Here is a 72,089-nt window from a genome sequence, read left to right on the forward strand (position 1 = left end):
AAGAAGTGGCCCTAAAACCGAACCCTGTGGAACGCCCTAAAGTACAGAGGCGAGTGATGAATTCGAAGCACCTATGCTGACAAATTGTTTTCAATGCGTGAAGTACGAATTAAGCCAACGCAAAATTTGTTCGCTGCGTATGATGCTGTTTAGCTGTATCATCATTTTTTGTGTGAAACCCGATCGAAGGCTTTCTCGAAATCTAAAAAAAGAATGTCTACCTGCCCACCTTGATCCAAGATTGCCAGTATTTCGTTGGTCATATGAAGTAACTGCGTAGTGGTAGAAAAGCCACGCCTGAATCCGTGCTGACTCTCACTAAAGAAGTCATTATTTTCTAAAAAGGAACTTAAATGCTTAGAAATAAAGTGTTCCATAAGCTTAGAAGCTGTGCAGAGTAGGGAGATAGGTCTGTAATTTTCTACATTAAGCTTGTCTCCCTTTTTGTGGACTGGGACTACTTTGGCGACTTTCCAGTCGTTAGGCAGATCCCCTTCGTTTAAACTTACGTTAAATATTATGAACAGGTATTTCGCGGACCATTCGGTGAACCGATTAAGAAAAGCGTTAGGTATGTCCTCAGGACCTGCAGATTTTTTGGGATCTAAGCTTAGGAGTTACGAAAATATGCCTTCCTCAGATATGAGAGGATCTGGGCGCTTGAGACCAACGCCATGAGCATCATCTCTCTGGGTGGGTTCAGGTAAAAATACTGACAAAAAAACGTGTTAAAAGCTTCCGCAATGTGCTGAGTGTCGGTAACTTCGACATCATTCAGTTTTATCTTGTCTACAAGGCTGTACTGCTTCGATATATGCATCCAAAACTTCCTTGGGTTGTTTTTTAGAAAGTTGTGCATTTCTGACATTAATGAAATGGTATTTATTTAATTTTAATTCGGTTCTAGGATCTGCTCGGACGGATGCCAGAACAGTGCGGCTTGACCGATAGCATGGTAATCGTTTTAATTGACGCTTGAGATGCAGGATATTGCGAGTAATCCACGGGCTTTTTCGGTTGACCTTCTTTCGCTTTTTAGAAACGTACTTTTTGATGCATTCGTGCACGGCGCTCTTAAAGTGCAGCCACAGCTCATTGACGCCTAGGAAACCTTGTCTTTGTTTTGGGGGAAAAATGCCAAAATCTTGTTCTAAGTAGTCGAGAATGCTTTCGTCTTCGGCGGTAATGAAATCTAAGAATTCTTTCATAGGTTCGCGCGATCTTGCTAACGCAAAGTTACGTTTCAAGAGAATAATCTTGTGATCGGATATTCCGGGTAAAACTTCCACGGAAGGGCCCTTTTCTAGAATGGCTTGAGAAACAAAAGCAAGGTCAAGTGTGGTGCTGGAACTGGAAGTGACACGTGTCGGTATCTGCACAAGCTGTGTGTGATTAAAGCAGTACGCAATTTCAAGCAACATTTCAGACTGTGACAAGACGGTAGTGAGCACAGGTGTTCCCAGTTTATTGTGGGCAGATGGAAATCGCCGCACATTATAATCTTGTTGTAGCGTTTGGTGTTTATTTGAACAAATTCATGGAGTGGACTGAAGCAACGAAACGTCGGCGCTAGGAGGCCTGTAGACTACACCGACTAGTAGGCTGCATTCAAACAAATGAACAAGAATCCAGACAATTTCAACGCTCGTCTCGTGAGGAATAATAGTGAAGTCTATTCCCTTTTTTAAGATAATTGCTACGCCACCCCCTCTTGAGCCACGATCCCTCCTGACCATAATGTGAGAGCTTGGTACTATGTCTGCATCCGAGATGTTTTCGCTTAGCCAAGTTTCAGTTAGGAGTGTTACATCCGGACGAAAGGCCAAGAGTAAACTTTCTAATTCTACAGTTTTATTCGTTATACTACTAGCATTAGCACATAGCATAGTGAGCTCTCGTGGAGACAGGAGCATGCCCAATGATTTCTTGTTCTGTTTGCGCTTTGATATGTTGCTCGTTCTGTTTACGACGCCTGGTCACTTGCCATTCATAGGGACTGCCTTATTGAGTGTGTCTTCCCACCTGTGCAGCTTGCCGTTAATTCTTACCTTGTCGTAAGTTAACACCACTTTGTCGTGATTGTTCCTGTTTTGCTTTGTGCATTCCCACAACCTTTTTCTCAATAACTGAACACGAGGCGAAAAATCCTCAGAAATACTGAAAGGGGTCCCTTTGAGACCGCCACAGTTATTGAGAATCTTTACCTTGTCACTCCCATCAACTAGTTTAAATATGACTCGGCGGCACTAGTTTTCGCATGGCCTCCCAAGGCTATGTATGCGCTCTATTTTAACATTTCGATCTTGCAGCACGTCCTCAAGGAATTTCTTAGAAACTTCCTGTTCTAACGCCTGGTGTTGCTCACCTTTTTTTTTCCTGTAGCCCATAAAGAATTCAATTGTTCCGTCTGCTCCTGTTTTCCAATTCGTCCACTGTAAGATTGAGATGATCGACGGTTGTTTGCAATTTATCAACTTTACACGTGTATTCGGCGACAGTGACTGCGACATCGTCCATTTTCTTATCAATAGAATTCAATTTATTCAACTTGAAAAGCTCATGGTTGCCTTGATCTCGCGTATTTCATGCAAAATGTTTTTAAGCATTTCATCGGTAGACGGCCCCAGATTCGATTCTATACCCTCGCAACATGAGATAATATCTACAAAACATAAATACACATTCGTCCACCTACAAACAACTACGCATTTTACTTTCTCTGTCTTTAAGGCCTTATTGTTTTAATTATATGGCCTCAAATGTTTAACTGGAATTAACTTGTAATAACCCATATAATCTGACATGACTAGTCGTAAAAGAGAAAGAAAACAGAACAAGTAGTGGATCAGTCACCTGTGAAGATTTGAAATTGGGTCGCTCGATGGATTGAATAAACTCAGTTGGGAAGCACCACCAAGTGTGTTTGTACTCCCCTCGCTCATACCGTATATGTAAATGTTGGTTGCCTAACTAGTTGACGTTCAGACTTAAGTGCAATATTTAGTATGTCAAGTCTAATGCTGTTTCGGTTAACATTGTGAATGGAGAGAGAGAGAGAAACAACTTTATTTATCCCATCTTAAAGGGAAATAATAGAAGAGAAATTAGTCCAGAGGAATTTGAAATCCCAAAGGTAACGCCGGAAGAAGTAGAGAAAGCCTTGGGAGATATGCAAAGGGGGAAGGCAGCTGGGGAGGATCAGGTAACAACAGATTTGTTGAAGGATGGTGGACAGACTGTTCTAGAGAAACTGGCCACCCTGTATACGCAATGCCTCATGACCTCGAGCGTACCGGAATCTTGGAAGAACGCTAACACAATCCTAATCCATAAGAAAGGGGACGCCACAGACTTGAAAAATTATAGACCGATCAGCTTACTGTCAGTTGCCTACAAACTATTTACTAAGGTAATCGCAAATAGAATCAGGAGCACCTTAGACTTCTGTCAAGCAAGGGACCAGGCAGGATTCCGTAAAGGCTACTCAACAATAGACCATATTCACACTATCAATCAGGTGATAGAGAAATGTGCGGAATATAACCAACCCGTATATATAGCTTTCATTGATTACGAGAAAGCGTTTGATTCTGTCGAAACCTCAGCAGTCATAGAGGCATTACGGAATCAGGGTGTAGACGAACCGTATGTAAAAATACTGAAAGATATCTATAGTGGCTCTACAGCCACCGTAGTCCTCCATAAAGCAAGCAACAAAATCCCAATAAAGAAAGGCGTCAGGCAGGGAGATACGATATCTCTAATCCTATTCACACCGTGTTTACAGGAGGCATTCAGAGACCTGGATTGGGAAGAATTGGGGATAAAAGTTAATGGAGAATACCTTAGTAACTTGCGATTCGCTGATGATATTGCCTTGCTTAGTAACTCAGGGGACCAATTGCAATGCGTGCTCACTGACCTGGAGAGGCAAAGCAGAAGAGTGGGTCTAAAAATTAATGTGCAGAAAACTAAAGTAATGCTTAACAGTCTCGGAAGGGAACAGCAATTTACAATAGGCAGCGAGGCACTGGAAGTCGTAAGGGAATACATCTACTTAGGGCAGGTAGTGACGGCGGATCCGGATCATGAGACGGAAATAATCAGAAGAATAGGAATGGGCTGGGGTGCGTTTGGCAGGCATTCTCAGATCATGAACAGCAGGTTGCCATTATCCCTCAAGAGAAAAGTATATAATAGCTGTGTCTTACCAGTACTCACCTACGGGGCCGAAACCTGGAGGCTTACGAAAAGGGTTCTACTCAAATTGAGGACGACGCAACGAGCTATGGAAAGAAGAATGATAGGTGTAACGTTAAGGGATAAGAAAAGAGCAGATTGGGTGAGGGAACAAACGCGAGTTAATGACATCTTAGTTGAAATCAAGAAAAAGAAATGGGCATGGGCAGGAGATGTAATGAGGAGGGAACATAACCGATGGTCATTAAGGGTTACGGACTGGATCCCAAGGGAAGGGAAGCGTAGCAGGGGGCGGCAGAAAGTTAGGCGGGCGGATGAGATTAAGAAGTTTGCAGGCATGGCATGGCCACAATTAGTACATGGGCATTGGAGAAGTATGGGAGAGGCCTTTGCCCTGCAGTGGGCGTAACCAGGCTGATGATGATGATGATGATGAAAGGGAAAGGGGCTGCGAGAAGGCGAGGGAGGTTATCCTACTCACTGTAGGCCTCCTCTACCACCTTAGCCCACCTCAGGATAGCTTCCTGAAGTTCGGGGTTGTAGCTGCGCATGGCATCCTCCCACAGCTCCCTACTACTTAAAACACTACAAAGGTTAGGGGAGGAAAGTGGTTCTTGCATTGCCACATAATGTGGTTAAGGTCTGCTCTGCTAGCAGGACAAAACTTACAGGCTGAGGTAGGGTATATTCCTGGGTAAATTTTGTGATGTAAGGCAGGAGATAGAAAAGTGCGAGTCTGTAGTTTACACGATAGTACCTCTTGTATGCGTGACGACCGAATCATTAAAGGTGGGAGGGCAAGGAGACCCAGGCCGTAATGCCCGCAAATGTGGTGGTATGTAAGTAATCTGTCGTTGGAGGTGAATGCTAGAGGGAGATCATTGGCATCTGAACCGGCCCTAGCATGTGCTCGGTTCGTGAAAGCTTGAGAACCTAAGTGGGCCGCTTCATTGCCGATTAGGCCTGCGTGGGCAAGTGTCCATATTAAACTCAGAAGTTGGGCTGGCGGATTATGAGATAGAATGCCTAGGGCTGTCCTGCAAACCCTACCCGCTCCGAAGTTGTGTATGGCAGTTTTTGAGTCACTTACTATGACTTAGTAATTGGGTATTGTTGTGGCGAGTGCCTCTACTGCCTCCTCCGAAGAACAGGCTATAATGGATACTCCCGTCGCAACACTGCCAGTGGTGTCAACGACTGATATAGCGAATTTGTGTCCGCAGATGCTCCGCGGCATCGACATAGAGCACGTCTTTGTAGTTAAATAACTTTTTCTGCAGGGCTTTAGCTCGTTGTTGCCTTCTATGTTCGTGATTAACAGGGTTATATTCTTAGGGATAGGAGGTATATGAAAGTGCTCATGTATCGGGTGGGCAATGTTGAATTTCTCATTGGTTATGGGTGCTGGGGTAATACTTACGGAGTTTAGGATGTGCCTACCAGTGTGGGTGTTCGATAAGCACTGGTATTGAGCTGTCAGGTGGGCTTCTGCACTGTCACTAAATGTATTCAAGGTACCTGTAGCCAAAATTCTCTCAGTGGAGGCTCTACTTGGCACTACAAGGGCAAATTTATAGAGTCTGCGTATCAGTGAGTTAAGTTTATCTTCCTCGGCCCTAGTTAAGTGGAGATAAGGAAGGGAGAACGTGATTTTACTGATGGAAAACACCTGTACCAGTCAGTTTTAGCAATTCTGCCTCACGGAGACCTCCATGTTTATTATACACCCTTCCTATAAGCCGTATGGTGTGGCCTACACTGGCAGTAACCATTTGAAGTGTATACGTATTGAGTGTTTGTGCATCCCAAGTACACGGATTTTGTCTACTACGGCAACTTGTTTCCCGTTAATGTTAATCTGAATGTTGGGCGTATCGCGTTTATTTGCGGACAGAAGTAACAGCTCAGATTTGGCGGACCAGTACTCGAGGTTCATGAACCCGGCTCTCGTAGCCACTGCATCTGCAGCCTCTAGTAAGGTAAGTATCTTGAATGTAGCCATCCGAGCCACCCTAAATCCATAGGGTAATGTCGTCTGCATATAAAGCATATTGGAGATGTGGTATTTGCGCCAGCGTCCCAGAAATCGACCTCATAGCTAGGTTAAATAGAAACGGCGAGAGCACGGATCCCTGAGGAGTGTCAAAGCTACCTAGGGTAATCGGGGCAGAAGTTTGATCATTGAGACTAATGGCAGCTGTGCGATTGGTAAGAAATTCGTGGATGTAGTCATGAATTTTTAAGAAGTATTCAAATGAGCAAGCTAGAGACAACTACTACAGTATCTAATTTGTGATAAGTGCTGTATGATCTCACCAGAGAACAGAATTTATACTCATCTCGATGTTCTGATCTATGCCTTTCAGTCCCCACTCAGTCTCTCCTAAAATAGGTAACATTGCATGACATGTGCTCACTTCATAGTGGAGACGCCAATGGGTTTCAGACAGAGCCAACTCCTTTCCCTTATGCACATGTTTGGTATTGTCAAAAGTGTTCCTGTCATACGAAGCCAAGGCACATTGGCTGTTCATATGGTATTCAGAGAGAGAGAGAGAGAGAGATAGGAAATAGAGGAAAGGCAGAGAGGTCAACCAGATGAGCGTGGGTTCGCTACCCAAGCTTGCTCAGCAATTATAATGGATGATGCATTTTCGGCATTTCGTCAGACGCCATCTCCCTTCTCTTTATCATGGTACGAAAGATAGGTCCTGCTGGTCTGATGCAGCTATTTTAACAAATATTATTATAATTTGCATGCTTCTTCTCTTGGCCACTGAAGTGTATCACCCAAACAGAAAACAAATGCTTTCGTTCTGAGGTGCACTCTTGAAAACAAAAGCTTGCAGCCACACACATGCAGCATGGTATTGATTCTCATATACACTGGTGCTTTACACTTCAGCCAGCGAAGGTTGCACATATAGCTCGCTGCAACAATGTTTTTCATGAGACCTCGTAAGCATGTTCATGCAAGTAAAAAGTAGACTATACAAATGTGCAGTGCCAGCTAATTAAGGCTGAACCTCTAAACAAATGCATAGGGGCTGTATTCAACGTTATGCTTTGCTAATTAAGCAATGTTTTGAGATTGGCTCGCATACTCGAGCTGCATGTGACTCTACAATGTGGTACTTCCCTATTGAAAAATTTGTATGAGAAATTGAACGAGATGTATGCATGTCGTACAGATTTGACGAGAAATTGAACGATATGTGTGCATGTCGCACAGATTTGACGAGAAATGAACGATATGAAATGCGTATTGAACGAACTCTCATAGAAAACGAGCGAGATCTGTATGATGTGCTGCGCAGACTTTTACGAAGTGCACGAGATTTATGCGATGTGCGATAAGAATGCGTAGAGCATGTATGGCATGTGTGCGATGAGTTGCGTAGACCTGACGAGAGTATGTATGACGTGTGTGAGGTGGCGTGTGATGTGTACGCACTGTAGTCGTATGAGCAACTTGATCTTTGAGGATGACTATGAATTGCATACAAAGTGTGTGTACTCAAGTCGTAGTGCATACAAAAGCTCATTAATGAGTGAGATTTATGATGAGTTGTTTGTAGTACATGCAAGAGCGTGATCAATGTGCTGTATGATCACATTGAACCATTGTGACACATATATACCAGCATAAACTACAGAGCAAATAAGATGTTCAGAGTTCAACTTCTGGAATTTCATGCAACGAACACATATACATCCCCATCAAAGCTGGTGTCGGTACTTTTGATGCAATGATTTGCACTTGGGGACATATTCTTGGATGAACACTTATGGCAATACTACTGTCTTTGCATGACGCATTCCTCGACCAGCCAATAGGCACAGGATAGCACCATGATATTGTCGAAAGCTATCATCAGAGAATGAATCCTTTGTTCAGAGTAGATCTGCCTAAGATTTTATTGCAATATAGGAGTCAGGTACCATCAAAGTTTCATAATAAAATGCTATATGTTTGTTTGTGCACGCAATAAAATAATCTGGCAATGTGATTATAGCACATTGGAAACACTTCAAACAAGGACGAGTTGGCAAAGTTTATTGCAGGTAGCTTGATCAGTGACAAATTATGCATGCACTTTGTCACATCCTAATAATATTGCTTTGCATCAGAGATATCAGTCAGATGTAGTAATGGGCGAACTTGAACCTGCATATTTTCCAAATAGCCAAGTGCGTCAACCACAATACTGTCAAATACAAATCTGCTAAGAGCATGTTAGTGCCTGTTCATGTCAAATTGTAGAAGGTATAGGCATGGGATTGGCGATGCATGCCCACATATAAAAATAAAAAGCACAACCACAAAACAGTGTAATAGGTTGGTGAACAGATAGCCAAAATAGCAGTCAAAATCCATCGCACTTTGTCACAAATAAATAAAAAAATATGGTAATAACAATAACAATCCCTAAATATGTCATGTGATCAATTGTGGTCATGATCACACTTACTGCTGTGAAAAATTATTTGCACTAAGTGTTTCACAACTTGCTAAGAGAGCCCGACCTAGTAAAAAATCCTCATATGTGCACAGCAGTGGCAAAAAACCAGATGAGCGTCGCAACTTGGTGACCATTATCTGCCTACATACTACACAAAACTGAATTTGAATTTAAAGGAGAAATGACAAAGCAGTTCGTGTGCCAATGATGGTTAAGCGCACTGTAATGCCTTGCCATGTGTTGAAAGCTGACCTCCAAGCAACCAAAATGTAAGTGACCCTACACTGAAGCAGGGTCTTTAAATGACGAACGTGTATCACATCCTGGCGTTCGCGGACGCAGTCACCAAATGAAAAACACCTTTGCAAATCGCAATAACGACGAATGTCACGCGCGCACACAGACAGAATGCGAGCAGTTTCCGAAAGCACTCACGAAAGACTGTACGGACGTTCCTACGCATTCGACGCATATCAGAAGCGCGCGCGTGCGCACACACGCACACACACACACGCACGCACAAAAGGCGAGCAGTTTCCGAAAGCACTCGCCAAAGACGGTACGGATGTTTTTACAAGAAAGCAAATCCCGCCGGCGTGGCACCATTTTCCGAAGCACAAACAACACCACTCATTAACAGTACACATCCGTAGAACGGCGCACAACAAGCCTGAACAAAGTGTACACCACTCGACGCCAAATCTGTCGTCGATTACGCCGCTGAGAAAGACGAACAACTTCTAACATTCACAAACCAAACCACGATGTGCTGCGAACTTCAAACAGATTTTACGGCCCTGTCCGGTTGATAGGCTGCTTTACAGGCTGTCCTCGCTGTTGAAAGCAATGTCAGCAAAGTTGTTGAAAAAGGTCGCCTAAAACACGCAAGAACATTGAAATAATACGCCTGTACTACCCACGCTACCCATGCGATCACGGTTACCGGAACCACAGACGCCGAAGTAAACAAAAGACGTCATTTCCCTTCATTTCGGACCGAGACTCATAGTTACTCAGTTGCACGACTCTTCCTTTCGAGCAAGGCGCGACTAGTTTCTGGGACTGTGAGGGCGCTGCGGTCGAGCTCTGCACCAAGTGAGCGGTGCTGCTCTGCTGACATGTGCACGTTAGTTGCGGGTGTTTGCGCTTCATGTGCTGTAGCCGATTTTATTTTCTCACTGCATGTGCCTTGTTACTGTCCTCGTGCACGTGGCTGGCGGTCGAGGTCTTTTGCGTCCGGTCCAAGTTTTGCGCTCACGGAGACGCCAGTACCGGCGAAGTGTGGGTCACCGAGCGTTAACATTGCGTGCGCACTTTGGTTTGTAGACCCACTTTTTTTTTTCATCTCATTCCTTTCTTGGGACCTGCACCCCTAGGTATGGTGTCTGTAAAATATTATACTTCAGCTTAAACAACAACAGAAAGAAATAACGGCTGCTTTATTCAGCGAGCACCATGTAAATGCCGAGTGCCGCGACAAACACCCATAACCGTGCCAGGCTATAGCAGACGATGCTCGGACGCTTGGCGCGCAGGTCGATGGCAGCGCTGCGGTGGCGGGAACGGCAGCGGGCTAAATGGTGCGCATAGGCTAGGAGTTGGGGCACTTAAAGAGATCTATAAGCGTTATTGCGGCGGCCCGGGCGGTCGATGTGGTACTGATCGTTTGATCATATTTACGCGGTGCTTAGAGAACATGTGCTCCTTTTTTGTGTAAATTAACTATCACTAAGCCCTGGGTCCTGTGCAATGCTATTAGCTCGCTGTATGTTTCTTGCGGTGCGCCGTTGTTGGTTATCGTAGTGCCGTCCACACGCGCTTTCTTTGTGCCCGGCTCATGAGAAGCTGGTGTACTCTCGCCGCTCCCGCCTCGGCTCACAGTGCACGGAAGAATGTGTTGATAGTTGTGCTATCGCGTGCTGTAGTTCACCGCAATTCAACACTACGCTGGACGGACTGTTGGTGCAGTCGATGCGGGTGAACGGACACGAAGGAGCACTCGCCTCAGAAGGTAAGTCCGGCGCCTAGCGCATTCTTATGGTTCATGTAGTGTACCTTGTCATGCGCAGCAGAAGATGATTAGTACAGCTACAAAAACAGTAACAGTGATTCCCTAATGTTCGTTCGATATCGTAGTGCACATTTAGCAAAACGTTTCACGAAAATTATCCCGAGATTGATGTTGTTAAGAGCTTCATCACATCACAGGGGGAAGGCAGCTGGGGAGGATCAGGTAACAGCAGATTTGTTGAAGGATGGTGGACAGATTGTTCTAGAGAAACTGGCCACCCTGTATACGCAATGCCTCATGACCTCGAGCGTACCGGAATCTTGGAAGAACGCTAACATAAGCCTAATCCATAAGAAAGGGGACGCCAAAGACTTGAAAAATTATAGACCGATCAGCTTACTGTCTGTTGCCTACAAAGTATTTACTAAGGTAATTGCAAATAGAATCAGGAACACCTTAGACTTCTGTCAACCAAAGGATCAGGCAGGATTCCATAAAGGCTACTCAACAATAGACCATATTCACACTATCAATCAAGTGATAGAGAAATGTGCAGAATATAAGCAACCGTTATATATAGCTTTCATTGATTATGAGAAAGCGTTTGATTCAGTCGAAACCTCAGCAGTCATGGAGGCATTACGGAATCAGGGTGCAGATGAGCCACATGTAAAAATACTGGAAGATATCTATAGCGGCTCCACAGCCACCGTAGTCCTCCATAAAGCAAGCAACAAAATCCCAATAAAGAAAGGCGTCAGGCAGGGAGATACGATATCTCCAATGCTATTCACAGCGTGTTTACAGGAGGTATTCAGAGACCTGGATTGGGAAGAATTGGGGATAAAATTTAATGGAGAATACCTTAGTAACTTGCGATTCGCTGATGATATTGCCTTGCTTAGTAACTCAGGGGACCAATTGCAATGCATGCTCACTGACTTGGAGAGGCAAAGCAGAAGAGTGGGTCTAAAAAGTAATATGCAGAAAACTAAAGTAATGCTTAACAGTCTCGGGAGAGAACAGGAATTTACAATAGGCAGCGAGGCACTGGAAGTCGTAAGGGAATACATCTACTTAGGGCAGGTAGTGACGGCGGATCCGGATCATGAGACGGAAATAATCAGTAGAATAAGAATGGGCTGGAGTGCGTTTGGCAGGCATTCCCAAATCATGAACAGCAGGTTGCCGTTATCCCTCAAGAGAAAAGTATATAATAGCTCTGTCTTACCAGTACTCACCTACGGGGCAGAAACCTGGAGGCTTACGAAAAGGGTTCTACTCAAATTGAGGACGACACAACGAGCTATGGAAAGAAGAATGATAGGTGTAACGTTAAGGGATAAGAAAAGAGCAGATTGGGTGAGGGAACAAACGCGAGTTAATGACATCTTAGTTGAAATCAAGAAAAAGAAATGGGCATGGGCAGGACATGTAATGAGGAGGGAAGATAACCGATGGTCATTAAGGGTTACGGACTGGATCCCAAGGGAAGGGAAGCGTAGCAGGGGGCGGCAGAAAGTTAGGAGGGCGGATGAGATTAAGAAGTTTGCAGGGACGGCATGGCCACAATTAGTACGTGACCGGGGTTGTTGGAGAAATATGGGAGAGGCCTTTGCCCTGCAGTGGGCGTAACCAGGCTGATGATGATGATGAAGAGCTTCATCTATTGTTTATTTTCTTTTTGTTATGAAGTATGCTAGCGCCGGGGCATCGCTTGGTCTGAACGGGCACAAAAATTCAAGCAGGGAATGTCACTGCTTCTGTACGTAATTTCTCAGCAAGAAATCGTATAGACAATTCTAGAAGTACGTTGATGCGTTGTGCAAATGTTTTCACATCTAAACTCAACGCGCGACGGCATCCAAATGATCTGACTCGTGAGAAGATTTTAGCTTGTATGCAAACTTTGATGCTTATAGATTGTCGCCAAGGCAACCTGTATTTCTTGTGTCTAGTGTTCTGTTTGTTTTCGTGCCTTTGACACGTTGAATAACTGCCTGTGATGTAAGAATGAAATATTTAATTTGTCTAAGCGGATGCAGCTTCTTGTAGCTGGCTGTACGACAGCTTTCCACAATTTGACGCGGTGTTGTTAAATCACAAGTTTGCAAATTCAGCAGTAATTACAATAAGCTGAACATTTATTGTTTAGGGATGTCAAAATTTCCAGAGACGGAGGCATCTCTGCACCACAAAGGAGACTGCGGCACTATGCAGCCTGAACAGCGCGACAAAGCATCTGATCTGCCTGCTTTGACAAGGTACGTACAAAACAGTCACAGCCATTTATGTGTTCTAGGTTCTGTTCGTGTATTTGGTACCTGCCAACTTTCCCGATTAGTTTCTGCTTTTCCAAGTGTGCTGTTTGTGTACAGCGTGTCAAGGTAAATAATGGTTAATAATGTATGCATAGAAATATGTGGGCGCTGAGAGAAAGCTTTAGGAAAGTGCGTGCTGTCTTTCCAACACAGGATTTCTGTCTAGAATTTTTGCAAAGTATGAAGTGCAGAGGCTGGCAGGTTTGCAAACAATGTTCAACACTTTTGCTTTAGATATTAATGTAGCCAGTTCATTATCTGTCCCCAGTATAGCATAGCGTCAAGCTTGAAGCTGATCTCTGATGTCACGTGAGTTGCACGATGTAATAATGTGGTATCACAAACTGCTTGTTACGCATGTCAATCAACATGGTGCAGTGGTCACAGGTGCGAGTATAACCAAAAGCTGGGCATTCTTTGCCCTTCTGCACATGATGTGGGATAGAGCTTGAACTATGCTATAGTGGCACCATCTCCCTCACCTTCTCTTCCTCATTATTCTGTTAACATGCACTAAAATGCACAACTTCTAGAGGCTTAATTATGGTGTTGTCTGCTGAACTTGGCTGATGTGAATTTCAGTAGTCTGGGGTACCCTGAAAGCCATGCTGTACTTTGCATGCATTTTAATATGGTCAACTTGAAATATGTGATTGGCTGTGGCATTCTCAGAGAAACAAAGCCTCTTGTGAATAATGCATACATGCATTATTCGCATTTTCTAATACTCTTTCAAGAAGCAGCCTGTAGGCTGCTCCCCGAAGAAGTGACCACCTTTGCTTACTCTACATGGCACTCTGGTCCAGTTTACTTAACCTGTCTGCCATCTATGCACGAGGAGGACAGAAGCGAAAAAAAGGGACCTTCGATTAATGTTTTTGCACAGATGGCTCATACATTGCACTTTTCTTATCTTGCGGGCTTTGTTAACTCAAAGCTTTCTATGGGCGAATATCAGCATTTCATTCCTATTGATACCTAATAAGAATTACTTTGTTCATAGTGTCACTTTTTATATTATACTCTTGTGAGAATAAGCTCACTTGTTTTAATGCAGATGTGGCTGGGCCTGCAGAAAGAGTGTAAGCAGACTACTGTGTTGCTGATCAGTGCTGGTGCTGATCTCTACGTCTGAGTTGGCCTCACAACGTCCAGGCACCACTGTGCTTTGCTTCTTTGACAAGGTAATATGATATAGACAACTTGCACCTCAGTATCAGTTTTGAGAAATATGCTAAGACACAAGAGCTGGCCTTGGTGATAAATACACTCGGGTTCTTTTTTTAAAGCGTTCTTTTTGCAGTGTTCCTCATGTACATGTTTTCAGAAGATGCTTAAATGCAAACCGCCATGGAACTTGTTTATGCCTTAAAGTAGCACTCTTTCACCAGAAAAAAGCCTTATTTAATGCACAATTCATAACAAAGGTGAGGAAGTGACAGGACATAAGTTTAACAACCATCCAGTTTTACTGCTTGCACAGCACTATAAAGCGAGAGGTGAAAGGGCAAGAACAGATCAATCGAAAATGCATGTTGCTCACACAACTGGGAAAAGGACACATGGCATGGCTACTATGACGCCTGTTTTACAATGATAAATAAGCAGTCTTGCTGTGTGATAGTCCACTGAAGGTGGAGCCAACTTGCAGATTCCCTGTCACACATATAAGGAAATCTTAACGAATTTCGCGAGCACTATGGTCCTTATACATTGCCACAGTTGCACAGTTTTCAAACAAAATAATGCAAGTGAGCTTTGCACTACCAAGTGACCACGAAATGACCTGAGCATTCAGTTAACATGGTTGCAAATCCAGTCATTTATACATTGGCCTGTTTTGCCGACGTAGTGTCTACTGCACGACAGTGGTATTTAATATCCATCAACACCCCTGTGCTCTACGTACTCTTTCTTGCATGCTTTTTTTTCACAGGTAGTGGAAGATTACTTGATTCCAGAACAATTTGGTTTGTTCTACACATGATAGTGAACTTGCCAGTCTTATATTAAACATGGAATAGGGTAGAAAGATGTGGTATTTCTTATGGTGCCCTGGTGCGTTCAGCTTGTGCAGATGCTTCAAGCTTGTATTGACAAAAACTGGGATGAAGCCATAGGAGGAGAGTTGTAAAAGTGTAACAAAAGCCTCCCGATAGATATGGTGTGTTGTGCTGCTGTGGACACTTATTGGTTATCCCTACTGGGTAACGCTGTTAGGGTTATGGATGCTTTGACACTGTAGGGCCTACAAGATGGCTAGCATTAGAGAACACATTAAAACGACTAGGGATGCGTGTCGTGCTATGCTATCATAATTGGCCCACAAAGTGACCACCTTTGCTTACACTATGTGGTAATCTGGCCCAGTTTACTTAACCCAACTGCCATCTATGCATGAGGAGGAGAAGGGACTAAAAAAATGAAGGGACCTTCGATTAATGTTCTCGTGCAGATGGCCCATACATTGCATTTTTCTTATCTTGCAGGCTTTGTTATTTAAAGCTTTCTATGGGCGAATATCAGCATTTCATTCTTATTTATACCTAATAAGTATTGCTTTGTTCACAGTGTCACTTTTTATATTTACCGTATTTACTCACATAATGATTGCACTGACGTAATGATCGCAGCCCTGAATTTTGTCGTCGAAATTCGATTTTTTTATTTCCTGTGTTGATCACACTCCGAACTTGCCGAAGCGATCTGTCATGTGCCAAGTCTAGCTATTAATGATCGCGCTTACCATCTGTCGGATGCTATGCGAACAACTCTTCAAGACAAACCAAGCAGTCTGCACGCACCAAACATTCTTAAGCAGATGCCCGATTTCATTCCTTTCATCACTTTCCGCACATCCATGACAAAAAAGCTACAACCAAAATTGCCTTCATTATGTGTAGGCTTTGTAATTATTGTGGTCAAGAACAACAAAAAAGGTACCTTTCGATTCTTCTCATCTGCACTCGTGGGCACGCAACAAATCTTGTAACGCTTGTAACACAGCTAAGATATTCGCCCACCCTTAGCGGAAACGTGCTGTATTAGGATAGTAGTGAAGACAGATGCCGCAGTTTCCGCAGCATGCCGGCCGTGTCTTTCTACGTCACTGGCAGCTAAGCGCGCCCATCTGTTTCTGCCCCCTCATAGTGGACATGGCTACGTTATTGCTACAAACTTACTGATATTAATGATATTATTCATTACGGATACGGAAGAAACTTTCAATGCATGTAATGTACTCACGAGAAAAAAAATCGCGTTCGGCGCATTTGGTGTGTTAAGCTTGCTGCGCCGGCCGCCATTTTTGTTTTGGTGTCCCGCACTACACTCAGTGGCAGCCACCTCTTTGTTGACCTGTTGCCATCCTGCAGCAAACGCGGGATAAAAAAAATTCTTTTTGCTGGAAATTCAACCGGTGTAATGATCTGAATAACATCTGAATTTTCGACCATTTTTTTACAAAAAGTGTGATCATTATGCGAGTAAATACAGTACTCTTGTGACACCAAGCTCACTTGTTTTAATGCAGGTGTGGCTGGGCCTGCAGAAAAGCTGTAAGCAGACTGCAGTGTTGCTGATCAGTGCTGATCTCCACGTCCGAGTTGGTCCCACAACATCCAGGCACCACGGTGCTTTCACAAGGTAATATGATATGGACACCTTGCATCTCAGTATCACTTTTGAGTTTGACTTTTGATAAATATTTAAGAAGACACAAGGGTTGGCCTTGGTGATAAATACAGTCGTGTTCTTTTTTTAAAGTGCTCGTTCTGCAGTGTTCCTCATGTACATGTTTCCAGAGGATGCTTACACTCCTTAAATGCAAACTGCCATGGAGCTTGTTTAGGCCTTAAACTAGAACTCTTTCACAAAAACTATCATTTAGTTTCTATAGTAGTATTAAAGGTGAATTAATCTTTCCTGTAAACAATTCTGCAGTGGCATCTATGCAATGTTTTCCGTCTGCATATTCCGCAGTGCGGTAGCAAAGAGCTGTGCTATCTGTGTATTCACTTGCATGAGCTTGTTATACTTGTTCATTTAATGTAAAATACTTGTGGAAAAGTATTAGACTATTTCTGTGGTCTTGTATTGCAATTCTGCAGCCATTTATATTGTTTGTAAAACACGAACATTTAACAGAGACAGGAACAAGACAATGCGAGGACGAGCACTTGCTTTCAACTGCTGTGGTTAATGTTGAAATATCACTTTACATAGGTAGAAAACTTATAAGCCTCCGTGTTCTCTTTTTCCTGTTTCTCTGTGAGATTTTCACGCTTTACACACAATATCATGCAAGAACCAGCCCATTCAGTTATGCAGTGGAGCCACCTATTGTGCATGTCAGTTCCAATGGCTTGTTAGAATCTAACAGGGCCGGCTGCTTTGTTTACATTTTTTTGCAGAGGCATACGAGCACTTTGTGTCAAAAACGCCGAGCACTGTGGATACAGAGGCAAGGAGGCTGAAGGACCTGAACAAGCACCTGGCCACCATGCTTCGGGATGCAAAATAAAGATGGTTTGTGTTAATTGTGTGCCCTAAAAAGTGTCCTCTTTGTCTCCGAGCTGGCATATCAGCCGACTCATGTGATAGAAATTAACTCGCTGTAATGTTGGCAGTAGATGTTACTGTGTGGAACTTCACCAAAAAATATTGCATGAACAAAAGAACTCATTCAACACAAATGAGAACACCTGTAGAATGCAGCCAAACAAGAATAGTGTCATTTTTCATAGCTGAACGAGAACATTTTCATGTAGCATACACAAACGAGAACGATATCGTTGAGCATAGACGTGCGAGAACTACCTCGTCAAGCATATCTATGCGAGAATAATCTCGCTTAATGTACCCATACGAGAACGATCTCGTTCAGTGACGATGTCCTCTCGTACACATGTGACATACGACATCGTTGAGTCTACGGAGCAATAATAGCGTAGAGAAGTTCTCGTAAAATTCTCATACAAATTTTTTCAATAGGGTTCAGTTATAACAGCTTGTTAACAGCATTCTTATGGGATATGTTTGTTCATTTGAAAGGCAGATTTTACTCAGTTGGTCATTTGACAAGCAGTTTGGTTGTTGAGTCCTGAATATAACTAATTCCTACATTGCATATTACACTACACGCAAAGGTGCATACAGCCCACATTTGACAGCATTAAATTAGCAAAATTTGAATGCCATGTGCACACAACAACTACATTTAATGTTGCCATTCCGTCGAATATGTACAGCGTTGTACGTTCCGCGCTCATCATTCGTCTACATGCTAATATGAAGTTTATTTAGAGTTGCATGCGAGAAAAATAGTAAACAGCATTTCAGCCGCATCGTCTGGCGAGCTTTTCATCTGGGTGCATGGTACTAGTGCCTCGTCCAGTGCCAATTCGACCGAGAAATATACACATACGGTGCGATTCGACAAACACGCACTTATTGCATGTTGTTCTTTTAGTCCGCGTCTTCGTAGTGCTCTTTTCATCAAGTATGCAAAACCAACTCGCCCACATCAAGCTTCTGCCGCCCGTATATCCCAAGGGTTCTTTTCTCGAGGTTAAATTTCTTCTTTTTTTTCGTGTTATCCACCGTTCATTAAACGACCTATCGCTGATAGCGGCCTAGCGAGCACGACACCTCCGGGCTGCCTGCTATACCGCCGCCGACGTTGTTGGAAAATAAATAAAGTTTATTAAGTATAACAGTCGAAGTGATTGCAATCGCACCTACTGTAATATACAAAAAGCGAAAGCAGTAGGGTTACGATACGAAAGCGACTATCGTCGCGATTTTCGCTTTGCCGTCAGCACCAACGTTTTTAGAAAAACCTTGGTCAACACGGTGACAAAGCATGATTTTTACGACATCACAGGTCAGACAAAGCGTTCTCGGCCACATACGCTATCCGAGGAGTATCGAACATTCATTAGCGACAGCCGGAAAATCGGCGAGTCATTGAATGTTTGCCGCTCGAGCGAACATTGCAATATCGCTATTGCTCGAGCCAAATGCAGGTAAAATGCAATTTCGACGATAGATAGACGATATCCACCGTCTACAATACTGCATCGAGCCGCATTGGGTCGCGCTACTTGTTATACAGTTAATCGAAGAATCCTTGGGCTATACGTACGTCGTAAACCAAACGCCGCGCCGTAAGAAGGGGCAATTTTCCCATGCCGTTCACCTGCTGCCCCTCATGCAGTGGGCACACGAGCACACCATCCGAAAGTCCATCTTATTGCGCGGCTGGCATCGCGTGCGGTGGACGTGAGGCGGCACCCAGTGAAAGGAGCTTTGCCCAAGCCGGTTTAGGAAACCGCAAGAAACGGCTATTTTGTAATCAATCGTGGTTATCACCATGTGATAAGGAAAGAAGAACGAGCTCGATCATCGCCTGCGCTCGTCCATGTGGGCCTGGACACCGTTGTTGGCGACAAGACAAAGCATTTATAGAAATTTATCCATAAACCATTGACAGCCAGCCCTGCTCGTGTATTTAACATTTTCCATGCTGATTAATTGGCACTTACCCATTATATAATTGAAAGTTTTTGTAAAGTATGACATGTCATATTCACATATATAGTTTATTCAGCATGCAACAAATTAAAGGGTATGAACCTCAATCTCTATAGTTTCACATAATTACATATTGTTCTTGTTTCTTCAAATTACTTTTAGGCTCCCAATAAGTTGAGGCAGATTGAACCCATGGATACAACTGATAGTCATTAATAAAGGGAAATAGACAAAAGAATCCTTGCAGATTTCCACCTTGCGGGTTTCCACAGAACTATTAGGTCAAACTCTTGCGTTTGTTTCAAGTTATTGATAAATTCCACTTCGTCCTGTCATCCGCTGGCGCCTCGTTTGCTCAGATCGTAGAGCGGCTGCACCGGAGAGGCAGTGGTCCCAGATTCGAGTCCCAAACCAGGACGAACTTTTCAACTGTGAGGCTTTTCTTTCTAGGAACCCATACGGGTTTCTTTTGTAGCAGTTAGCTACGTTTGGGTGGGTGTCTCATCTCCCTTTATGAATTACTTTTCTCCATCTTGCGGGTTTCCGCAGAACTATTACATCAAGCTAATAATCATGTAAACATGCAGTACAACGCGTGCAAAGAAGTTATATGTCACTTTTGCACTGCTCAATCACTTCAAAATGACAAACCAGAAATTTATTTTCTTATTGTTGTTTTAATTAAAAGTTTATACTTAGTATGAGATGCGCAGGTCACATTGGTTTTGGGCGCTAGAAGACATATGAAGGGAAGGACAGGACATAATGAAGTGACAGAGTACAAAAAAATAGGACAAATGGAAGGGCGTGTCTCATATCTATCACCCAAAAATAATGTTTAGTAAACCTGACGAACTTGCCCAAGAAGTTTTTTCAAGAAAACTCCTATTTTTATTTTCATCAGAAATCTACAATAGCGGAATAAGATGCAGTTGAAAACGCCATGATGAGTTATCTGAACAGAATTATGTACACAAAGGAAAATGATTTGCCTACTTCCCACCTCTGTGATACTGTAAGAAAGGCCAAACAATTAATAATTCACAAGACTGAATACATACAGCTTCCACCATGGTTCCACGGTGGAGAGAGGAGTGGCACATTCCTCAGGACACACATCACAAATAACAGAGCCATGAATGTGATGGCCATAAAAATGCATGGAAACTGCATATCAAACATTAATTCAGCGAGTAATGAATAGGCTATCACGTATATATTGTGAGCATCTTTTCAACACCGGTTGTGATTGAATATTGCTTTGCCATTGAAAGTTAGACATTTCAAACTGATGGAAATCCTTGTTTTATTTAATAGTCTTCAAGGTATGTACGCTGAAAGCAGCAGGTTAAAATTAGAAGTTTGAAATCTGTTTCAAAGAACAGGAAGTTTTATTTAGCAAAAGCTTGGCTCCCTAGTCAACTGTAGTTCGAGTGGGACATCAGTAAGGACCATCTTAGATCAATGAGAATGTTTACAAAGGGTAACTTAGTGTTAGATTTATTTGTTACTATTCGAATGACGAAAGCCTTCGGAATTAAGTTTACCAACTGCGATGCTTGATTTTTGCATTTATTCACTTGGGTAAGTTCTCAGTGAACATACGAAAATACTAAAAAAGTTTTTATTATGTCTTTGTACAGTTGCTAAGTACAAATGGTATATATATTAATTTTTTCATGCAACCTAATGTTTATGAAGGCTCTGCAGCAAAATTTACCAATGATACATAAAATTTTACTGTGGTCTGAATAAATTACAGTTGCCACGTATTTGAGAAGCACAAATAAAACATGAATTTTTCACTCATAACATCAGCTTGTTAATCAAAGAGCACATGACATAAGGCCCACATAATATGACATAACAGCAATGGACTTGCATCGGGGAGCTACGTTACACTGGATGCTGTAGGTAAATCGTGTTTTCTAAAAACAAGGTATACAGCTTAATGATGCTTAAGTCAGGGAATTAGTCATTGCATCTTTCATGGAGCAAACTTTAAAATTTTACTACTAAATGGCATACATTAATTACATTACAAGATCACATGCCCTCACTAGCTACTATGCTAACCCCACTATAGTATGAAAGAAAGGGTGGCAATGCAGATTGGGGTATCATTTATCTACCTTTAATGTCTCCGCTTAAAAATTATTTTATGCATTAAACTTCTGTGAGGAAGTGTTCAAGTTCAAATGGATGATAATAATGAAACTTTCAATTTAATAAATATGTAGTTCTTTACTTTGCAGCTTACCCTAACACCCCACATGAAATCTGCTGCATTTAGGGAAATGACATGCTGTATCACTTTCTCCCGCCCTTTTTTTCTTGTGCAGGGGGTGTAATTTAAGGCAAGCACCTAATGTACTTTAGTACATGTGTTTTAATGATTCTTATGATAATGTCTGTGTGTCCGTATACGAATTATGCAGCATCAAAGCGAAATAAATATGCCTACACTGAACAGAAGGTTACAGTACCATTATCATCAGTCTATTCTATATCCACTGCAGGACGAAGGCTTCTCCCTACGACCTCCAATTACCCCTGTCCTGCGCCAACCGATTCCAACTAGCACCCGCGAATTTCCTCATTTCATCGCACCACCTAGTCTTCTGCCGTTCTCTATTGCGCTTTCCTTCTCTTGATACCCATTCTGTAACCCTAATGGTCTAACGGTTATCTAACCAGCGCATTACATGACCTGCCCAGCTCCATTTTTTTTCTCTTGATGTCAATAAGAATATCGTCTACACCCCGTTTGCTCTCTGATCCAAACCGCTCTCTTTCTGTCTCTCAAGGTTATGCCTAGCATTCTTCGTTCCATACAATGCCAAACGTTGCCATTTATTATAGAGGCAACCAAGAGCTTTCGAATGCTCTGCATAGATGAGATGGCAAAGGGTTGGAAAAGACGTCACTTTCTTGCTGTTGAGCTGGCTGGTTAGCTATATTGCAGTGAAAGCGCTCGTGAAATGTTTCGGATAGTAGGCCATGCTCCGTGTAGCCTTTCCCCTAGCCCCACTTTTATGCCTTTGGAGACAAACATTTTAGTTAAGGTTTTGCTGCACATAAGGACATGGACATAAATGCAGCAACGTTTCACGGTATTTTGCCACCCCAGGTAAAATCAAAATACTGCACTCCTCTCCACTTTGGCACCAAATTTAGGCATATCAAATTACGAAACTTAAGACACATTGTAAGGCATTAGCAATTAAAATCGGAGGAAACTTTGTGCACAGATTTTCAGGCATCAGTTCATTGCTCTTTCAACAAGCAACCATTGAAAGTGCATCTGACATTGAACATCCAACGGAATCAAACATTGACCATTGCCTATAGGTGAAATACACATGTTAAAGCAGGGTGAGGGACAAGGTGTGCTATGACCATCCAGAAGTGCCACATCTCGGCAGCCACCTGTTTTGCCGGCAGCACTATATATCTCTGGTTGGATGTGTAGCTGCTGAGAAATATACACACAAAATAGCAGTAGATGCTGCTGTGTCGAAGTACTTGCAAAGCTCTTACATGACTTACATGTGCCAACCATCAGCATAAAAAAGGCGTTTGCAACAAGCGCAGTATCTTCAGTGAAAGTTGTAGTGTTATATTTTGCATGCAAAAAATGTAATGAAGTGTAAATAAGGCACTGAGCAAAAATTTGTCTTGTGAATTCTTGCTGCGCAAATTGCTCAGATTAACAATATATGATCTGATGTGGAAGCATAGAGTTTCTCACTGTAACACCATGTGTGGGAGCTTACCAAAATACGCATGCACACAAAGAAAGACGATTCTATCAGCTGTTAAAAACACAAGTGAAGCCCATGCAGGTAGGCACAACAAACTTGCTACTCTGTGCGTGCTTCACTGTCATGCTAGGAAACAAAAATCATCTTATCAGTGTGTTGCTGATTAACAGATATATATATATATATATATACCAGCAATGCAGAGAAAAATAATTTGCTTGAGCATGCGCGGAACTTTACTTTTAGTCCTGCTCACGTCGCTCGATCTCTCGACTATCTGTTAATTCATCGAAAGCACAAAGTTCAGACAACATACGGGAAACGGAATCGATAATCATACGAGTGTTACACAGCGCGCTTCTGATCGCGATTAAGCCCGATCCGGATCGAATTTCTAGGTCGTGATTGGCTCCTTTGTACACAATGTACGAGAGAGCCAATTGCAGACGAGAATTTCGATCCGGATCGGTGCCGATAGCCATCAGAAGTGTACGGGTGACACCGGTATTACACGTATAGATTACAGAGTATTTTCCTTTCTGTTAAGACGGTATGCACACGTGAATATGCAAAATTATGCGCTGCATTTAAAAATATATAGAGAGACATTAGAGTGGCAGGTCGAAAGCCAGAACGTTAAGACCGCTGGAAACGGGATGCGCGTCGCGTACTCCGTTTTGTGAAAGACGATACGTGACTAGATAAATTGACGCGGCTAAAGTCTGCTTATGTGATTGTATGACATGGGCCAATCGTATTTTCTTTGAGAAAAATCGCACTCGGCAAGGTCCCATAGCCCGTAACATTAACCTTAGACACTTTAGTGAAAAAAACAAAACAAATACAAGCGTTAATCTCCAAGCTCTGGGTGCGAAACAAAGCGAACATAACGTCAAAACACAGTTCAGAAGGCGAATTTATACATTTTATTGGCCTTTTCCCCTTCGCATAAACAAAATACTGCACCTTTAAGCTTCGCAGAACACAAATATACAAGTAAAAGACACCAGTATGGTGCTAAAATATATTTCTTTGTATGTATGTTAAATGTTTTTAAATGCTGGAACCTGAAACGACAAATAGCTGGACAACGACTGTGTCTCACAAATGCGTTTTTAACTTTATTTCGATGGCTCTACAATAGATGAGAAAAATTATTCAAGCTATTAAACTGGGAAAGCTTAGGAGTAAGGATCGACGGCGAATATCTCTGCAACCTTCGCTTTGCCGATGACATTGTTGTATTCAGCAACAATGCAGATGAGTTTCAACAAATGATTGAGGGCCTTAACAGAGAGAGTTTAAGAGTGGGGTTCAAGATTAATATTATTACGATATCATCGAGCGATGCTGAAGGGACGAGCCGCTGCGAGAACGACGACGAAGTGGGTCTGTGCCTTTGGCGCGAGCGAGTGTGGGACTGGCGATCTGGCTCCAGTGTAAATAAGCTGTCCTGTCTATAGCCTCTTTAATCTGTGTCTTTCCACACGTAACATTCTGGTGGAGGTCGGCGATCCCCGTCTTCACCACGGAACTCCGGAGTGGTCGGTACATCGAGCTTGTCACCATGCCTCCCGGTGACGAGACCGCCTCTGCAACGGCTTCGGCTTGTCCGACTGCTCCAATTATCACGGTTGCCCAACATCGCGACCCTGGTGCGTGCTTCACTGCCCTGGAGGGAGATGACGTTGACGAATGGATCAAACTCTACGAATACGCCAGTGCTAATAAGAGATGGGACCCAACGATCATGCTCGCCAATGTCATCTTTTAGCTCGGCGGCACACCATGCGTGTGGCACCAAACGCATGACGACGAGATAAACAGCTGGGACAGTTTCAAAGAAAAGCTCAGAGAACTGTTCGGCGACCCCATTGGGCGCAAGGCTGCCGCGAGAAAGGCTCTTGCGTCTCGTGTTCAGACATCTACAGAGCCGTACGTTTCATACATCCTCGACGTCTTGGCTCTCTGCCGCAAAGCTGACGATACTATGTCTGAAGCCGATAAAGTGTTGCATGTGCTAAAAGGCATCGCCGACGATGCTTTCAATTTGCTTGTTTTCGGCCACGTCTCGACTATCAACGCCATCATCAAAGAATGCCGTCGCCTTGAACAAGCTAAGAGCCGCCGTATCACACATCACATCACGCGGCTCCCCAACACTGCCGCTACGTCGACATGTGAGGGCGACCGCGTCAAACCACCCCCTGTGACGATGTAACTCGTATTGTTCGCCACGAGCTCGACGCCGCCTGTTTGCCAGTTTTCTCCGCGACGCCTCCCGATCCACCAGGAACCACGATAGCGCTGATTCAGGCCGTCGTCAGAAAGGAATTTGAGAACATGGGTCTCAACTCCGTGTGTTCATCGTCTACACCCACGGTTCCTCAGTTCTCTAGCAGCCCTCCTCGTCCCCGGCACTCCTTCTCTCCCATACCTCGCCGCAACCCGTCCGAATGGCGTACCCCCGATGACAGGCCGATCTGCTTTCACTGCTGTCGCATCGGCCACGTCACTCGTCACTGCCGCAACCGATGGCCACCACCTCCTCGGACATACCCCGCCGCTCATTCCCGCCCCTTTGGATCTTCTGTTCCCTATGCCACCCGCCATGAACACATTGCCGCTGATGCCCCTGCCCCGAACCTTCGCTACAGCCGCTCGACCTCACCTCGACGCCATCAGTCTCGTTCGCCCCAACCCCGTCACTTCTCTCCGTCGCCTATCGCATTCCGGATCCAGCCGGAAAACTAGGCACTGCAGCTTCTGGAGGTGAAGCTACGTTACACACTCTGCCCTCAAATCCTCTGCTGACGTTACACACGAACCAAAACCTTCTTGACGTTGACGTTGATGGCTATCCTGTCACGGCACTCATCGATACAGGTGCAAATCTTTCTATTATGAGTGCTGCCTTCCGACGACGACTGAAAAAGCTCGTCACCCCAGCGTCGGCACACGTCGTCCGCGTTGCGGATGGCGGTACTGTGCCTATCATCGGCATGTGTACGGCACGTGTCAGCATCGCCGGCCGCCACACTCCTGTGCTCTTCACCGTGATTGCTCATTGCCCCCACGACCTCATTCTCGGCCTCGATTTTCTCTCCGCGCACTCTGCTCTTATTGACTGCTCTGCCAGTACCCTTCACCTTGAGTTGCCGATTCTCACAGAACCTTCTGACGCACCCCAGTGCCGCCTACGCCCCACCGGCTTTATTCGCCTGCCGACAAAATCAATAGCCTATATTGAACTCTTGTCTTCCTCACCAGCACCTGATGGCGAGTACCTCGTCACTCCTTTGCCCGCCATTCCGCTACAGTATGACGTTACCGTGCCTCACAGTATACTTACTATTACGGCGAACCGCACTTTCCTGCCTATCTTTAACTTTGGATTCTACCGCAAGGTATTTGCCTTGCCAATGTTGATTGTCTCGGCTACCATCACGTGGCAACTTTATCGACCGATGCTTCTCGCGAGCTTAGGGGGCCCATCGTGCCAGCCTCGGCCGCCGATCCCAAGATACAGAAAATCGTTGCGATGGACCTGTCTTCTGCACAGGCTGAAGACCTTTACCAAGTGTTATCATCCTACAGAGATATTTTCGACTTCGACGATCGCCCTTTAGGCCAGACGCTCGCTGTCAAGCATCGCATTCTTACTGGCGATGCTACTCCTATTCACCGACGACCATATCGAGTTTCTGCGTCTGAACGCCGAGTAATTCAAAGTGAAGTCAACAAAATGCTAGACAAAAACATCATTGAGCCGTCTTCCAGTCCCTGGGCGTCACCTGTTGTGTTGGTTAAGAAGAAGGATGGCACGTGGCGCTTCTGTGTAGACTACCGCCATCTGAACAACATTACTAAGAAGGACGTCTACCCGCTCCCACGTATAGACGACGCCCTTGACTGCCTCCTTGGCTCCAGCTATTTCTCTTCCATTTATCTTCGTTCTGGATACTGGCAGACTGCTGTTGACGATATGGACAGAGAAAAAACCCCGTTCATCACAGCTGATGGCCTATACCAATTTAAAGTAATGCTGTTTGGATTATGCAACGCCCCTGCCACCTTCGAGCGTATCATGGACTCCTTGCTCCGTGGTTTCAAATGGTCCACCTGTCTATGCTACCTCGACGACGTCATCGTCTTCTCGCCCACGTTCGACATTCACCTTGAGCGTCTAACCGCTATACTTGACGTATTTCGAAAGGCGAACCTGCAACTTAACTCGTCCAAATGTCGTTTCGGCCGCCGCCAAATTACTGTTCTGGGCCACCTCGTTGACGCTTCCGGAGTACAGCCTGATCCCGACAAAACTCGCGCTGTCCGATACTCTCCGGTTGCGAAGACAGCCGCAGACGTTCGGAGTTTTGTCGGGCTATGCTCGTACTTTCGTCGTTTTATTCAAGATTTTGCGGCAATTGCTAGACCCCTCACTAATCTATTGAAGAAAGGCGTACAATTCTCGTGGGGCCCTGAAGAAGCCGCCGCCTTCTCTCGTCTCGTCACTCTTCTCTCCTCACCACCCATTCTCGCCCACTTCGACCCTGATGCCCCTACAGAATTGCGTACAGTTGCCAGCGGTCATGGCGTAGGTGCCGTCTTAGCCCAGCATCAGCGTGGCCAGGATCGTGTTACTACTTATGCGAGCCGCCTCCTCACACCATCAGAGCGCAACTATTCCATTACGGAACGAGAATGCCTTGCTGTAGTCTGGGCGGTTGCGAAGTTCCGTCCTTACCTTTACGGTCGCCCTTTTTCCGTCGTCACTGACCATCATGCTCTCTGCTGGCTCTCATCGCTAAAGGATCCTACAGGCCGGCTTGGTCGATGGGCTTTGAGGCTACAAGAATTTTCATATACCGTGGTCTACAAGTCTGGCCGCCTGCACCAAGACGCTGATAGCTTGTCGCGTTACCCTGTTGACGACCCTGAATCCTCCAATATTACCAGTGCTGCTTGTGTATTCTCTGTGTCGCAGCTGCTTCATTTCGCCGACGAACAAAGTCGTGACGCCTACATCAGAGCACTCATCGACCGTTTTGAACACTCTCCGGCCGACGCCACTCTACGCCTCTTCGTCCTCCGCGACGGTACTCTGTACCGTCGTAACCTTCATCCGGACGGCTCTGAATTCCTACTTGTCATACCTAAGCACCTCCGCTCAACCGTTCTACAAGAGCTTCACGAAGCACCAACGGCAGGACACCTCGGCGTATCTCGAACCTATGACCGTGTACGTCGCCGTTTTTTCTGGCCGTGCCTTGCCCGTTCCGTACGACGTTACGTCGCCGCTTGTGAACTTTGCCAACGATGCAAGACGCCTTCCCAGGTCCCCGCTGGTTACCTGTAGCCGCTCGACAACCCCGCCGAGCCCTTCCATCTTGTCGGCTTAGACCTTCTCGGCCCATTTCCGGAATCTACTTCAGGAAACAAGTAGATTGCAGTCGCGGTGGACTATGCGGCCCGCTATGGCGTAACCCGCGCTCTTCCGACCAGTTGCGCAACTGATGTTGCGGACTTCCTCCTGCATGATATCATTTTGATTCATGATGCCCCGCGTCAATTGCTAACAGACCGTGGCCGTACGTTCTTAGCCAAAGTCATTGACGACATCATGCGCGCCTGCTCAATAGAGCATAAATTTACCACCTCCAGAAGAGGGTTATAGCGCCGAAAAAACACAACACACAGCAAGCGAGACGGGACAGGCGCATCCCGTCTCGCTTGCTGTGTGTTGTGTTTCTTCGGCGCTATAACCCTTTTCTGGAAACATGCACCAACTAGCCCCCCAACAAGTATTACTCAGTTACCACCTCCTACCACCCTCAAACGAACGGCCTCACTGAGCGCTTGAACCGCACCCTTACAGACATGCTATCCAAATACGTTTCAGACGACCACCGTGACTGGGACCAGGCTCTACCTTACATTGCATTTGCGTGTAGCTCTTCCCGTCTCGAAACTGCTGGATTTCCGCCTTTTTACCTCTTGTATGGCCGTGAACTGACGCTACCACTGGACACTGTGCTTCCGTCCACCACAGCTTCAACTAGCGCTTATGCCCGTGATGCTATCGCCCATGCTGACCATGATCGCCAACTTGCGCGCACTCGTCAACAAGTCTCTCAAGGCAAACAAAAGCAACGCTAGGACCTCCGTCACCGTGGTGTCCATTTTGTGCCCGGAACCCTCGTGTTGCTTTGGTGACCAGCACGTAAAGTTGGGCTTTGTGAAAAACTGCTGTCCTGCTACAGAGGCCCATATCGCGTGCTTCGCCAAGTAACCGATGTAACCCACGAAATCGCTCTAGCCACGCCCACAACGGCCTCCACTGTGACAACCAGTGACATTGTCCACGTCGCCCGACTCAAACCGTACAACTCTCCACGCGCCTTGGATATTTAACAGCACCGTGACGGCGCTTTTGCCGCCGGGGGGGTAGTATTACGATATCATCGAGCGATGCTGAAGGGATGAGCCGCTGCGAGAACGAGGACGAAGTGGGTCGGTGCCTTTGGCGCGAGCGAGTGTAAGACTGGCGATCTGGCTTCAGTGTAAATAACCTGTCCTGTATATAGCCTCTTTAATCTGTGTCTTTCCACACGTAACAATATGCAGAAGACAAAGATAATGGTGAATAGCAGGGCAAAGGAACAAGAGTTCAGGAACGCCAGTCAACTTCTAGACTCTGTGAAGGAGTATGTTCACCTAGGTCAATTAATCACAGGTAACCCGCATCATGAGAAGGAAGGTCATAGAAGAATAAAAGTGGGGTGGATCACATACGACAGACATTGTCAGCTCCTGACTGGAAGCTTACCATTATCATTGAAAACGAAGGTGTACAATCGGTGCATTTTACCAGTGCTGACATATGGGGCAGAGACTTGGAGACTGATAAAGAAGCTTGAGAACAAGTTAAGGACCACAAAAAGAGTGATGGAACGAAGAGTGCTAGGCATAACGTTAAGAGACGGAAAAAGAGCGGTTTGGATGAGAGAGCAAACGGGGCGTAGACGATATTCTAAATGACATCAAAAGAAAAAAATGGAGCTGGGCAGGTGATGTAATGCACTGGCTAGAGAACCGTTGGACCATTACGGTTACATAATGGGTGCCAAGAGAAGGGAAATGCAGTCGAGGACGGCAGAACAATAGGTGGAGTGATGAAATTAAGACATTTGCGGGCGCTAATTGGAATTGGTTGGCACAGGACAAGGGCAATTAGCGATCGCAGGGAGGGGCCTTCGTCCTGCAGTGGACATAAAACAGGCTGATTATTATTATTATTATTATTATTATTATTATTATTATTATTATTATTATTATTATTATTATTATTATTATGAAAGTATGAAGCTAGTATAGTTCGTCGCAGCCCAAAGGTGCTCTGAATACTGTAGAGAAATTGTTTTACCTAGAATTTTATGTAGTCAAATTATTCTTGGCATGACACAGTATTCTTTTTATGTGTGCAGGCCTCCTAGAGGTGGTACACCATTCAATAATACCGACGCAACAGGGAACAAGAACAAAGCAAATCATGCAAAATAGAACTGCAGTGCTAGTGGAAAGTAACTGGAATATTCTAAAGCTATTCATGTTTGAATTGAAATATCTTAATACCATCATGTTGATCAAAATAACCTGTAAATGGCCTCATTGGCAATAGCAAGAAAACAAGACGCTTTCATTCGTAGGAAAGTTCATTTTGCTATCCTTCATTTTTGTTGTATTAAGATGTGTGGAACTTTCTCTACCGGTGGTGGCTAAATAATGAAGAACTCGATCAATGTCGGACGTTTTGCTGTTCCCTTGTTAACCTCTCATTATGTGACAAAAAATTATTAAACTGTCAATTTCTTTCAGCTCTCCTGGCGAGCATGAGGTAGTTACCATATCTTTGCAGAACAAGCAGGACTATCTGGAATTTAAACTCCCAAATTTTCATCCATATGAAAGGGTCCTGGTAAGTGCAACCCCCATCAGTAGTTCGCTTCGGCGGTTTGTTGTCGACAGACTCTTTCAAGCATGCTACAAGACGGCATGGTATGCAGTGGGTTTCATTTTACAAGTCATTTCTTTAATGACCTTGTTACCGTTGTCTTGAATAACATAGACATTGTTTGATGTCTAATAAACACTTTGCCTAGGAAACATAATGCAAGTTGCAATATTTTCTTTCCTTCACATCCACCTTTAGCATAAAATTAAATATGGATAAACAACAGGTGCATAGTACATTCAAGTAATGTGTTTATACACTTGTAATTTCTTTAGCGTGAGGTTCTGGATACAGCAGACATGTTTCACGGGACAGTCAGTTTTACTAGTTGATCCAAGCACATGTACTTGCTAAATGCGCAAATTATCAATCTTTTTTTCCAGGCAGAATTAACACCCATCTGGAAGACACTGCAGCATATCCTCACTCTGTCATTAGCTTCCGGGCCCACCTGACGACCCAAGACGTCATGCTACAACTTAAGCACCATATACTAGAAGATAGAACACGTACTACTAAAGCTATACTCGGCCTCGACCTCAAAAAAGCATTTGACAGCATAGCCCATTCCACCATTCTTGACCGCATCTCACGCCTTAATATCGGTGCGCGCGCTTATAATTACTTCAGAGACTTTCTATCTAATCGCACGGCCTTCCTTTCGGTGGGGGATCTCCGCTCCGACGCCCAGACTTTGGGCAGCGCGGGAACTCCCCAGGGCTCTGTTATCTCCCCAGTGCTTTTTAATCTTGTCATGATCGATCTTGCCAAGAAGTTGCAGCAAGTGGACGGTGTCACCCACACCATATACGCTGACGATATAACCATCAGGGCCTACAAAGGCAATGACGGCGAAATAGAAACGGCACTACAATCCGCCGTTGAAACAGTCGAGACCTATATCCAAGGCACGGGGCTTCGCTGCTCCCCTGCGAAGTCCGAACTCCTTCTCTACAGGCCTACTCTCCGTGGCCGCCGTCCAAAATACTCCACCGCTAAACGCCATTACGAAGACATTGCGCTTCATCTCATGGATGGCAGCCCCATATCCCTCGTCACCAATATCCGTGTGCTCGGCTTGCTCATAGAGGCGAACGGAGCGAATGGCATGGCCTTCGCCAGAATCAAGATGAATACAGCCAACACCATGAGACTTTTGAAGCGGGTCTCCAACCGCCGTGGGGGTATGAAAGAGGAGAATCTGCTCCGATTAATCCAGTCATTCGTAATTTGCCACATCACCTACGTTGCTGCGTATCTAAACTGGTACAAGGCTGAACAAACCAAGATCAACATCCTTATACACGGTGTCTATAAACAAGCCCTCGGCCTCCCCGGTCGCACCAGCACTGACCTCCTCCTTCAACTAGGCGTCCACAACACACTGGACGAGCTCATCGAGGCCCAACGTCGCTCTCAGCTGGAGAGACTCACTCTCACAGCAACGGGTCGCCATATCCTCACCTCGCACGGTATCACCTACCACCATCAACACGGCCATAAGCACCAGATCCCCTCCACCATACGAGCTTGGATTCACGCCGATCCTACCCCCAGAAACATGCACCCCGAATACAACCACGCACCTCGCACAGCACGTGCCACGGTTCTCACCAAATCCCTTACTCGCCACGACGGTGTGAGTTTCGACGACGCCGCCGAATAACCCCACGGTGCCAGCTTTGCAGCCGTCACCACGCGTGAAGGCTCTCTCCACCATGCTATCAGCCTAGTAACCCCACACGCTGAGGAAGCTGAAGTGGCCATCGCGCTAGCCACACTGGACCCAACATGCCATACCATCGTCTCTGACTCCCGCTCCGCCGTTATCAACTATATCAACGGCCGTATTTCACACCAAGCCTTGGGCATCTTGCAACAAGTGCCCCGCTCAACCGACCATCAGGTTACACTCGTCTGGTTCCCGGCTCATGTAGGCACCGTCCACCCGCATCTCCCCAACCTCAACGAGGTTACCCACTCCCTAGCGCGAGGCCTAGTTAACCGCGCGGGAGAAGAGGAGGCTGCCCCCACCGGTAGGGATCGCCTGACACGCTACAATGATCTTCTGAAGTCCTTCTACTTAGAGCGTAGAACCTTCTCCGGCCCACACAACAAACTATCCCGAGCACAGGCTACAACTTTCCGCCTGCTACAAACCAATACTTACCCTTCGTTACAACTTTATAACAAGATCTACCCAGACATTTACCCCAATCCCACGTTCCATATCTGCAAGACACAGCCAGCCACACTTCCACACATGTTTTGGGACTGTACACACCAATACCCCGACACTAACCCCACGACCCTCTCGTCGAGATGGCACGCTGCCCTGTGTAGCCCCAACCTTGACGACCAATTCTGCGCGACGCAGCAGGCCTGCGAGGCGGCGAAGAGGCAACACCTCGACATCCCCACGTGGGAGGCCTAGGCCCAGCCACCATCTCTTGCTGGTTTCAATAAAGTTTATTCAGTCAGTCAGGCAGAGTTCTTGAACGAGAGTGCTCACACGACATTTACTTTCAATGTGCAGTGCATTTGTCGATGTGTAACGCAAGCTAGTATCTTACTCTATAAGTTAATTTGTACTTTTCAGAAAAACCAGCATAAAGTTCCTGTTGTTCACTGCCTAAAAATTTCGGCTCTTCGAAACTGCTCAGAAAAATTTTCAGCTATACTGGTGTGCTGTAGTTGCTAGGGCCATACAAACTTGTCCTTCTGTTACCACAGGTACCCATCAAGGCAGTTGTACCGACTCGCAGCACAGCAGCTTGTGAGCAAATACCCATATTTGATGGACAAACTACGTGGAAGCAGTGGCGTGGTAAGCAAGATTTTTATAATGATTAGTGTCATTGTCATAATATATGGTACGCGGGAGTGGAAAGTATAAACATACGGAGACAGTGCGCCGTGCGGTGGCGAAGATGACAGCGACTCTCTGCAAATACCCGCAAGAGAGCCATCACCATCATCATCCTCATCATCATCGACACCAATTTGGGAGCGTCGGCAGTGGCGCTTCGAAAAGCATGGCGCGAGAGTGTGTGGCCCGTGGCGTGAGCAGTGCGCGACGTTCGGCGGTCGACGGAAAACAGCTTCCTCGCTGGGCGTCTGGCCCAGAGGAGCTATCGCCGCCCGCGCCAATACACCACATCCGAAGCAACACTGTCGCCCGCTGGGAGGTTACCTCGCCCCGATCTTCCGATGGGCACTGGTCCAAGAGGCTGGCGGTCCTGAACGGGGGCGGTCGAGCGTTCGTGTGAGCGGCCACAGGGCTACCCCGCCAGCTGTGGACGCGACCCGGTAACTGCGGCCGGCTACCTGAGCCCCGCGAGGCGGTCCGACCCGGCCGTCCAACCCGGCCGTCCGACCCGGCTGTCCGACCCAGCCGTCCGTCCCGGCCGTCCGACCCAGCTGTCCGACCCGGACGTCCTACATGGCTGTCCGACCCGCCGGCCGACACTGCTGTCCGACCCTGCTGGCCAGCATCAGTTCCACGAGGTCTCAGACAAGGCGGCACACGCTCCCGCCGGAACTGTAGGCCAATCATAATCCACCGATCCATAGAGATAGTGCATGTCGCCTATGAGGCATTGTCAAGTGTGTGCCGTTTTCTGTGTCGTGTACGTCAATACAAGTCCGATGTGTGTCTCCTTTCGCGTGCAGCTTCTCCCTTTTTCTGAAGTGTTCCGGCCCCAATAACATCACAAACTGGCGAGCCTGCCAGGATTCACTCGCAAATACAGTGAAAGGGGCAGTTTCGCTTGAGCGCAGACGCACATTAGTAGACGGAACCATGGATTTAGAGAAAATCACGGCGATAGGACTCCAAATAGGATTGTCAGGCGCAGAATTTCGCAGATGGATTGAAGCCGAACAGGCAAAACAAAGGCACGAGAGAGATGCGGAGCGAGAGGCAATCAAGGAAGCTGACGAGAGGGAGCGCGAAATCCTCCAACTAAAGCTTCTGCTTCAGGAAGGAGCTCGGAATATGCCGGCAGCGGCTTCTGAAACTTTGACTACGCCCAGCACCTCCTCGTCAACCCTCAATCCACAGAAGTTACTTCCTTTGTTCGACGAGAAACGCGATGACTTACACGCGTATTTACAGCGATTTGAGCTCGTAGCAACAGGGCAGGACTGGCCACAAGAAAAATGGGCTCTTGCTGTGAGCATGTGTCTAACTGGTGAAGCATTAACTGTGATAGGTCGGATGACTGCCGCCGATTCATTAGATTACCCGAAGGTAAAGAAAGCTTTGCTACGCAGAACTGACAGAACTGACTTTGACACGCAGAACTGGACAAACTTAGGAAAAGGTACCGACAACACAAAGGATTTTGGTGGGAAAAACATTGAAGCTCCCAGGAAACCGCAACTTATGTGCACCCTCTGTCACCGGTTTGGACATTTGGCTCCTGACTGCCGTGCCCCGCCTAAGCGTATGCTGAAGTGTGAGGTGTGCGACAGAACGGGACATACAGCTGAAAATTGCCGAACTCGGTACGGGGACAACAAACCAAGTTCTGCGTGTGCATTCACCGAATATCGACCAGCCCGCACTCGTCCAGTGAAAAAATCAAAGCGTCCAGGACAGAAGACTCGCCGATCAAGTGACAGCGAGGACAAAAACCCTTGGACTGCTGTAACTTTCCTCATCGACGGGATGCCAGTAGTTGAAGGCCGGCTGCTGGGAAGAAGTGTTCGTGTACTACGAGACACCGGTTGTAATACCGCAATTGTCAAACGAGAACTCGTTCCAGAGACGTATATGACGGGAGGAAAGAACAACGTTGTTCTTCTGGACGGCTCAACAAGTTACCTGCCTGAAGCTGTCGTACATGTGAACACGCCGTATTTTTCAGGCACGTTAACAGTGACATGTATGGACGAGCCCCTCTACGACCTTGTTCTGGGAAATCTTCCAGGCGTCAGAGGACCATATGATCCAGACTCTGACTGGAAACCCCCCGATGCTCCCAACGAGGAGTCGTCGTCGATAGAAATGAAGCTGAATAAGGCGCCTAGGAAGCCTCAGCATGTATCGAGCGTGGCTGAAGCCAGAACTGAAGAACAAGGCAAGATTCGTCCCTTGTGCCTTCCGACAAACGTCCTACGTGACGTGACAAAAGGACAACTCATTAAGGAACAGCGGAAAGACCCCACGCTGAAACATAGTTTTGCCAAAGTGAGCAAGTCGTTTAACTCGGGAAAGGGTCACAGTTACGAATTCGTTGAAGAGCAAGGATTGTTGTATCGCCTTTACCACCAGGCCACTGGCAGAACCTTTAAGCAGGTGGTCATACCAAAAGCATTTAGACATGGCGTATTAGAAGTGGCTCATGAAAACATCATTGCAGTACATAAAGGTATCAGGAGAATAACCGATCGTGTCCTACAAGAATTTTATTGGCCAGATGTGCACAGAGACGTAAAACGCTTCGTGAAGTCGTGCGACAAGTGCCAAAAGACAACCGCTAAAGGGAAAGTACAGGCCGCTCCACTTCCTCGTCAGTGCGTGCTTGTGTGTGCCTGCAAAAATACGACCAGTTCGTTCGGTCCTGAAAATTTAGAAGCGCCGACACCAGATCCTCCGAGGTCGAGGAAGCGCCGGGGACCAGGACAGCGGAAACAAGCCCACGGAGGAGCGTGCCAGGCACGTCAACAGAATGTTGCGTTGGAGTCTCCTTTTGCAGGAGTATTCTTTACTATTAACTATATAAAAGATTGTGACAATGTCGGAGCTGACAACTTGGGTCGCGCGTAATCACAAGCTCGTTTAGCAAAATGCGATTGGACAATGCGACCACTCAAGTATTTAATCTTTATTTGAAACGAACAGACTTGTGCATTAGTACTTTAACTGGGCGCAACGCCCTGTGAACAATGTGTGTCGTTTGCGTACATGAACAAGTGGACAATCGTACACGACAATTTTCCTTTCTCTCTTTTTTTCCATCCCGCGTCCTTGTCTTAGAATAGTTGTGAACAACTTTCTTGAGAAGGGGGGCATTGTCATAATATATGGTACGCGGGAGTGGAAAGTATAAACATACGAAGACAGTGCGCCGTGCGGTGGCGAAGATGACAGCGACTCTGTGCGAATACCCGCAAGAGAGCCATCATCATCATCATCCTCATCATCATCGACACCAATTTGGGAGCGTCGGCAGTGGCGCTTCGAAAAGCGTGGCGCGAGAGTGTGTGGCCCGTGGCGTGGGCAGTGCGCTAGGTTCGGCGGTCGACAGAAAACAGCTTCCTCGCTGGGCGTGTGGCCCAGAGGAGCTATCGCCGCCCGCGCCAATACACCACACCCGAAGCAACACTGTCGCCCGCTGGGAGGTTACCTCGCCCCGATCTTCCGATGGGCACTGGTCCAAGAGGCTGGCGGTCCTGAACCGGGGCGGTCGAGCGTTCGTGTGAGCGGCCACAGGGCTACCCCGCCAGCTGTGGACGCGACCCGGTGACTGCGGCCTGCTACTTGAGACCCGCGAGGCGGTCCTGGTTCAGGACCGCCAGCCTCTTGGACCAGTGCCCATCGGAAGATCGGGGCGAGGTAACCTCCCAGCGGGCGACAGTGTTGCTTCGGGTGTGGCGTATTGGCGCCAATAACATCACAGTCATGTGACATGTACAGGTATTTTCTATATTCAGAAGATTTAAGCTTCCAATACAAAATTATATGAAGAGCTTTGATAAGTTGAAGACTGGTTGTGGCCTCTTGGCCCAGGAAGGTTTTTGTAGAAAGGTTGCTGTCAAAGCCTTTGGAAGTAAGATTTTCAAAGCAGGCAGGTTAACAAGTTGGCTTAATGAGCTTGTATACATTTGTTGTAATTGATTATAACATTAAGAAACTCTGAATCTATCTTTGCCTGTGAGAAGTGCTCCTTGCTATTCTTAATCTAGCTAGGTTTTGGAAGAATTGCCTCACCATTGATCGTCACATACTTGTTAAGTGACTATCAAAATAATAATGCTGTGCCTGGTCCGTCATTTATTGCTGACCGTTTTGTTTTCGTTTTCTTTTGTTAACACAGTTCTTGGGTATTGGGCATTCGAAACAAGTTCAAAAACGTGAGAAAGAAGGTAGAGTGCTGTACAGAAGGAATGGAGGAAATTAAAAGGTAGTTCTTGCACAAGTCTGCGACCACGACGTCTGTCTCCGACGAAGGCACAAGCGGCAGGATCTCTCGCTTGTCTGTGAGTTCATATTGGAACTGTTACAAGTACAAATCCAAAGTATAATTTTACTTACAAAAACAATAGCTTGTTTACTTTTCCAATCTGCACTTTAAGTTGCCATAATAAAAGGCACTAATCTGAATTATATTAACATCTTTCTAGAGCATGTATAATGCGCAGTACAGGATGCGGGTGTTATTCGAATCAACTTACTGCTCTAACTTGGCACCAAAGGGTTTTTCTTGCTCTTCTTTTTCTTCATTGAGCATACTTGCATACCTGAAAATTTTGCAGGTTCTTAGAATCTTGTGCAAGATTTTAAATGGCAGCTTTATTATACCAGTAAATTTTTGTCTTACTAGGATGGTACAGCTAGGTTAGAGACGAAGCTGGCAAGGTTTAATTTAACCGAGAAAAAAAAACATCAAGCCAAGGACATAGTTGCCATGTCTTCAGTAGTGGTATTTTCTTGAATTGAAAACTTCAGAAGGGCACATGCTTAGGCATCAATCTATTGTTTGGCATGTTGCAGGACTGCAGCCACATTGTTTACGGGGAGACTGCAGAATCAGTGGAGAGGCACACACACTGGCTAAAAGCCAATGCATCATCATCTGACGACGCAGAGCTCCGGCCGCGGCTTTTGGAAACAGCCAAAGCACGTCAGGAACAGCTGCAGACGGTGGATGTTGCAGAAGCATTAGTGCTTCTTCCTTTTTTGTCAACAGAGTCATCGGTACGCTCAGATGTGTTCTATAGATGTACAGGGACTAATATTTTCTTTACTTCCAGCTGCTTACGGAGTTCGATATACTCTTTAAGTGTGATATCCTCCACAACATGGAAGCAGGACTAGCGCAATTCTTGAATGTCTTTCTGAAGAACTGGACAGAAGCTGAAATGGCTGCTTTATCAACAGCTTCTGGTGAACTCGGGCACTTATTTACTTTCGCATATACTATTATGTTTACCCTGTGTATTTGCTGCTGCAATTTTGATAATGATGTGGTAAACTGTGGCAAAACATTACTTTTACACAATGTTTACACAGACCGTACTAGCACCATTATTGAAGTCCAGATCTGCAGGTAGCATTCTTTTAGTATAAGCTGCAGGTTTTTTGCTTAAGCAATACCTAGAAATTTGCTTTTTACTGAAGTTATTCAAATTGTCTGGTAATGACTTGGCAAAAATGCAGTTACTTTTAATAAATGATTGCCCAACCACATAAGGTCTTGGCATCAGTGTCCATTGGTACTAGATCCAAATTTACAATATAGGCCACTTGGTTGATGCATGATTCATTGTGGTGCATGATTTGTTGTCCTAATTCATATCCAATAGATTCATGGAAAATACAACAGCAACGTGTATCAGCAGGATGACACTGTATTGGCACATTGTTTTTTTTCTCAATTTTAGTTCAGTAATTGTGGCATGGTGGCAGTCCACTGCCGTGGTACTGAGTAACTTTTAACCTAGGAACATAGGTGTGCCTTAGCACAGAGCGGACACGAAAGAAGAGCCGTGCAAAAATTCGTGACTTTCGAATAATGAATCAAACGGTGGCCTACCGGATTTCGTTTTCAAATCAAATAGTCGCTATTCATGAATTCGAATATTTTTCTAGTACCTGTCAAATATTTCAAACTCTGAAAAGTCCTGTGCATGTCAAGAAACTACTTGTTGGTTTTTAATGCTTCATTTCTGCCTTCAATAAACTGTTCATAACATACTTTGTAATGACAGATACTAGCACGTGAACATCATTTGATATTAGTTTGATAATGACTGTTCATTATTCAAAAACTATTCAATGTCCAATCCGATTGGCTAATGGCACCATTTGATTCGTATTCGATTTCTTCTCAAAAATTGCTATTCACTCATTCCTACACAAAAGACAACCGCATTTATTATGTTGTGTCATTGCATACTGTATAATCTTGTGTTCTTGCTTTGTGCCAAAGCAACAAAATGAATCTATTCCAGTTAGCCTCAATTTCACTTTTGTAACATAAATTCTTTCACGTGCCACTTTTTGCTGCTGGCTGTTTTTCTGGAGTGCAGCTAGTTGGCTTCCTAGTAAGAGATTAGCAAGCTTTAAATTCGTTATGTATTAGCGATATGTCGCTAAAAATTCAACGAAATTCTTCATTTGAAACTTCAGGACTTGTGGCCTCTTTGTTACTGTCTTTACGCTTAAGGCACCTTGTAATGGGGCATTGAAGTCCTCTGAACAAGAGTTTGTATGAAGCTCTTGAATTTCTGGATCATTAAAAATATGTGTAGGCTTTTTGTGCTTGTCTGCCATGCCAGAAAACGAGACATGCTAGACACCGGATTTCGTCTGTTGTACTATGTTTCGAAGTACGCAGCTCCGCCAGTCTACATTATTCCATGTCTGCAAGTTGTTCTTGGCACAGCACGTTGAAGATTTAGAAGCATTGATTTAAGCCTTTTATATCTATAGAGCCAGTTCATACTACAATGTTTATATTGCTTATTCTTTTCTCTTTATGAAGTTAGCTTGCAGGGTTGAGTGAAGTTGCATGCTAGCTTAGGTGAAAGAACAATAAGGCAGAAGAAAACTTCGTCTCATTGGGAATGTAATATATTTTTCGCTTGCATAATTCAGCTTGTCACCACTAATGCTCTTGTCCCTTCTATGTCAACACTAGCAGTTGGCAAATGTGGTCTACAATTTGTTCTAATAAATAAAATCAGTACTTTGATTTAAAATAGTCTTCACATGATCTCTTCATTCTCCCGTTCCCCCACTCTTTATTTTTCAGAAGACTATGTGCTATGTCTCATGGAACTAGTGGCTTCTCGTTGTGGAGACAACCTCAGTACAGCTTTTACTGAAGCAAGCAGGTTATGAAATCTATATAATTGCATACAGTTGTGCTGTTGTAGCTATACATGCCCTACCAACTTTATTTCAATGCATTTTGTCGAAGTAACTCGTGTGTTTGGTCCTGCAGACAGATGATGTGCCACTGACATCTTGGGTCATGGTTTCCAGCAGTGCATACTTCCTATATGTGGACCGCCACCTGATATTTCAAGCTTCTTGCCTGCTTTCAGCGTTTGCATGAATGTTCGCAGCATTTTGGGTTTTCAATATTGAATACCCAAAGAAGGCCCACCGGCTGCTTACTTTCATTGAACGTGCATTCTTGGGCTTCACCCAAACCAAGCCATGCATCAAAGCTCTTTAGTTGATCAATTTGTACAATTCTGAGCCCAAAGTTTCTGAATCAGCTTAAAAACAAGCTTCGCTCTGCATTCCCACTTTGGCTTGATTATTAATTTTGTTTAGCTTGTTCATTAATGTGCAGAAAGAAGCTAACCATCCTGAATGGTCACTGCTAAGGAATCTTGAGCTTTACAGCTACAAGTCACTACCAGGTTGTTCAGGAGGGCGAACTAGTGACAGGGTTCCTGTAGCAACCTTCAGATGTTGAGTTCATCAGCCTTTTTTTTCCCTGCTGCAATTGCTGCAATAGCTATGTGTACCAAGGCACATCATTTCATACATTGTTTTACAGGGCTAACTAAGAAGCTTTTTCTCCATTGTGCGTAGGGCTCAAGAGACAAATTAGCTACTGAAGTGGTGGTCAGACAACTGGTTTGTCAGCCTTTTCTTCTTCCTGCCTGAATCGCAATGTAAGCCATGTGAACTTGTCTTCTAAATAGTTGTGCTGGCAACACTGACAAAGGAGCCACATATAGAATCACACACAGTGCCAACTTCAGAAATAGATTGATTTCCAGTTTTCACATTTGAGCGTGTGCCACTCAAAATATCATGGGACATATGTGCATTGCTGGGTAATCGCCAGCAAAACCACAGAAACCACAAGCTAAAGCTTTTGAGGCCAAACTGATCGTTCGATGTGTTGTTTAACAGAAGCAAGAGGCTCTACTTCTTTTGTCAATGATACTGGGGGTGCACTGATGCATGTATCATGAAAAGTTGCAATGTTTCTTGCTTCCGTAAACAAGCACGTCGTTTTGCACTTGCTTTTGCCCTTAATTCCCTTTTGTCATGGGTCGACAGTTGCATCTCTGGAATTGGAGGTCAAGGAAACCATCGGACTCCACATTCACATCTTTGCTTATGAGCTCCTGTAGCCAATTCTTTATGCATCTGCAGATGTGAGCGATATAGTTCTTTCTACAAGGGAGAGGAATGTAATTTATGAAAAACAAGGTGCATATTATGCATTTGTTCTTATGTATGCTTTATTTTTGCGTGTGAAGCAAGCATTTCCTCCAGGCCTTCTCTTCCTACAGAGGCTTACTAACTTACAGCTCTGAAAGAGTGGGGCTAACATTACTCCTTCCAGCTATCTCGTTTAATGTGTGGAAATCATGTCACATTGAGGATGACAACAGCATTCCGCTTGTTAATGGTGCTCGTATTATGCGATTGCTGAGAATTTCTTTTGTTTTTTTTAAGCAGGCCTCTGGTGACTGATAGGAGCTCACTGCTCCAGCATATCCTAGATGTGCGTCTTGTTTAAAGCAGTTGTGTGAGAATCGCTGGCATGATTTTTTTTGTATTTCGCGCTTAACACAATTTGTATAAATAGAATGAAATGGTAAAAGCGGCATACTTGCTCTAGGTTCCTAGGACCAAATTGATTCTGGTACTACAAACGTAAAGCAATTCTTGCCATTTCTTTTCATGCATGACAAACTTTGTAAAGAGGCAAATAGAAAAAATATACTGAAAAACTCATGCCCCAACCTTCTGCACAATAGCTTCAGACAAAATGCGTGTTTAGGCCATGTTTAGAGACAACAATTTGCTGATGTGAATTGCCAGGAGGCTGAATTAAAAAGCACAAGGAAAGTTATCAGCGACCGCATCATACAAGCACCGTCGACGAGAGGACTGTTATCACCAACATTGCAAGATTTCTCCCACATATTAGAAGAGAGAGCTTGAAGGAATACCATTAGCCTCGTTCTTTCAGTGGCTAATAAGTTGGCAAGCCTCTGTAGAAAAGGCCTGCAGGAAACATTTTCTTTCCATGCAAGAAATAAAACAAAAACAAATTTAGAAAAAGCTACAAACATCTCAACTTTCGGTGATGCATGCATTATTAGTAAACTCCCATCATCGCTATCAAAAAGAAAAAAGGAACTAGAATATCTTTGTTTGAATTAAACAACACGCCTTCTAATAATTCATTTGGCCTCGCAAGTGTTCACTTTTGGTTCCTGCTTTCTTCGTGCTTAACTAGCAAGATACAGGTGTCCATGATATCTAAAAAAATAAAATATGTTAGAAGTTCGTTGCAGTGTGCCAGCTCAGGTTCCTTACTTGTCCATGTCTTGTGATTGTGCTACGACAAATTTCGCATTACCTTCCAGTGAACCCATAAGGCTACCGTCATCGTGAGCATTTCTTTTACTGCCTTTTTTTCAGGTCTAGCCGATAACTTTTTTTCATTATGCATGGCGTTTGCAGTGGCCTTCGATATTGAGCTCGTCAGCAGTTTTTCTTTCTCGCCAGCTGCGATCATTCGTGCTAGTTAGGTATACCAAGGCATGTAGTTTATTTATGGACATTGAGGAACTAGCTGGAACAGCTTTTTTTCTCCTCCATTGCAAATGGCGCACAGAAAGGGAGCTTGCTCCTCTAGCAGCCCTTACATGTAAAGTTTGTCAGCTTTTCTTTTTTTTCATGTTGCGACTCTAGCTAGGTATACTAAGGCATGTGAACTGTGTGTGTGCGTTTTTTTTTCAGGGCGTGTTGCAGATTTAGCTGAGGAGCTGTTTTCTTGTGCACGGTTCCCATAATGTGAGCTGCCTCCTACAGCAGCCCTTAGATATCAAGCTTGATAGCTTCTTTTTTTCATGCCGCAATTGCAACTCTAGGTAGGTATACTAAGGCACGTGAACTCGACTTTTTTTCTTTTTTCAGGGCATGTTGCAGAATTAGCTGAGGAGCTGTCTTGTGCACGGTTCCTACAAAGTGAGCTGCCTCCTGCAGTAGCCCTCAGATGTGGAGTTCGACAGCCTTTAGTTGTTTTTTTTTTCGTGCTGCAAATCTGATCAGCTAGGTATACCGAGGAATGTAGTTCACTTATGGACGTTGCAAAACTAGCTAGAAGAGCTCTTTTTTCTCCCTCTATTGTGCATGGTGCACAGGAAGAGCTAGCTCCTGCAGCAGCTTTTTGATATCAAGCTCAACAGTTTTTTTCATGCTGCAATTGCGACTCCAGGTACGTTTACTAAGGCACGCGAACTTGCTTTTCTTTGTGTTTGTGTCTCTGTGCGTGTGTGTGTGTGTGTGTGTGTGTGTGTGTGTGTGTGTGTGTGTGTGTGTGTGTGTGTGTGTGTGTGTGTGTGTGTGTGTGTGTGTGTGTGTGTGTGTGTGTGTGTGTGTGTGTGTGTGTGTGTGTGTGTGTGTGTGTGTGTGTGTGCATTGTGCAGAGCTAGTCAATCGAATAATTTTTTCTCATTTGTGTGTGGTGCTCAGAAAGTTGGGCTCTAGTATTGAAGGGCAGTACAAAGCTTTTGTGGTTCTTTCAGTTGCTAGCCTTGTTTCGTCTCTGTACCGTAGCTTCAGAGGCTCCTAGTCGGTTGCCTTGTTACTGCAACAGTTTGCAGAATGCTGAAAGCTCCTTCAGCTGTCTTCCATTATTTTTTTTTTCAATTCTGTGATACCAGCTATGAAAGTCACCAAGCACCTTGTTTTGATTTACGAATGTTGTAGTTCTTGAGACTGCATGTTTAATCTTTTGCTGTTTTAAACGTTCATTTCTAATATTCAAACCTGCGATGTGTGGCAAGGGTCGTTAAGTAAAAGTTTTGTATGTAGGCCTGATGTACTCTAGTCAAGATTTTTAGCACTTGTACATTGTTAAGAATTGTGGTGTTTTCTAGTCGAGCTTCCTAGCACCCTTTCATTTTTAAGAATTGTCGCCGTTCGTAGACTGGACTGTTCATTTGTATCCTGTGAATTAGGACTGCCCAGAAAGAACGTATCCATCTTGCTTACCTCATATTATTTATATGATGAATCCTACCATTTTGCCTTGTGATAAGAAAAGTGAACTGTTTACAGTGTTCAGAATTGTTCCTGTTTAGCCTCATTATGTTTTTGTTTACTTTTTTTTATAAAAATGCTCGTTCCTGCCATTTGTGTTTTTACCTTATCAGTAGTGAGCTGTGTAGTAACATTGCCTTAAGCTTTCTCATCCTTCCAAACGGAAAAAAGATCGAAGTGGATATTTTATTGTATAAGAGAGGCCTGAAGAAAGCCACTTGTGATGTTATTGGGGCCGAATCACTCCAGAAAAAGGGAGAAGCAGCACGCGAAAGCACAAACACACATCAGACTTGTATTGACGTACACGGCACAGATAACGGCACACACACGTGACAATTTCCCAAAATGCCTCATAGGCGACATGCACTATATCTATGGATCGGTGGATTATGATTGGCCTACAGTTCCGGCGCAAACGTGTGTCGCCGTGTCTGAGACCTCGTTCAACCGATACTGGCCAGCGGGGTCGGACAACAGTGTCGGCCGGCGGGTCGGACAGCCGTGTAGGACGGCCGGGCCGGACAGCTGGGTCGGACGGCCGGGACGGACGGCTGGGTCGGACAGCCGGGTTGGACGGCCGGGTCGGACCGCCTCGCGGGGTTCAGGTAGCCGGCCGCAGTCACCGGGTCGCGTCCACAGCTGGCGGGGTAACCCTGTGGCCGCCCACCCGAACGCTCGACCACCCCGGTTCAGGACCGCCAGCCCTCCTGGACCAGTGCCCAGCGGAAGAGCGGGGCGAGGTAACCTCCCAGCGGGCGACAGTGTTGCTTCGGGTGTGGCGTATTGGCGCCGGCGGCGATAGCTCCTATGCGCCAGACGCCCAGCGAGGAAGCTGTTTTCCGTCGACCGCCGAACCTCGCGCACTGCTCACGCCACGGGCCACACACTCTCGCGCCACGCTTTTCGAAGCGCCACTGCCGACGCTCCCAAATTGGTGTCGATGATGATGATGATGATGGCTCTCTTGCGGGTATTTGCACAGAGTCGCTGTCATCTTCGCCACCGCACGGCGCACTGTCTTCGAATGTTTATACTTTCCACTCCCGCGTACCATATATTATGACAATACCCCCTTCTCGAGAAAGTTGTTCACAACTATTCTACGACAAGGACGCGGGATGCAAAAAAAGAGAAAAAGGAACATTGTCGTGTACGTTTGTCCACTTGTTCACGTACGCACACGACACACATTGTTCACAGGGCGTTGCGCCCAGTTAAAGTACTAATGCACAAGTCTGTTCGCTTTCAAATAAAGATTAAATACTTGAGTGGTCGCATTGTCCAATCGCATTTTGCTAAATGAGCATGTGATTACGCGCGACTCAAGTTTTCAGCTCCGACATTGCCTCAATTTTTATATAGGTAATAGTAAAAGAATACTCCTGCAAAAGGAGTCTCCAACGCAACACTCTGTTAACGTGCCTGGCACGCTCCTCTGTGGGCTTGTTTCCGCTGTTCTGGTCCCCGGCGCTTTCTCGACTTCGGAGGATCCTGTGTCGGCGCTTCTAAATTTTCAGGACCGAACGAACTGGTCGTATTTTTGCAGGCACACACAAGCACGCACTGACGAGAAAGTGGAGCGGCCTGTACTTTCCCTTTAGCGGTTGTCTTTTGGCACTTGTCGCACGACTTCACGAAGCGTTTTACGTCTCTGTGCACATCTGGCCAATAAAATTCTTGTAGGACACGATCGGTTGTTCTCCTGATACCTTTATGTCCTGCCATCATGTTTTCATGAGCTACTTCTAATACGCCATGTCTAAATGCTTTTGGTATGACCACCTGCTTAAAGGTTCTGCCAGTGGCCTGGTGATAAAGGCGATACAACAATCCTTTTTCTTCAACGAATTCGTAACTGTGACCCCTTCCCGAGTTAAACGACTTGCTCACTTTGGCAAAACTATGTCTCAGCGTGGGGTCTTTCCTCTGTTCCTTAATGAGTTGTCCTTTTGTCACGTCACGTAGGACGTTTGTCGGAAGGCACAAGGGACGAATCTTGCCTTGTTCTTCAGTTCTGGCTTCAGCCACGCTCGATACATGCTGAAGCTTCCTAGGCGCCTCATTCAGCTTCATTTCTATCGGCGACAACTCAGCGTTGGGAGCAGCGGGGTGCTTCCAGTCAGAATCCGGATCGTATGGTCCTCTGACGCCTGGAATATTTCCCAGAACAAGGCCGTAGAGGGGCTCGTCCATACATGCCACTGTTAACTTGCCTGTAAAATAAGGCGTGTTCACTTGCACGACAGCTTCAGGCAGGTAGGTTGTTGAGCCGTCCAGAAGAACAACGTTCCTCTTTCTTCCCGTCATATACATCTCTGGAACGAGTTCTCGTTTGACAATTGCGGTATTACAACCGGTGTCTCGTAGTACACGAACACTTCTTCCCAGCAGCCGGCCTTCGACCACTGGCATCCCGTCGATGAGGAAAGTTACAGCAGTCCCAGGGTTTTTGTCCTCGCTGTCACTTGATCGGCGAGTCTTCTTTCCTGGACGCTTTGATTCTTTCACTGGACGAGTCCGGACTGGTCGAGATTCGGTGAATGCACACGCAGAACTTGGTTTGTTGTCCCCGTACCGAGTTCGGCAATTTTCAGCTGTATGTCCCGTTCTGTCGCACAACTCACTTCAGCACACGCTTCGGTGGGGCACGGCAGTCAGGAGCCAAATGTCCAAACCGGTGACAGAGAGTGCACATAAGTTGCGGTTTCCTGGGAGCTTCAATCTTTTTCCCACCAAAATCCTTTGTGTTGTCGGGACCCTTTCCTAGGTTTGTCCAGTTCTGCGCTTCAAGAAAGCGATCCGTCAAGCTAGCAAGTTCGTCAAGGGATTTTCACTCTCGCTCTTTCAAGAAAATGACTAGCTTTGGCTCACAACAACGCAGAAACTGTTCAGAGATCATGTGATCTCGTAGACCTTCATATGCTTTAGGCACATTAGCCATCTCAATCCAATGGTCAAAATAGGCTGAAATTCTTGCTGCTGACTGTCTTCCAGTTTCGCCCTCTACTGCTCGTGCCTTCCGAAACTTCTCTTGGTAGCCTTGAGCCGTGAATTGAAACCTCTGTAGCAAAGCTTTCTTTACCTTCGGGTAATCTAATCAATCGGCGGCAGTCATCCGACCGATCACGGTTAACGCTTCACTAGTTAGGCACGTGCTCACAGCAAGAGCCCATTTTTCTTGTGGCCAGTCCTGCCCTGTTGCTACGCGCTCAAATCGCTGTAAATACGCGTGTAATTCATCGCGTTTCTCGTCGAACAAAGGAAGTAACTTCTGTGGATTGAGGGATGACGAGGAGGTGCTTGGCGCAGTCAAAGTTTCAGAAGCCGCTGCCGGCATATTCCGAGCTCCTTCCTGAAGCAGAAGCTTTAGTTGGAGGATCTCACGCTGCCTCTCGTCAGCTTCCTTGGTTGCCTCTCGCTCCACAGCTGTCTCGTCCCTTTGTTTTGCCTGTTAGGCTTCAATCCATCTGCGAAGTTCTGCGCCTGACAATCCTATTTGGAGTCCTATCGCCGTGATTTTCTCTAAATCCATGGTGCCGTCTACTAATGTGTGTCTGCGCTCAAGCGAAACTTCCCCCTTTCACTGTATTTGCGAGTGAATCCTGGCAGGCTCGCCAGTTTGTGATGTTATTAGGGCCGGATCACTCCAGAAAAAGGGAGAAGCAGCACGCGAAAGCACAAACACACATCAGACTTGTATTGACGTACACGACACAGATAACGGCACACACACGTGACAATTTCCCAAAATGTCTCATAGGCGACATGCACTATATCAATGGATCGGTGGATTATGATTGGCCTACAGTTCCCGCGGAAGCGTGTGTCGCCGTGTCTGAGACCTCGTTGAACCGATGCTGGCCTGCGGGGTCGGACAACAGTGTCGGCCAGCGGGTCGGACAGCCGTGTTGGACGGCCCGGTCGGACAGCTGGGTCGGACGGCCGGGACGGACGGCTGGGTCGGACAGCCAGGTTGGACGGCCGGGTCGGACCGCCTCGCGGGGCTCAGGTAGCCAGCCGCAGTCACCGGGTCGCGTCCACAGCTGGCGGGGTAGCCCTGTGGCCGCTCACCCGAACGCTCAACCGCGCCGGTTCAGGACCGCCAGCCCTCCTGGACCAATGCCCAGCGGAAGAGCAGGGTAAGGTAACCTCCCAGCGGGCGACAGGGTTGCTTCGGGTGTGGCGTATTGGCGCGGGCGGCGATAGCTCCTATGGGCCAGACGCCCAGCGAGGAAGCTTGTTTTCCGTCGACCGCCGAACCTCGCGCATTGCTCACGCCACGGGCCACACACTCTCGCGCCACGCTTTTCGAAGCGCCACTGCCGACGCTCCCAAATTGGTGTCGATGATGATGATGATGGCTCTCTTGCGGGTATTTGCACAGAGTCGCTCTCATCTTCGCCAGCGCACGGCGCACTGTCTTCGTATGTTTATACTTTCCACTCCCGCGTACCATATATTATGACACAACCATACAGTAAACATTTCTTTCGTTCCTATCATTTAGGTTTTTTGTTACTTCCAGCATGGTTTTAAGTGATGTGGGTTTGTTTGTAAACATTGCTGACTGGTACATAGCTTTGGATTAACAGTTTAGTTCAATTTTGTGAATGTGGAAAGTGCCACGTAAGTGTTCCTGCATGTGATATATTATACTGTATAACCAGAAGTGTTTCATGTTCACTGCAGGTTCGATTATAATATTTATGCAATAAATCTTGTTCAATGCAGAACTTTGTTTTCTACTAAGCACTTGCTTACAAAGTGGAAGTTCCATGTGCCACTGCCGCACTTAATGCACTCAGTATGTGTAAAGTAGTGGGCAGATAAGAGGCAAGAAGCACAGCTGCTCTTGCACCCTAAGAGGGGTGGGCAGGGGATGATTCGGGAGGATGCTTGTGTTGGTTGAGAGCATAGCTTCCTGTTGTAAGAGACTAATAAAACTTTATGGCTTCTGGCAGAGTTCTAACTCCCAAACTAGATGGTGTCGGTTCCTAAAGGGAGTTGGGGACAAGTGGGCATTATGGCATCTTGCATCACTTCATTTCTATTGAAAGGAAAACATCGTAAACGTTTACATACTCTTGCCTTTCCTAACCTGCCACAAGGTTATAAAGTCGCCAGTCTGTTTGATAAAATATACCATTATAAATAAAATCTTCAAAATTAACTTTGCCCCATCCAAGACTTACTGGGACCACATATCTAGGCAACAGTGCAGTCTTGCTAATCTACAGTTTTGCGACTTCTTAAAAATACACATGCAGTGGAACTGCCTTCACCTCTCGTCATGAGAATCGCAATGCCTACTGTTACTCCCAGTGTTCTCTCAATTTTATTGCGCAGTACAAGTTCCCTGCTACCTCTTGTAATGTTCTCGGGCCTTGAAAATATTTCCAGTAAATATATCTTATGTACATGAACAACTGGTAAAGGTACAAAGGGCCACCCTCTTGTGTGCTCAGTGGCAAAGTCGATGCAACATCAGAATTGTTTCGGATGGCTGTGTCCTTGCTGAGTGCTGAACAAGTTGTCCCGAAGCCCCTGTACTTCTGTATTTTTATTTTTTATTTTTATTTAAAGATACTGCTGTCTCAATACATTAGACATAGCAGGAGTGGATACACCAGAGATTAGATCAAAACAACATACAATGAATTTGAAACGTAATTACAAAATGTGGTTAGACAATTCTTTCAAAAACTCTTCATTAGGTTTTTCCCGCAAGGAACCAGCTAGTTTGTTCCAAATTTCAACAGTGCTTGGAAAAAACGAATACCTAAAACAATTGACAAAAGACTGGAAAGGAACAATATTAAGTGGGTGTGAACGGCGCGTGGCACGCCCAGTGGGATGACTGAAGGAAATCGGGGCATCAATGTAACTTTGGCCGTGTACAATCTTGTGTAGCAAAGTGATACGTTCAAGTGTGCGTCGATGAGCCAAGGGTTCTATTGATTATGCACATGCGTGGGATGAGGGAGAAAAGTTGCGGTCATATCGGCTAAAAATGAACCGTATTGCTTTCTTTTGTATAGCTTCAAGCTTACTAATGTCAAGTGCAGTGTATGGTGCCCAAACCACTGAGGCGTACTCTAGTAATGGTCTGACGAGGCATTTATAAGCTGTTAATTTGCAGTCCTTAGTTGAGCATTTGAGGGTTCGCTTTAAATATCCCAGTTTCCTAAGTGCCCTAGCGCAAATTGTTAGAGGCTTATTACTGAAGGGGCTTAAAGAAGCAAACAGTTTTTGGACACTTCCGTATTGCTTTATTGTAATTGCATGGGCTTCCCTATACAGCGTGGATTAGATAAATGCAGGGCAATAAGAAAATAAATACTCTTGAATTTACGAGGGGTGCTCAGGTCTGACACAGTCTTACTCCTATGCGATGCACATTTTCTTTCAGTATTCTTCCTTGGGACAGACTTCCATAAGCAAGTTTCACTAAGTGGTCTTCAAAAATGATACCACACCCGGACACATAAAAAATCAATGAAATTATTAATCAAATAAAGTTTCTTTTCATTCTGTCAGGATACGGAAAAAAGCACTGACAAGAAGCTCTTTTTCAATACAGCTTGACTAGTTCACAGCCTTGTAGAAACATTTCAGAGCGGTAGCAGCACTACGGTAAGATAAAGGAAAATTGACACTTAACAGACGGCGTACTACAATGGGGCATAAACACTAAAGAATGGAAATGTGAAGCTAATACATAGTTACCGAACAGTTCAAGTATTACAATATGTGTAAAAAATGAAATACACATTTTTTTAGAAAAATAAACATCTGAATGCTATACAGTTACAAATACCTGGAACAAATGCACTGAATATGTAAAGAAAGAACAATTTAGAAATCGTCTTATTACAAACAGCTACATACAACCAAATAAGACAATTAGATACAAGAGTATCGATTTGACACTTGACAAGCTGCATAATAAAAAGTCCTAAGTAGTCCAAGTTTCGGAGTTATGCAGCACTCTGTATAACATGGGGATATCCTGATGTGAACAATTAAGTCAAAATTGCTAAGGTCATAGTGATTTAAAGGGAGGGAAGAGCGTTAGACAAGCGCTCTTTTCAGTAGTTTAATCGTACTGCGCCTACCTCTAAATTTTCTCCATGGCGTGCGGGATAATTTAAATACCTAATTCGTAAGTTGGCTAAAATGTGCAAATTTGTGAAGTTCTTAAGAGTTTCTCATCTGAATTTTCTGCTTAACATATAATTGTGGATCTGATGAACCTTAACTATTCCTGAATTGTAGAATAAAACGTTAGTAGTTGCTGTAAAATCCACATTGAAAATTTGGCTAATACGTTTTTTCTAAACCAGGTGTATTTGATTAGATTAGTGACCATCGTTGTACCCCACACTTGTTGGCAATAATTTAAACGAGAGCTAAAGAGCGGGTGATAGAGCAGAAGCTTGATTTCTTTTAAAAGCAAGTATCGAAATTACTACAGGCACTTCATCTGACATTGTCTTCTGATAATTTAAAATTGTCTAGAAAGCATTTCTTTTTTGTGCACTTCACTGCAGTGGCAATCGCTGCAGTTTGATAGCAAATGGGCCAAAGTACCTCGACGGCTCGGCAGCTATGATTTGCTGCTGTGCACATAGTAATGAATTTCATTTACAGCTGTGGTAGGAAAACTTCAGCAAGATCAGAAATGTATATCAAGCTCTGCGTGCATGTAAAATAACTTAGGTGGTAAAACCAAACAATCTGGAGTCTTATATACAGCTTGTCTTGCAGAATAACTGCTTTTGGAAGTCTGGATTTGCCCGCCACACCTGGTACTCTAACAGCACAACATAGACAGTACACACAATGAAATGTACATTGCTGCTCTTTGCTGAAGAATGTGTGATGAGGACAGACGTAAAAAACACAACATAAACAATACACAGAATGGAATGTACATCATTGCCCTTTGCTGAAAAAAGTGTAACGAGGACGCACGTAACAAACACCTTCCTGCCCGCACAAGTGGATAAAAAAAAACTCGGCATTCTGTTGAAGATCCTCAATGATAACAGTGTTACCTGTGTGGTCTACAACAAAAGCATGAAAGTGCTCATCAAAATGTTTGGTACTGAGTATGGATGCAACAAGAACATACCTGGAATTGCAATTTGCAATTGTTGTGACTCGTTCAAAACTAGGGAGCTCATCTTCCGTTACTGCCAATGGAATAACACAGTCTTTATGTAGCTTCCATTCAGATGCTGTGAGCGATGAAATAATGTAGACATCTGTACTGTCAAGTCCGAGGTCACGAAGCTTTCGTTTCAATACGTCTTGTAATGAGTTTTCCTCTGCCTTTCTTCTTCCAACAGCCACAGCTGATTCGTGCTGTTGTGACAGTTCATACATGAATTGAAGCTGATGACGAGCCAATATTGCACAAATGTTCTTAAAGTTGCGGGTCTTTCGAGCAAGAGATTTAAAAAACTGGTGCTTCGCCTCAAAACGTATGCAAGACAGCTTACTGAGTGGCCCACCGGAAAGCAAGAGCCTGGGATAATGAATAATGTGCATTTTTTGGAATTATGTTCACATCGGGGAACGTTTCTCTAAATTCACTGTAGAAGTCATCAATCAGCGTTTGCAGATAGGGTGCTGCACTGCGGCTGACCTGTGGTGCGAAAACAATGTCTAGCACAGCTCGAAACATAAGGTATACTGTATAGGCCCTGTTCTCTTCAGCCACACAGACTCCTACAATGAGAGAAAAAACAACGAAAAAAGCGAAGCTTTTCTGCTGCTGAGCCTTTGATCATTGCTTTTCTGTGCACTGCCTGATGAGAAAGGGGGGTAACTTGAACTTCTTGTCTGTACCTTGAAAACTAAATGAACTAAGCCTCTGATTCAGCTGATCAAGAGTGAGGATATTATTGGTGACCAAGTGAGAGATGACATGTTTCATTGCAAAAGGGATCACCCCCTCATATAGTTCGTGCATTATATCGGGCGGCAAACCTTGCACCACATCAAATGACTGGAGTGCATTCATGCAGCTCTCCCCCGAGACTCCATACACGCTTGAAAGGCTCTTGTCTGTCCGAGTCAATTGGGCATGACGTGCATGCATTTCTTTTGTTCTTAAGGTGAACTCGTTCTCGTGCCATTTGCCATTTATCTCTTCTCTTGTCGCCATATGGAATCGCCAAGTAGCACCTGATGAGAAGCATTCGCGAAAACCACCAAACTGGTGGCTAGATAAATTGTCACCACTCACATACAGCACTGAGCCTTTCACAGTCTTTCTACTAAGCTCAACTCCATGCACTTCTAGATGGTGTATATCAGCAAGAAGCGGCTGAACAACCTGGTGCAGAGAAATCTTATTAACAACAGGCTTCTTGACAAGGAGGACTAAATACTTGTCAGCGAGTTTTGAACAGGTTTTAGGAAGTTCATTCAAAATCGTGAAATATCCTCCTAAAACCTTATGCTTTAAACGTTTGGTAACCAAAGGGTTGCAGACTTCAAATTCGTCAAACTACAATTGAAGAATGAACAGATCTTGATCATTTGCATTTCTAAAAATGCAGTGTTCCTGAAAGTGAGACCCATCAGTTACATCATTCAACAGCATTGGGTCACTGCCTTGACTATATGAAATGCCTAGTTCGGCTTCAGAAAAAAATTTCGTGCTGTAGCAACAGCCTTTATAGTGTCCAATATAGGGACATATAAATAGCTCTCAAATGCCTGTTGGCCAGTGCTTATGTTTACATTGTGTGGAGAAATGAATCCATACATACGTTTCAAGTGTGTCTCCCTCTCATATTTAGTTCTGAGTTGCTCAATCTTTGATGTGTCAACTATGGAGCTTGATTTATATGCCATAAAAAAGTCAATGATGTCATTTGCAATGCCAGTAATAGCACCCTCAGGCAACTATTTCCCTTCTTGCCACTTGAGCAGTAGAGATGAGAGACACATAGCACATTCATCACCTGGGTCTGCACAGCTGGAATCCAGGTTAGGCTCAGCATCACACACACTCTGCTCATTCACCACACTTTGACTGGACCCCGATGTACCAGCACACTGGTCAGCCATATTAGCGCTGGGATGAGGGTCACTAGATCCTGATTGACCAGCACATTGGTCAGCCATATCAGTACTGTGATGCGGGTCAATGGATCCTGATCGACCAGCGCATTGGTCAGCCATGTCAGTGCTGGGAGGGAGGAAGTGTTTGTGGCACCTGCTTACATACATGCGATATGACCTGTAGACCTTGTAGCTCTTAGAGCAGCCCTCCAAACTGCAGGTCCAGTTGCTCTCGATCCCATGACATGCGTTAAAGTGCCGAAAAAGGGCACACAGAGTGGGTGCTCTTTGATGGCATCGTTTTCAGCTGTATGCAGTGATGCCCTCCATCTGAAAAAAATGTAATTTATTCGCAGAAGCTGAAAAACGAAAAATTAATATGAAATTCGAGCGTAGGTAACTTATTGAATTTAATGCATGAGCCTTTCACGTTTCTGTAGAAAGTATAGTTGTAAATGACATGTAGGTTGTATGTTTTGTAGTACAATAGACACAAACAATTTAGTACGAATACTTTAGTTTCAGACATGAATGGTTCTTGTGACAATATAGTTTGAAATTATGGCAGTTTGGCCCAAGATTAAACAATGAAAATTTGGAGGACGATTACGCTTCGCCTTTAAGAGTGAAAGTGATCACATTCCAAGATCCCCGACTGCTTCTCATGCTTCTCAGCATTGCAACTTCAGCCTATGTAACCGTAATGTTTACGAGGAAATGCTGGTGGTGAATGCTATGCACGAGGGCGAGCTTTCTGGTAGAAACACGGCCTCTCGCGTGTGCCAATCCCCAAGGTAGTGAACAGCCGCGCCAAAAAAATCGCATCGTTTTCAGGTTTCTGTTGTTGTTTCAGACATTTAATATTTAAGTCTGAGAAGATTTAACATAAGAGGCACGCTGTCAGTGTTTTGTTTCATGGCATTTGTTTCTTGGCTGTCGTTCTCAAAATTCCGAGGAATAACTCTGTCAAGAATATAACACAAGGTATGATTAACTTTACATATATAATGGTGTGGCAATATAACCCGCATACACTTCATGTCATAGCAAGGCGTGGAATATACATATACCTAAATATATATGGATGATTTTCTCTAACGGACAACTACGCCAACGCCATATTTTGTGCGCCACGGGTCCTTAATGCTGTCGGGTTAACGAGAAGGTTTTTCTCGGGCCCAACTCCGATGCCACCTATTCAAATACATGTAAAACGAAGAAACACTTTTCCGAGGTAACCACTCAGCCAAATTAATGAAATGGGTTGCATTTGAAAGAAATTGTTCTATTCTAGTGACTATGGCAAGCGGAATATTTATTTAATGCCCGAATTTTTTTAAAGCAACTTTGAAAAATTGGCAAGACTGAAAATAAAATGGAAGCACAAAGACAACAAGTTCGTAGTTCTGCACCAAGGACACATATCGCAGTTCTGTGAACTGCATCCATTAGAACATCCAAAGTGGACAAATCTGATTTATCAGTTATCTTACATGAAAGTGTTACATTTATTGTTTGCACGGGTATTGCAAAACTCCTGCTCACATATGAATGGTCTATCAGAGAGCCATATAGAATACATTAATTTTGTCTGCTTTAGATGTGCTATTAGATACAATTTACAGAATCGTTATATTGTTTTTCAGTGCCGAATTACGGTGTTGTAAACCTCAGTTTCGTTTTCTGACGGTTTACGATTTTAACAGTTTTTGTTATAATATTGATGACATAAACCGACAATTCGCTGCCATCACTCACCAGAACTTGACCTTCTTTTTTAAGTGCAGCAAACGTCATCAAATTTGGCACAGTGGTTGCCCAGGAAAACGATTTCTCCCTTCCCATGTGTTTAAATAGGAACCCCCGGGCTGAAGCTTCCTCTTAAAATAGAATGACAAAATGAGTAATAATAAAGTAGTTGATAGGCCAACCAACCTGAAATACGGTGCAAGTCCGTCCGCGGCACTTAGGCCTGTATCGCGGTAACGTCACACATTGAAGTAAACTTGACTTGGTGACTTGGGCGCTGCAGCTGCGTCATCGCTGGTGCATACATCCTCAATCAATGCAAGTAAATAATATAACCGTTAGAGGCGCTGGCAGGTTCGTTTTTCTTTATCTTTCTTTTTCCCTCTTCCCCTTTTTTGTTGTTTTCCACTTCATCTTCTCTACTCTCGCCCTATATGCCCCTCTCACCCCTTCCAGTACAGCGCTGTAGATGCGGCGCTTTCTCTTCCTTTCTTTAACAATCGCTGATACGCGCTAGCAGGCGCTAGCGTCTTACTAGCATCAACCTTAGGTCCGTTCGATTAGCCTGCACCGCTACAACCTGTTGACGGCGGGGCACGAGAAGTTGGTGGGGGCATAACGCGCGCTTGAAGCGAATGCCGATCAAGGTGCCGACGCAGCTGAGCAGGCCTTATGTTAATTGGCCACCTGATATGAGCAGTCCGCGTAAGCTTGGGAGGTCCCGAACCAAAGTATGGTCAGTTTCTGAGGTGTGAACAACGCACCCTACGTTGTGCAGATAGCAGACGTCCGTATGCGTTGCTTTAGCGGCATGATTGGTGCACCGCTGAATCGAATGACAGGGTGCTCAATTTCGTGGATTAGTCCACAGATCGACCTGTTGCATCGAAAGTAAATCTGTGGGAAGCGTTGAGTTCCCTACCGATCTATCTACTTTTAAGTCCAAATCTGGGCAGAACGTGTTTATTTTCAATAAAAGAGAGTACGCTGATTGAGAGCGCATGATCGACAGCTGTCAATCATGCGCTACAACAAAGAGTGCTATTTCCCGCGTGGGCACATTCGCAGGAATATAACGTGCACAAATACAGTTGGATTAGTTCACAGTTTCGTATTGCTGGCCAACGTTTACCGGTGAAGGCACAATCGCAGGCCGCGGGAGAGGTGCGGCAGGAAATACATAACTATAATTCGTCTAATGTACACGTAGTACGTTTGAATTGGATGCGTTTTATTAGTGCAGTAGGTTACTGCCTGTAGATTTTGTCTTTCTCGATCCTTTTCCCATCCCGTTGCAGCAACATCTTTGTATACACTCTTAGGCAAAGTTACACCCTTTGGAGTGCCCCTTCTACCACGCAACGATAATCGTTATCGGCCTTAATGCGTTTCCTTTCTTGAAAACGTCGCGCCCGCTACTTTCCTGTCGGGAATGCTATCACGCTTATAACGCGCATGCCGTTCGTTACTGGAAAGTACCGCGTTTGCAACGTTAAAGAAAGGAAACGCATCAAGGCAGATGACGATTATCGTTGTGTGGCAGAAGGGGCACTCCAAAGGGCGTAACTTTGCCTAAGAGTGTACAGTAGAAACAGAATGGTTTCGGTTGATACTTATCGACATATCCCGTCCGAATATTATCAATATATCCCGCTCTATAGACTAAAGGATGTCTGCCGGAGGTATAATTTCGAGTGTGGATATTATACCTGGACTTGTTAAGCCCCACACTTACGTGTAATATGATAATTGTGGTCCTTCTTAAAAGGCTGACAAGTGGTGACCTCCGCGAAAATTTGTCCACTGATTAGATTATGAAAATGCTTTCATATCATGCTTCATATTGACGGACTATATATGTAATATCACTGGCGGAGACCTGGGGCCCTATTTCGACTAAACGAAACTTTGTACGCGTTTAAAAAATCACAAGCACGGAGAATCACCATATGACCTGTTTCATTAACACGTTAATTGAGCAGCAACTTGGCGGCTGTCCAGTGTATTTGTCTGCATGTTTATTTTATAGTTTCTCACTGGTTAGCCAAGCCAGAGTGTACTAGTAACCAAGCCGAATTGGTCTTCCCGAGACTTGCTGGTCTGCCTCTTTCTGCCGACGCTAATTAAGCAGCCTAATACTCGCTCCATCTCCGGGAAAGTTACTCTAAATAGTGCAATACTGTTCCTCCATTCAAACCTACGTTCAATGTCTCCAAGACTAAGCCACATTCTGAAAATGAAGATTGCTGTTTAAAGACCGCTGGCCAGCTGCGAATGCGTGTAAATTGGAGGGGCCAAAGAAACGAAACAAAAACATTGTCGTAAGTACTTCCTGAATATCATGCGCTTTTAATCATTATTTACGAACAACTAAACGGATATATATATATATATATATATATATATATATATATATATATATATTGTCGCAGCACTGCGCGGCTGCGGCTGAGGCAGAGAAAGACGAAGTAGAGTGTGCGCGCGTGACCTCGCGGTACTCTGCGCCGGCTGGGCCTGGCCTGTAGCTTCTCTCTCGGACCTCGTTTCACCGTTTCACCCTGTAAATAAACATCATTCGTAACATCTTTGGTGGACGTGCGGGGTAAATCTTGGACGATCCTGGACGACCTAGCTCTACCAACTGTCCGACGGAGTAGGCGCTTGGCCGGCTTACGACCACAAGCAGCGGACATGGCCGATTCCGGAGAAGGCAATGACGACCCCACCTACGGCGGACGAGACAGCAATCACGCAGGTCAGGCTGGCTACTGGACACCGCTGCGAGAGCCACCCACCTTTTCGGGGAAGGCCAACGAAGACGTCGACGACTGGCTTAAACACTACAACAGAGTGAGTCGCCACAACCACTGGAACTCTACGAAGCAGCTCGATAACGTGGTTTTTTGTCTCGCTGGCACCGCACTCCTCTGGTTTGAAAACCACGAGAGCGTTCTATCAAGCTGGGATAACTTTGTAGAAGAATTCACCAAGTGCTTCGGGGACCCAATCTCTAAGAAAAAGAAGGTTGAGCAGACGCTTTCCCGACGAGCTCAATTACCTGGCGAAACGTGTACAACGTACATAGAGGCTGTTCTGAAATTATGCGGAATCGTCAGCGCTACCATGACAGACGAAGACAAAGTAGGACATCTGCTTAAAGGAATCGCTGAAGATGTTTATAATTTTCTTATAACGAAGGACGATCTTAGTACTCCGTCTGATCTGAAGAAACACTGCCGGGCGTTTGAAGCGCTGAAAATGAGAAGGATTGGGCCAAAGTTTGGACGATTGGACAATGTTACTACTATTGCCAGTGTGTCCGTCCCAACCCACGACGACCTCTCCTCAGTGATTCGGCAAGTAGTTAAAGAAGAGCTTCAACGCCTTAAAGTTGTTGACGACGCTCATGTGTGCCATCAGTGTGCATTTGATCATCGTTCTCGTGTGCCACCGTCCACCTGGGCACCTCAGAGTTTCCGAGAACCTCGCAGGACCTATGCTGATCGTACGGAGAGCAGCAACTTGCCACCGCAACCGACAAGTCTGGGACGCCGACAAGATGCACCACAACGATTTGTTCCGCGGGCTATTCCCTCCTACAACCAGCCTGAGAGTGCGTTTCTACCCATGACACCCATGTCACCGGTGTCACCCGCGACAAGCCGCGACTCCCGCACTTGCTACAGCTGCGGTGTGGCTGGACACATTGCTAGGTATTGCCACCGCCGCCAGCAGCGTGCTCCACGGTTTAATTCCTAAACGCCCCGCGTGCTCGCTGATGAGCCCTGGCCATATCCCACTTCCTTCCAGCGGCTGCAGCAGGGACGCGCAAACCGCAGTGACTCCCCCGTTTCCGATCGCAGCCTGACACCACCACCGACACGACAACGACGCTCTCCATCACCTCGTCGTCGCTCGTTATCACCGCCGCCGCTGGGAAACTAGCTGGTGCGACCGACGGGGGTGAGGCCGCAATATGTTCATCTTCATCAAGACCCCCTTGTGTAAAATTGTTTAAAAACAAAGTGTGCGTTTTAGTTGACACTGGGGCGGCAGTTTCTGTTATGAGCCTGTCCTTCAAAAATCGTCTTGGACAAAAAGTTATGGTTTCTTGGGATCGGAACGCTACCTTTCGTGGAGTTGGCGGGGAAATGTTACGCCCACTTGGGGTCTGTTCTGCTTCAGTTATGATAGGGGAGCAGACATTTAGAAGTGAATTTACTATGCTTGCACGTACAACGCATGACATTATTTTAGGAATTGATTTCTTGCGTGAGTGGGGGGCAACTTTGGATTGTGGAAGTGGCGCGATTTCTCTTCGCCGCGACGCGCGAACTTAAATGACAGATAGCACCAGTGATGCCGCCGATGTTCTCACTGTGTCACAAGATGTGTGTTTGCCCCCTAAGACTGCAATGTTTTTACCTGTCACTACTTCTCGCCCTCGTACAGGTTCTTGTTGTGGTTTAGCCGAGCCCGATTATAACAACGCGCTCAAGAAAAATGCGATAGTCCCTCGCTCCCTCGTGGTTACCACTGATGGTTGTACTCGTTTGTGGACAGTGAACGTTTCAACCCAATCTATAACATTGCCGCTAGGACTTAAACTGGCAAGTTTTGATGAACAAGCCATTGTCAGCGTCGGAACGGTCGAAATGTCAACTGCCGAAAAAAAGTCCAACCCCGACTCCATCTATGATAATTCTGCTGACTTTAAGCGCATGATTGACAAGTCGCTGTCTTCTAGTGAGCAGTGTCTGCTGGAAGCTGTGCTCGCTCGCTACGCCACAGTGTTTGATTTTGCTCAAGGCCAACGAGCGTCCCATACACCACCGGCGTCTCGTATGCAATACCGCATCCATACAGGGCAAGCAACGCCAATTCGTCAGAAGCCCTACCGCGTTTCACCTTCAGAGAGAAAAGTCATCGCCGAGCAGGTCGAAGAAATGTTACAGAAAGGAGTGATCCAGGAATCATCTAGCCCTTGGGCTGCTCCTGTGATCCTAGTCAAGAAAAAAGACAACTCATGGAGATTCTGTGTGGACTATCGCCGCCTAAACACCGTCACAAAGAAAGACGTGTACCCCCTACCACGAATAGATGACGCCGTCGACTGCCTCCACTCCGCGTCGTATTTCTCTTCTATTGATTTGCGGTCAGGATATTGGCAAATTCCCATGCACCCCTCAGACAAGGAGAAGACAGCCTTCGTGACACCTGACGGTCTCTTTGAGTTCAACGTTATGCCCTTTGGCTTATGCAACGCTCCTGCGACATTCGAGCGATTTATGGATACCGTGCTCCGCGGACTCAAATGGGAAATTTGCATGTGCTATTTAGACGACGTCATTATCTACGGCCGGACATTTCACGAGCACAATCAGCGCCTGTCGATCGTTCTTGACTGTATCCAGCAAGCTGGCCTTATTTTAAACTCGAAGAAATGTCATTTCGGTGAGCGTCAAGCCCTCGTACTAGGCTTTCTGGTTGACAAAGACGGCATACGACCAGATCCTGAAAAGATAGCAGCGGTTCGCGACTTCCAACAGCCACAAACGGTGAAAGATCTGCGAAGCTTTTTGGGCCTTAGTTCATATTTCCGACGTTTTATCCATAATTTCGCACAGCTTGCCTCTTTCCTCACGTCTCTCCTTCACAAAGACACCCCATACTTGTGGACTGCTGACTGCGAGTCGGCGTTTCAACAGCTGAAATTTTTGTTGACTTCTGGACCGGTACTGCGGCATTTTGATCCGGAGGCGTCAACTGAGCTGCACACTGACGCCAGCGGTGCGGGTGTTGGTACTGTGCTTGTTCAACTCTGCGATGGCCGTGAGCATGTCATTGCCTACGCTAGTCGGACACTTACAAAAGCGGAGACAAACTACACCGTTACTGAACTCGAGTGCCTAGCAGTCGTCTTCGCCATTCAGAAGTTCCGTCCCTATCTACATGGCCGCGCATTCACGATAGTGACGGACCATCATTCACTCTGTTGGCTGGTTGGGCTGCGTGACCCGTCTGGCCGGTTGGCCCGCTGGGCTTTGCGCCTTCAAGAGTACAGCTTCTCCGTTAACTACAAGAGCGGACGCTGTCACACGGATGCTGATTGCCTATCCCGTCTCCCTTCGCCGCACACTAAAGCTGAGGATGATGACTTCGACGACTACCTAGTTTCCATCTCTTCCGACTTTACAGACCTGCGTACCTTCGAGAGCGAGCAACGTTGCGACCCTACCTTGAAATCCCTACGGGCAGCTGCACGTGAGCCAGCAGGAACAACACCGTTTACTTTTCGTAATGGTTTGCTGTACAAAAAAAATTACTCGGCTGATGGTCCCCCATTGCTTCTAGTTGTGCCCGAAAACCTGCGCTCGGCTGTCCTTCGTTGTATGCATGACGATATCACGTCCGGGCACCTTGGCTTTACACGCACACTACACCGACTTAGACAGAAATTTTTCTGGCCCAAGCTCTGGAAAACAACGAAACAGTATGTCGCCAGCTGTACTGTTTGCCAGCGCCACAAGCAAACGTCGACGGCCCCAGCAGGCTATTTACAACCAGTTAAGCCACCGACCTTGCCCTTTGAAAAAGTGGGCATCGACTTGCTTGGCCCGCTCCCAAAGACGTCAGCTGGCTACCGCTGGATTATAGTATGCGTAGATTATCTTACTCGCTACACGGAAACGGCGGCACTTCCATCTGCCACTGCAGCAGATGTCTCTTCATTTTTGTTGCATCACGTCATACTCCGTCACGGCGCTCCCCGTGTTGTCATCAGTGACCGTGGACGGCAATTCACCGCCGACGTCGTTGAAGAACTTTTGCGGCTTTGTGGTTCTGCATATCGTCATGCCACTCCTTACCACCCGCAAACCAATGGCCTCACGGAGCGGACGAATCGAACCCTTACCAACATGTTATCAAAGTATGTCGCTGCTGACCACAAGAATTGGGACGCCGTCTTACCTTTTGTAACGTACGCGTACAATAGTGCCAAGCACGAAGTTACTGGATATGCGCCGTTCTTTTTGCTGTACGCCCGCGCACCCCAGAGCTTTCTGGACACGATTCTACCTTTATCGTGCCAACAGGATCCTTCCATCGCCCAAACTCTGTATCGTGCTGAGGAAGCACGTCGACTGGCGCATCTTAGGACGTTGTCCTCACAAGGCAACAGCAAGATTCGCTATGATGCGCGGCATCTCCCCGTCAGTTTTACTCCCGGTGATTATGTTTGGTTGTGGACACCTGTTCGCAAAAAGGGATTGTACCGCAAGTTTCTCGCCATTTACACCGGACCATTCGTTATACTCAACCACTTGAGCGATGTGAACTATGTCGTCGCCAAAGTGACGGCAAGTAATCGGCGTTCACGGGCGACGCAAGTTGTTCACGTGGCCAGACTCAAGCAGTGCCATCACAGGTCCCTTTAACTCGCTCGGCGAGCTTCGTCTGCCCCCGGGGAAAATGTCGCAGCACTGCGCGGCTGCGGCTGAGGCAGAGAAAGACGAAGTAGAGTGTGCGCGCGTGACCTCGCGGTACTCTGCGCCGGCTGGGCCTGGCCTGTAGCTTCTCTCTCGGACCTCGTTTCACCGTTTCACCCTGTAAATAAACATCATTCGTAACAATATATATATATATATAGGGGTTTTCTTCAAAGTTCAGCACGCTGGACCCGACGTAAAATACGCAGGAAAGAGACGACGAACTTTTTGGGAGATTTCTTTTTCTTACTTAACGTTTTCGGCTGGTGGACCAGCCTTCGTCAGAGTACAGTATATATATATATATATATATATATATATATATATTGGAACTTTGTTGGGTTTTGTATAAGTTTGTAAAACCGACATTTAAACTCTTGCAGATAGCGCCAGAACAGCTCGCTATGCGAGCGCGGCGCGAATTCGAATCCACGGGGAAATTAGAACCCGTGAAACTGCGGTGTGCAGGCAGGCTCCGGCATGCTTGGGAGCTGAAGATTCTCCGTTTATACTTACGAGGTGGCGTTATTTCGTAAAAAAAGAACAATACTTTCATGCTCTTCTCGCGCTTACAAATGAGGACAACGTGATAAAACAGCGCAGTATGGTGCGCAATGGTGAACGCCAACGAACTTCAAGCCGCTACCAAATTTCCGCCTTTGGACGAGGCATTTTGGTAAGCGTCTATTTTATTTCTCGTTTCCAAGGTTTTTTACAAACAAACAATGTTTTTCTTTATTTCTAAAAGGATCGCATTTGATGTCGAGAGCCTATCGTGAGCCTCGCGCCGTGAGCAACGGCTGCTGCAATATCTAGAACGTATTGATTTGCTCACTGCGCATGCATGATGTAAGACTTGATACTACTGATATGGAATAAGCAGAACTGTGTAGCTTCTATATCGCACAAAAGGGAAAGGACGCGAAGATAGTGTCAATTCAAATAAATAGGGCAAGTCCCGTTTGTGCGTGTGCTCTTTTTTTAATAACTGGATACTTTGTTAATTAATGTACAGTCATTTGCTCTACCAGCCAAGGGCGTTTTCGCTGAGGTATGCACGGTAAAGAGCGCCGGACAGGGCACGACCCCTCCCGGTTCTGGAGCGCCTGCCAAAGAACTTAATTGTAGTGTATGAAAATTTTTTCACAGCGTTGCAGTATGCTTCTTGAAATGTTTTCCCTTGTTCGGTATATAAGCTTTTAGCTTACTTTTAGCTTTAAGATTTGACCATATTCTTTATATGTGTAATGCATTTCTATCCGACCGCCGTGGACAGAAGCTGAGACTTCATTTGAGATAGTAGCACCTTTCTCATAGATGGTAGGGATTACAATTCATTGGAAAAGTGTAACGGTTGAGATGCTTATATTCAACCCTCATAATTTAGAAATACAAATTTATATCAGTGTAAAACTTGCAAAGTGCAGTCTGAAACTTTGCACTAAACTTTTTTAAGGAGACTGAAAGAAATATTTTCTGTGCTCCTTTATAATAGCATCGTTGTGCACTGTGGACGCTGAACTTATGGAACGCACAAACTGAGGGAATGGATGTGCAGCCAGTCTGCAAGAAACCTTACCAGAAAAAAATGGGCTAGCTTATATTGTCTGAACGCGATTCTGGTACAATATACGTGGCACAAAACGAAAGTAACAGTCGTCTGTGTCAGTGCGTTACCTGCGTCATCTGTCCCGGCTATCGTGCTACACTACACTGTGTTCTACAATAAATGAATTCCAACTGGAACAGTGATGTTTCGAAGTATTTAACCAAATTATGACTCGCATTACAGAAACTTCAATATATGTTAACATCCGACTGCCAAAGTGCCTGCATTTCAGCATATTGGTTAGAACTGATCACTTTATTTGTTGCAGGACTGAAGCTACCTTGATATCTACAATACATTGGAGACTACATGTAGGATTATGAATGGCTACCTGAATGCTGCTTGAAGCGGCAAGCTCTACAGCAGCCCCAATGTTTCTTTGCATGGGCTGGCAACAAGAGCAGTGGCATGCAACTCTACACGCACTTGTGCTCTTCACCACCTTCAGAGGGGATACTTTGGTAGGCTCTACATATATTTGACTGTGAGTTCAAGCTGTATCTGTTGCATTGTCATTTGATGTACAGGCAGAGAGTTTACCTGTTAGATGCACGTGTTCGTAAAAGGTGCAAAAAAGGAAGGTGCTTCTTCGAACACGGACGACCCTGTCCACCTCTTATTTCTTTTCATTTTCTTGTTGCCTTATTTTTGCTGACTATAATTAAGCCAAGAAAAGGATTGACGTAGTTCGCTACGGTTGTAATTGAAATGTAGAAAACATTAAAAAAATTTAGTGGAAGTGGATGAAAAGATATCTTTTTGCTGGGGTTTACTAAATCAACAACCATAGCAGTACACATGCGATACATCATCAATTATGCTACAGTAATGCCATCCGTCCACTAACTTGGGTATTTATGTGTAATACACCTAGCCTTGGCAGTGTAAGCCATAGCCACTTGGAGCCATGGTGGGCAGATGTGGAATATACTTTTTTGCACGATGGTGTCTCTTAACACATGAACATAAGAGAGCACACACGTTGCTAATAAGTGTGCTGCCTATGGCATCAAGGCTACAAGATCTGAAGCGCTCTCTATGAATGAATGAGAACTGAAACAGAGGGGCTCAATTTTTTGTTAATCATGACCATGACCATCATTCAGATCACAGATGTAACTTCATTCAAAACAGCAGTCTACCACGCTATCGCTTAACCTTGGCTGCATACCATTGTCTGCATATTACATTGCTTTGTATGTACCACTCCTTTCTATAGTGCCTTAGGGCCTTGAAAGTATGTATAATAAATAAATAAATAAATATAAAGCCAGCAGGCAATGAAGCCAAGCAAAGCATAGAGGTAATTAGCTGTGGTTGAAACTTAAATGTTGAAAATAATGAAGACAAACAAGGAAAATAAAAAAGGACGAAAATATATTTGCCACCGATAGGGACCAAACCCACAATTGCATGCATAATGTGAAGTTTATGGGTTTGGCCCCACTGGCGACACAATATGTTTTCGTCCACTTTCATTTCCCATTTCTTAAAAATTATTTTCTACATTTCAATTCCAACCACAGCTAATTGCCCCTATGTTTTATTGGCTTCATCGCCGACTGGCGTCATATGATTGTGATTAACACAAAATATGGTTGTGCTAACAAAAAAATTTAGCCCCTCTATTTTTATTTTTATCATTCAGTTTTGCTGATGTGTTAAAACATAGATTTCCGAGACTAGGAACAAGACACGAGACCATGCACATGCCCCTTTTCTCCATGTTGAGGCTCCCCTTGCATAAAATTGTTGGCATCAAAAAGTTACTTTCTGAAAGCTAATGGCAACATAAATATCAATAGAAATTTTAACACAAGTTAAATAGTTTTGAGACAGAAATTACACCACACGTTTAATATCAATAGAAAAACCTTTGAGGCGGCTGTCAGGATCATAATTCACAAAACAATTAATTTCATGCAAGTTTTTGTGGTAAAAGGAAGGAGTCGCATGTGCAGAACACTAAAGTAAGTTTTGGGGAGAAAGATCAGGGAATTGAGTGGCTTGATGTTTAGTAGCATCCATATCAGATATATAGATACATTTTATTGATAAGAAAGACAGAGAGGTTGACTTGAGCTAGCGCGCTCTAGTCTTCTACTCTGCCCTATAGAGAAGAGGGAAAGGGAGTGAAAGTACTGGGATGGATGATGGTAAGAGAGGTGGTGTGGGCTTATGTACATTAGATGGTGTCGCTATTAGAGGGGCTCGTCTAGTTTCGTGTCGTGCAGAAACTTCAACGGTGCTTTTGTTGTCTGCGTTGAAGCTGCGGTGTCTGGCCATGGGCCGAGATTAGTCTCCCCCAACAGTGGTTGTCTGCCAATGCTGGCTAGGGAATTATCCAACATCCTTCGCTTCAGCATATATTCTGGGCAACTGCACAAACGTGTTCCAGTGTTTCAGGCACCTGACAGTATTTTCAATCAGGGCTGTTCGACTGGCCGGTGAGGTGTGTGTGGTGGCGGGTGAAAGCCTGCCATACCATACCTAAACGTACCATAACCACCATACCAGAAACCATAGACACTGAAGCTATAACTTTCTTTTAAATGGCATTCTTATTTTAAACTTGAAATATACAAATAATTATATATAGGGGTTAAGTTTGCAATAAGGGACACTAAGGAGAAACGAATATAAATGTTGACTGGTGAAGTAAGCATTCGTTCAAAATTATTTTCTATCCTGCAGTGCAGAATTGCCCTACTGAAAAAAATGAACGCCAAATTTTCATCATCATCATCATCAGCCTATTTTATATCCACTGCAGGACGAATGCTTCTCTCCGCGATCTTCAATAACCCCTATCTTGCGCCAACTGATTCCAACTAGCACCCGCGAATTCCTAACTTCGTCGCACCACCTAGTCTTCTGCCGTCGTCTACTGTGCTTCCTTGCTCTTGGCACCCATTCTGTCCCCCTAATGGTCCAACGGTTATCTAATCTGTGCATTACATGACCTGCCCAGCGCCATCTTTTTCTCTTAATGTCAATTAGAATATCGTCTATGCCCGTTTGCTCACTGATCCAAACTGCTTGCTTTCTGTCTCTTAATGTTATGACTAGCATTCTTCGTTCCATCGCTCTTTGCGTGGTCCCTAACTTGTTCTCAAGCTTCTTTTTCAGTATCCTTCAATTCTGTGGCCAAACCGTAGTGCCAGGATGTCAGCGTGATGATACGAATCTCAAGTTATCCTTCTGCGTTTGTGTCATTGTAGCGCAGAAGTTCTCAAAGCTTTCTAGGTTCAGTCTGAGTTGATAGCTGCTTTGCTCTGTCATGCTTATCTGTACGTATTCGTAACACAGTGAATTTGTAGCTCAGGCACTTTACTTAGCTAGATGACCTGAGGCCTAATGTAACATTGCTTGAATGGGCATCCTGCATGTCATGTGTCTGTATTGCCACGAGTTGTTAGTGCCTTTGTGTGGATTGATTTAGCACTGTGGACGCATGGTACTTTCTTTTTCAAGCGTGTATGTTGATTCAGTGTTGCCGCATGACGGTCGTGATTGATTCACAAGTGGTCACGTACGTTGGTCATCCTCCTCGAGAATATTTGCAATGATATGCGTCAGTGCTTTAGAGCCATCTTTGATGCACAGGAACAGTGTCTGGCCGACACTCATTCAGAATCATTATCATTGGCTGCTATAAAGTGTGCTCCAAATCGTAATTTTTCCTACAACAAAGTTTGCAACAAAATGCTCTTGGCCATTCCCACCACTGCACTAGTGTGTGTGCATGAGTCTCATATCTGGTGCAACGAAGAGACTTCCTCAGCAGGTTTTGATGATTTGATGAGTCTCCTTTTTTACATTTGAAGCCACGCTCCACTCAGTGTGCAGTTTGAACTGGCCATATAAAAACGTAACATAATTATCTCTTGTGCTTTCGGAATTGGTGTTTCATAGCGTAATTATTAGATTGAGGGCAGTCTAATTAAGCAATAAAAACAAGACACTAAGTTTCTGTCAGAACTCCCCTAAGCTTGGTTTTCTGTGTAAGGGCTGATTATCGTTATTCCTTGTGATGCATTATTTTTCTCGTGTGGCCTCAGTTGTATGTGACAAATCACGTGTCATGTAAGTGACAAGTTAAGGGAACATTGATGCAATCCAAGAAATGATAAAGCATGCTCTTTAAGACCTCTGGCTGTTCACCGTCATTTGATAATTGCAGAATTGTTGGATGGAGCCAGAATCAGTTGACACGAGAGTATTCAGGCTGAAACAAGACACGGTGATGTGTGTATGGGCATGAATTTTATCACACTAATGACAAAATAATAAGCTTTGCTTGGTGTGCCAGACATACAGTAATACAAATAGGCTCACCAATGTTTTACCTTTTTAGGATATATATTGTTGCGTGTGGAAAGACACAGACCGAAGAGGCTATTTACAGGCTATTGACACTGGAGCAAGGCAGCCAGGCCGACACTCGCTCGCGCCAAGCGTACCGACCAACTTCATCGTCGTTCTCGCGGCGGCTCGTTTCTTGAGCACCGTTCGATGATATCGTAATACTACCCCCCCGACGGCAAAAGCACCGTCACGGTGCTGTTAAATATCCAAGGCGCGTGGAAAGTTGTAGGGCTTGAGTCGGGCGACGTGGACAATGTCACTGGTTGCCACAGCGGAGGACGTAGTGGGCGTGGCTAGAGAACAATTTCATAGGTGACATCGGTCACTTTGCGGAGCACGCATATGGACATGCGTAACAAGAAAGGAGTTTTTCACATAGGCCAACTTTACGCGAAGCTGACCAAAGCAACACGAGGATGCCGGGCACAAAATGGACATCACGGTGACGGAGGTCGTAGCGTTGCTTCTGCTTGTCTTGATGCACTTGTAGACGAGCGCGCGCAAGTTGGCGAGCGTGATCAGCAGGGGCGACTGCATCACGGGCATAATCGCTAGTTGAAGCTGTGGTGGACGGAAGCACAGTGTCCAGTGGTAGCGTTGGTTCGCGGCCATACAAGAGGTAAAACGGGGAAAAGCCAGCAGTTTCGAGACGGGAAGAGTTGTATGCAAAGGTATTGTAAGGTAGAGCCAGGTCCCAGACATGGTGGTCGTCGGAAACGTATTTGGGTAGCATGTCTGTAAGGGTGCGGTTCAAGCGCTCAGTGAGGCCATTCGTTTGGGGATGGTGGGAGGCGGTAAATTTATGCCGTATTGAGAAGGCACACATAATGTCGTCGATGACTTTGGCCTAAAACGTACGGCCACGGTCTGTTAGCAATTGACGCGGAGCACCATGCATCAAAATAATATCATGTAGGAGGAAGTCCGCAACATCAGTTGCGCAACTGGTCGGAAGAGCACGGGTTACGGCGTAGCGGGTCGCATAGTCGACCGCGATTGCAACCCACTTGTTCCCTGATGTAGATTCCGGAAATGGGCCGAGAAGGTCTAAGCCCACACGATGAAAGGGCTCGGCAGGGATGTCGAGCGGCTGCAGGTAACCAGCGGGGAGCTGGTAAGGCTTCTTGCATCGTTGGCAAACTTCAGAAGCAGCGACGTAACGTCGTACGGAACGGGCAAGACCCGGCCAGAAAAACAGCGACGTACACGGTCATAGGTTCGAGATACGC

At 45.3% G+C, this 72,089-nt stretch overlaps 1 long non-coding RNA gene across 1 annotated transcript; it reads left to right on the top strand.

Annotated features, from left to right (window-relative positions):
* The first annotated feature begins 10,645 nt into the window (after nucleotides 1-10,645).
* On the top strand, nucleotides 10,646-17,534 carry LOC142568025 (uncharacterized). The gene is made up of 5 exons (XR_012825343.1): nucleotides 10,646-10,674; nucleotides 12,848-12,938; nucleotides 14,053-14,179; nucleotides 16,528-16,640; nucleotides 17,408-17,534. It is a non-coding gene; the product is annotated as an uncharacterized LOC142568025 (long non-coding RNA).
* Nucleotides 17,535-72,089: the final 54,555 nt, after the last annotated feature.

The sequence above is a fragment of the Dermacentor variabilis genome, unplaced genomic scaffold, assembly GCF_050947875.1.
Source record: "Dermacentor variabilis isolate Ectoservices unplaced genomic scaffold, ASM5094787v1 scaffold_16, whole genome shotgun sequence".
In the NCBI taxonomy this organism is placed as follows: domain Eukaryota; kingdom Metazoa; phylum Arthropoda; class Arachnida; order Ixodida; family Ixodidae; genus Dermacentor; species Dermacentor variabilis.